The following is a 72,089-nucleotide window of genomic DNA, read 5'->3' on the forward strand; positions in this document are numbered from 1 at the left end:
CAGTGCCTGAGCATTTTGGTGGTGAATACCATGGGAGGCGATTGCTCTACTAACATCATCTAAAAGCCAACCCTGAGTCAATAAATTTGCATATGAGTTTCCTGTGACTAAAGGTCCAGGAAGACTATTGTGAGCCCGAGTATGTCCCACAAAACAAGGAATCAAGCGTTGACGCACCAATTGTTATAATTTTTGTAATAAGGTATTAATTGTTGTTTTGTCTGTGTTGATCACAGCTATCTCAATAACAGGGAAGAGTCTATACACATTTTGAGAGTCAGGATAGAGGTTAAAATGAATCGAGGAATAATGAGAAAAAACTTCAATAACTGCATATAACTCTGTCTTTTGAGCTGAGGTAAAGGAGGTCCTGGTGTCAGTTTCAGAAACAATAACGAATGGCTTTTCCATTTGAAGAACCATTGGTAAAGAATATTTTTCCTTGATCTAAAGGCTCCATAGAGAAGGCAGAAGGAAATATAACTTGTTGTCAATTCAGAAAATGTAACAGAGGATTTTTTGGAAGATGATATAACACTTGCCCCTTAAAGGAGACAAAAGCTAATGCAAAGGAACCAGAAAAATTTAGCAACCACTCAACCTGAGTGTTGGTGCAGGGTATTCTAATCAATTCAAAATCTTTACCCAATATCCCCTAATCCTTCTCTACCCTCCATAATGAGCTGAGCTACTAAATCATAATAAGGAATCAAAACGTGGGGAGGGAGCAGGCAAATGGATCCATTCTAAAGGTCCTTGTTCTTGCCAGATAACCCCGGTGGGTGTTAGGGAAGTATGCAGGATAACACATTCACAGGCCTCATATAAATCAATTCTGACAGTGAGTTGTGCCTGGATGGCCTCCTCAAACACCTGCAGAGCCTTTTGTCCCTCTTGAGTTAACACTCAGAGAGATTTGGGACAATGATCTCTCTTTAAAATATCAAAAAGTGGCTTTAATTGGCCAATGGAAATTTTTACGTAAGGTCTAATCCAGTTGATTTCTCCTAGCAGTTTTTGGAAATCATTTAAGGTTTTCAACTTATCCATCCTAAATCTTAAGACTGCGTGTGAAATAGGATCAGAATAAAGAATTCTCCCCAAATAATTGTATGGGGTGATCCTTTTGAAAATTTTCAGGAGCCACTATTAGCCCATACTTACGCACACTTTGTATAAGGTTATCCAAAGCTTGATTCAGCAAAGTCAGGGAAGAATGAGCAATCAAAATAGCATCCATAGAATGAAAAATCAACAACTGAGGAAACTGTTGACGAGTGGGAGACAAAGCCATATCCACAAATGTTTGACACAAAGTGGGACTATTTTTCATTCCCTGTGGGAGCACTTTCCATTGAAACCTCTGGTAAGGCCTTTGTAAATTTGTTGAGGGTAAACTAAAGGCAAAGGCTTCCTGTCATCTGGATGCAAAGGGATAGTAAAGAAACATCTTGCAATCTATAACACACGCAGAGCATCCTTCGGGAATCTCTGTGGGAGAGGGCAGTCCTGGTTGCAGAGCCCCTTAGCCTCCATGGCTGCATTCCCCTTCCTTATATCTTGTAACAATCTCCATTTGCCAGATTTTTTCTTAATCACAAAGATAGGTGTATTCCAAGGCCTGGTGGAGGGTTAAATGTGACCGTTATCCAGTTGTTCTTGTACAAGCTGAGTAGCTGCCTGGATCTTTTCTTGACAAAGGGACCACAGATCCACCTAGACACTTTGATCAGTGGCCCAGACTGTCTTATCCCCAGTTAAGTCAATTACCCCAGAGATACTTTTCCACCTAAAAGAAGTCTAACCTCATCCTCATAATTAGCTTTAAATAAGAGAAATTGTCCCTCTGTGAGACAGGACCTGGCCAGGATAAATCAGTCTGCAGGAGTGAGCCAAATAAATGCCTACCAGATTTTCCACAAGGGAGAGGACATAAGGTGAAGTAGGGCCATATTTAGAAGTATTTTCTTTTCATTCCTTAACAAGTTTAAAGGAGATGAGTTCCCATTTCTGGATCTCCATGCTTACTGTTAGAAATAGCATCAAATGTTCTCCTTGTTCCCTGGCCTTCTACACTGCTTGCAGAATACGGGACTGAGGGGGGCTTCTTTTCTTACTCCTTTTCTTAGGCGTAAGAGGGCCCAGTCAGGATTACGATATTTAGCTGCCTCATCCTCTCTCAGATTCATCTCCAGGATCTAAAGGCTCTCCCTCCTCGTCCTCCTCAGGGTCTGAGGAAGTCTCTACTAAATCTACAATACACTGTGAAGGCGGTGGTTTTGATGACTTAGCAGTTTGTTTCTTATCGGTTTGTTTGGACAGTAGAGGCACTCCTTCCTTCACAGCACTGTTTGTACTACAAACAGACCCTGCTGATGAGCTGGGCAGGTCTGTTATCTCAGCCTGGGAAAGTGCCTGTATCACCACAAACCAGAACATAAGCGCTTTCTCTGGAACCTGTCCTTCGTCTTCCTCATCCTTATGTTCCAGAATCCAGGTTTTTATATCCTTTCCTATGCTTTCCCATGCTGCCTCATCCAAGGTCCCTTTATCAGGTAACCAAAAGCTCACAGAACAAATGAAGAGGAGACAATCAGAGAGCTACTGTTTTTCAAAGTGAATTCTCTTTTTAAGCAATACCTTATGAAGAATCTTTTCATACATAGATCTCTCACTGGATTCAGTTTGCCCATAATAAAACTATAAAACTATCACACTATCACTTCATACCTATTCTTTCTCAGCACTCCTCTTTGGCCGAGGGGACCGTGGCTCTCACATATGGTCCTTTCCAGATCAAAAACATCAGGAAAGGGGTTTGGGGCTTACACAATTCTTCCAATTTTGAGTCCCACGAGTTGGGTGCAACTTACTGCCGGGGTCTAGCCTTGACACAGGATCCGGGTTCTCAACTGAAGGCAGGGATATCTGGAAGGTGCTTAATAAATATACAGACTACTCTTTGGGTACAAACTGACAGGCAATTTCAAGGCTTGAACTCTCTCTCTCTCTCTCTCTCTCTCTCTCTCTCTCTTTCTCTCTCTCTCTCAGCTTGGGGCTGCACAGACTGCATTCTCTTGTGCACTCTGCTTTTTCTATTGTGGTTTTCTTTTCTCGAACTCCCACACTCATGTACACCTTTGTTTTATTACCCTTTCATTCTCACACACACTCTTCATACACACCTCACACATATTTCACACACACCACATGCACTCTCCTTTCACTCACACACACAATCTTCATACACTCCTCACATTCTCTCTTCTCATCCTCTCCAGCCTTTCTCTTGCTTCAGTCTTTTATTAATAATCCAAAAGTAGGTAGAAAAAAGACATTGTATAATCATTGCCAAATCAAATTCAAAAGAATAACCACATCCCACAAAGAACTAAGAATTACAATTGTTGCCCAAAGTTTCAAGCTTCCCCTATTCCCAGGCCTGTGGCCAAAATAATAATAATTGTAAACTTATTATTATTTAAACTTTAACTTTTAACTTATTATACTTCAGAGCTCAAAGCTCCGAGGTCAGCTACTTGCATTTTCCTGGGAAGCTCTAATGATAAATGACATAAGCAAAGATGCCAGGCGGTGACCAGAAAGTATCAAGTTAACCCTTAACTCAGTGGTTCCGCTAGCTTTCTCTTCCTTGCACACAAAGAGTCTTGTATGAGTCCCCGTATTCTGACTAGTATATAATTTTATATATTCTATACTTTCTTATCCAGGAACCACTCTCAAATGTTATATAAAACTTAATTCCTAATGCAATAACTTGTTCCTTTCTTAGGGTCCTAATGCTGGCTCTAATTCATTTTCTAATAATTACTTTAAAGTTTCTTTGCAAGTCAAGCATTAATCTGGAATCTATTGTGCAGTTATTACATTGTTTCCAAAACAAGAACACATAGCATGCACCTGGGCCATCGGGGCTGTGCTGTGCTGTGCTCCTATGTCTCAATTTCCAATTGTTTAAGAATCATAACATCAAGCAACATCTAGTTTCACAGAATTCACCAGAGCAGAAGGAGAAGGAAGTAGGAAAGTCAGATATAATAGAATAATTGTGCACACCGAGGCCGTCTGAAAGGCAGCCACACAGAAATGAAATCTATACAGCCGTTGTCCAGGGCTAAGGTTAGGAGAAATGGGAACAACCAGTCTTTACAAAGAGCTGCTGTGGGCTGCTGAGATGTCTCCATCCTGGCCTGCTGCTGGGAGTCCCTGTCATCTATGTTGTCCCCAGCAATTATTGACCCTATGCACCACATATTGAGTAATATACAGAAAAATTGCCGCAGAAAATTGACAACATTCACAATGGAATACAGAAGTCATCCTAATGGAGAACCATGTGCTTCAGCTTTTCTTGCAATACAGCATCAATATTAACCCCAGAAATACTGACCTTCAAAGTCTTGTTGGGAAATAGGTTTTGATAGGTGCTCTTGTCCTTGACCAGAAGTATGCTGTGTTTTTATTGATGTAGATTAGACATAGTTTTATCATTTATGTCAATGGGTCTTTTTTTCTACAGTCTGTCTGTGGCCTGTCCTGGGTGAATTTCCCTCATAGTCCAAAGGAAGGAATCCCATTCCCCGTTGTATATTATTGTTAGGGACCACGTGGTTCCTCTGAGAGAACAGCCGATGCTCTAACCTGTGAGTCGTCACCACAGCTGCTGCAGGTGGCTTTTGTTATTCCACATTAGGTGCTGTATTAGGTGGACAGGATCACCTCCAATTAAATAGAGAGATCTCAGGAGATGTGTATTCACAGGTAACATACTGAGCCGGGCGTGCTCAACGTGTTAGGTTGTCAGGCATCCCTACAGGGCTCTGGTGTCCCCACTGCTCATTGTGGGTCAGGGTCATCCTCCAGCATCTTACTTATTTTTATAAGTCTTTCTAGTTTTCTTCTAAGGCTTTCATCTTATCAATACACTTTCCCAATGAGACTTCATAACTAGCCATTATGGTTAACAAGAATAAAGAGGGTCATTGAGTTGTTGCCAGCTGTGTTTGTGGGAGAGCTCCTGACAGAGAGTGCAAGCCTGCCAGGTGGTGTCGCTCATGGCAGGAGGGACTAGCAGAACTGCTGTGGCCTGGGTGCACATGGGCTAGGGGCTGGAGCCAGGCTGCCTGGTGCCCCTCTCTGGCCACTTGACCTGGGTCCCAACATGTGTCCATGGAGGTCTTAGGCCAGTTGTGCTTGCTCTACTTGTCCAGTGGCCTTGTGGCAAGGCTGAGCACAGCCTTCAACCTGGATACCCGTGAGGAAAATGATATCCGGAAATCAGGAGATCCCTGGAGTCTCTTTGGCTTCTTGCTAGCCAAGCACTGGCAGTTGAGGCTGGAGGACAAGGGTCTGTGAGTTCCCCAACTTTTCCCATCCCACCTTGGTTACTTGCCCCACCAGAGAGAACAAGGGCACTCTCTACCACAGCACTTCTTCATGCTCATAGCCTATCAGCCTGCTGGCAGGGGCTTGAATTTGTTCTGCCTGACTCTGCCTGACCCTGACCCTGACCCTGACCCTGACCTGTCCCCAGCCCTGGCCCTGGCCCCTGACCCTGACCCTGACCCTGACATCTCCTACTTCTTCAGCCCAAGACATTTGAGATCTGGAGTAGCCATTCCCTGCACCTGCCCTGCCATTGGAGTCTAAAGGCAGTGAGGACAGGCCCAGCTGACACTTGTGTCTCCCCATCCCCAGATGTGTTTTGCACAGTTCTACACTCACTGCTTAGTTTGAGGGACCCCAGCAGGTGGCAGGCTTTGCTGACCCTCGGGTGTGCACCTGGGGCAGTAGGGGGACTTATGATTGAGGGAGGACATTCAGAGAGACGCAGGCCTTTCTCAAACTCTCTGATCATCCATCCAATACCCTCCCTGGTTCTTGCCCAGTAGAAGTTGGGAAGCCACTTTTCGCTGTTCTGTGTGACTTTCCCTGCATAGTGAGCCCTCCTGCAGGAGATGCTTTCACATCCTTCTTTAAAAGCACCTGTTCCTCAGATCTAGATCAGCTGTGAAAACAGGCTTCTCCATGTCAGTGTGCTAGCTCCTCCTCCCAGCTCAGAGCTGCAACACCAGAGGATCCTCTGGCCCCAGTGCTGTGTGAGTCCCATGGAGAAGTCAGAGCAAAGTGCCCCTTCTGAGAAGTGACTTAGAACAGAAGGTTCAGAAGTGACAGTCAACCCCCAAGTGCTTCTTCCAGGAGAAAGCAACCAGCTCTCCCTTTGAAACAGTGTAGGCTCCCACATGACCCAGTTCTGTGATTGGAGAAGATTTTCTGGAGCTTAATTGTCCAGAGTGGGGCTACATCCTTGATCCATGCTCATTTCCACAACAAAAGGTCTTCCTCCACAACCCAGGCCTTGAGGTGAACCCAGGTCTTTCCAGGACCAATAGACCTGAGAGAACAGAGGGCAGTCCAGGGGAGAGAAGAGACCAGAATGATTTTAAACTGGAGAAAACTCCCATACTAGCCATTTAACAACTTTTGTCCAGACCATGGACTGCAGTATCTTAAGATAACACTTTTCTGATAACAGCTGATAAGTGAAGCTGAAGTCTAACCTGGGTGGGATCATCCCAGGCAGGGAGGGGATCTGACTCTGTAGGTCTGGCGAGCTTCTGTGTTCTCGTGAAAATAATTGTTGGTCAGATGTAAATCTGAAGTGAGAGTTGGTTTTTGTCAACTCAAACGGATGACATTTCAAGTCTCACACACTATGTGAGACACATATTTACACTCCAGGATTTGAACTTACTACTGTAGAAGTGACTGTGCCAACAGCGGGAAAGCATTCTTGCCCTTAGCATTCTGTCTGTATCAGACACTACAGGGACTGGCTGCCTGGACAGACACGTCCAAGGAGATAGACATTGTAATGGAGGAAAACTGAGGTAAGAAATATCCTGGGGAGAGTGATTTGTGGTGGTGCCTTTAGCCAGGAATATCTGTTGTCATTAAGGCAAGCAGCCTTGAGCCTGCTAAAACTTGTCACTACCACAGGGCATCTCTGCTCTTATAACTGCTCCAGGTCCTTCTGAGACGAAGGCCTCTCTTTAAAAAAGAAAAAGAAAAAGTTTATTGAGTAATGTTGCTCAACCTGTGTGTTGTGACCCCTTCTAGGAGAGTGTATGTCAGATACATTGCATATCAGATACTTAGCATGCTATGACATAAAAAAGTGGCAATATTAGTTATGAAGTAGCAATGAAATAATTTTGCGATGTGGGTCACCACAGCATGAAGATCTGTATTAAAGGGTTACATCATTAGGAGGGATTTGAACCACTGCCATAGAAGCTGACAGATGGGAACAGACTCCTCAGCTGAGTAGAGACCCATGCAAGTGATACTGTGTCCCACCCTAGAACCCAGAGGCAGAATCTATCCCAGGAGTCTGTGGGTCACCTTGTCTTAAATTCTCCCAGGGTCAAGAATAGCATTGATCATCTCAGCAGAGTCAGCTTGCACAGCCACATCAGGCCCATGGCTTCCCTTTACAGAGAAGGATGTGGGTCTGAGTGACAGACAGTGAGACTGAGGGGACCCTGATACTCATTTGCTTTGAGCTGTGGTTTCTTCACATGTAAAATGGAGGAGTTTCTGCTGAATTGGGTTGTTGTGGAGATTAACAGAACATACAACCTGCTCAGTGTCTGCCTGGCATGGACCCTGCTGGTTAAATGGAAGCTGTCGATGGTGATGCATTTAAAAGTAGAATTTCTATCCTGATAGTGTTAGATGCGGGGTGCCAGACAGGTATAAGCATTTTGTGATTCTAAGACAGCCTCACATTAAAACAGAAGACTCTTTTTTAATTTTTTTAAAAAAGAATCAAGTATAAATTACAACATGAAATGATCACAGTGAGAATTGAGCTAATTCCTGTGAAGTCATTTAGTTTTTCATTCTCTGCTTCTATTTTCAAGGCATCTAGAGTAGCTCAGTACGAGATCCTAAGGCCTTCTATTATGGTGCTGCCCATTCATTCCTCTCTCCGTGAGGACTTCTCAGGTGACTTAAGAAAACCTGATTTCCTTTCAGATGGTCCCCAGCTGGTGTGATCTCTCTGTCCATGGCCCTTGCCAAAAGCTGCAGAGCCAATGTGTTGTTTTACAACACAAAATTTCCAGACATCAATTTTACCAATGAAGTCTCAGGAATCAGATGCTGAATTCAAGTAAAGCTCCCAACTGTCCTTCCTAATTCACTGTTCCCCCAGAAGAAGGGCATTGTAGCTCCCTCTGCACACTTTCTTAAAAATCCTTTAACTCAAAGACTTTCCATTGCCCTAGTTATCTTCATTTCCTATCAAGTTGTGCCTTGATCTGCTCTAGACCTAAGTGCCCTTTAGCTTTGCAGTAAAGGTGTGAGGTAGGTGAGCTAAACAGTAATAAAGTCCATGCTCACAGTAAACAAAGAGCTCTTGCATTAAATGTCTGTGCCCTGGCGATGCTATACCACAGAATACTTTTTCATTAAATAATACATTCATGGAGTTCACAGTACAATCAAATATTTTGTAACATAACTTAGTAATTTTGTCTCTATTACATAAGTCAAGTACTGTCCTGTTTATTCTGGTCTTTATCTGTCATGTCTGTGTGACTCACCATGGGAATCCCAAAGAACATCAATCCTGGGCTTTTGAAACTGTTGCATACAACCAACCGGGGACCAAAACCACCCAGGAGACTACTGATACTTGACACACATAAAGTCACCTCCCTATTTTCATATAGATTATAGCAAGAAGTCACCATTCCTGACCATGTCTCATTATCCAACATGCTACTAAATGGAAGAGTTGGGGTAAAGGAGGTCACCCACAAAGCACAAAATAAAGCTCATCTCAGATAAACATGTATGGTTTATAGAATCCAAACATCCGTGGATTTCAGGACACAATTAAAAGTCCAAACACAAGGATAAGAGACATACAAGAGAATTGAGATTTCTAGTTCATAGGTCCAGTAAACATCTTCAACATATCATAGCAGAAAACTTCCATAAGGTAAAGAAATTAAAGGCCATAAAGGTACAGGAAGCCTACAGAACGCAAATTAATTTAACCACAAAAATTTCCTCCATTCACATAATAATTAAAATACTAAATGCACAGATAAAAGAAAGAATATTATACAGGGTAAGGTATAAATATCTAGTAAGAAATGAATTCAGACCTATCTGAATTACACCAGACTGCTCAACAGAGACTCAAAGAGCCAAAAAATCCTGGACAGATGTAATGCAGACCCAGGTTCTTATACCCAGCATAATTCGCAATCACCATGAATGGAGAAACCAAGATATTTTATGACAAATACAAATTTAAACTAAGAAAGCATAACCGAGGATAATAGGAGGAAAACTCCAAGACAATGAGCTAAACTATACCCAAGAAAAAACAAGAAATTAGTCACCTCACAATAATTTCAAAAATAAGAAGAGAAGCACCCAAAACAAACATAATTTCACCTACAACCAGAAAAAGCAGAGACAGCAGCAACCATTGGTCTTTAATATCTAACCAGACCCTCTGTCACCAATCCCCCAGTTCCTAGGGACAAAACTGCCAGCAAAAGTGTATACAAGGATGGGTCTATGGTTCTAGGTAACTGTGTAGAAGAGGACTGACTGAAGGGACATCCATGTGGGGAGAGGCCATTGACTACACAGAGGCCTGTTGCCCCACCAAAAGGAGATCCTGGAGTTGTGAGGTGGGAATGGGTATGTGTGGGTGGGGGAGCACTGTGATATGGGCAAAGCTGAGCAGAAATGGGATTTAAGATTTGATGAGGGCAGTCTGGAAAGCAGGAAAACATTTGAAATATAAATAAATAAAATAACCAATTAATAAAAAAATAGCCTAAAATGAAGTAGAAAGTGAAAAGATAAAAGAAAACTTACACCAAAACAAAACTAAAGAAATCCCTGTAGTGTATTAGTCTAATTCTGCTTTTATTTAATGCTAATTTGTAGAACTCAAGACTGGTTAACCCCCAAACGCTGACCCTGCTCCCAGTTAACTGTGATTATAAAGAAGCCAACAGCCAACAGCTGCACAGCAGAGAGATGGGGGAGGTGAGCCTTGAGGTCTTTGCTAGAGAGGATCATGAGGAGGGAAGAAAGAAGAAGAAGCTGCCAGAGAATAAAGGAAGAACGTGTGTGATGGAGAGGAGAGAGGAAGAGGACAGCAGCCATAGTTAAGGGAGAGGAGAGCCTGGTCCTGAGGGCTGTCCAAGGGGAACAAAGAGCAGCCAAGATGCTACACAGTCAGTAAGAGTTGAGCGTTATTGTTTGGAAAGTAGATCTGATACCATGGAGGGCAGGCAGCTGCCCAGCTACTGTGCTGACTAATGCACACTAAAAATAAATTTAACACAATATGTATAACCAGTAAGACAGCTCTGTAGAGGATCCTAAAAGGAATACTTTAGCTTGAAGGGAAGCATAAACTATTAGAGAAAACAGGAAATGATTTAATAAAACTACGACAGTCAATCAAAAGAATCCAATAAAAACCACAAAAATTAACAAAATGACAACATTTAATACATAGGTTTAAATAATATTTGCACGTCACTAAACTCAATTCCCCAGTAAACACACATACATTTAGCCAGAAACATGATCACCATCATGAGAGATATAGAGGATATACTAGGGAAACAGACCTAAGACACAGGTCCCTATGGCGATTCTATGCAGTTTCTCTATCAATAAAAACCACCAAGCTCTAGAGGTAAATGTCTGTGTTAGTGCTGACCTACACCACCAGACGTACATTTTTTTAAGTAAATAACAAATCTTGGGGCTTACAATGTAATCAAATATCCTGAAACATGAGTTTGCAGTGTTCCCTACATTTTTTAAATCAAGCACTTTGACTACCATTTTGGTTGTTTCCAATCCTGACTGAGTGCATCATCACGGGAATCCCAAGGAAAATCAGAAATGGGTTCTTGAAGCTGTTACACAGGGCCAGTATAGACCTAAATACCACAGAGGAAACCTTGATTCTTATCAGAAGGGATCATTTCACCATTCCTCTTGTCACATAACTTATGGCAAGATGTCACCTCTCCTGACCTTAGCTTCTTCTCCTAAATGCTGCTGAAGGGAAGATTTGGTGTCAAGGGGTCTGGATTCAAACCACACCAACACTGAATTCATGTAAATAGGTGGAGTTCATTGAATGCACACACCAATACAGTTCAGCCAGAACAACAGCTCACAACTGTGTCCTGGACATTGAGGGCCAGCTCATTGCAAGATCCACGTGGGCTCACGCCCAAGTGCTGGAAATGCTGCTGTCTATGTCCCTGACTCAGGCCATTTTCCTCATAATTGTTCCTATTTGCCTTGAATCTGATGGGTCCTATGTGAAGCTTATAGTTGGGGAATTTGTTAATAATAACAAACCTCATAACATAGAGAACAAAACAGGGTATGTGACCAGCACCACACAGTTCAGTGTCAGGTTTTTTTTTTTTTTTTTTTTGTTTTTCTTTTGTTAGTTTGTTTCTTGGCATCCATGATGTGGAGGCATATTACAGCACAATAGGAAAGAGCTGGCTGCTGTGTAACAAATTCGCTGCTGTTAAGGTAGCTATGGGGGCAAGACCTCAGCAGTAGCCCGTAAGATGGGAAGGAGATGATGTGTTTGATAACTGAAAGGAGCTGCCTCAACTGTGTTTCTCTGTCTGCTCAGAGCCCATTCAACATCACTCTGTCCCTGAAGAGGAACTCAAGGTCTGCCCCCTGCTGCCTGTGAGCCAGGACTAGGCACAGAAAGGCAAGTCCAAAGCGCTGGTTTCCAATTCCTCAATAATGCTGGATTGCCAATAACGTACTTGGATACACAAATACACAGTGTGGTAAGTTACAATAGATACTAATCATTTCTTACATTCGGCAGCAGTTGATTGACTACAACTAATTCCAATTTAAAAAAAAAAAAAAGAAACCTGGCTCTAGTGGAAATATACCAAGAAATATCTAGGATGGTGGGGAACGAATTCTGCCATGGACTGAACTCAGAAAAGAGGGATTGGGAGAAAGATGCATGGTTAAATAGCCCACCAGGTTCACATTGTGTCAACTTGATTTAATCTAAGGACAAAGAAGTGGAGTATCTCTGATGGCTTTCTTCTAATCCCTCGAAAGGATCCCTGAGGATTGGCCTCAGTTCTTCACACTTCTTGATGGGGCAACAACACTCAAGGAATCTTGAGACTGTCATAGGCACAGTATTATGCTACATATACAGAGTAGATAATACTAAGATGTTCAGATGGTGATATCCATTTGTATGCACTCTTAATGTGCACCTAAGGAAAGAGAGATCAATGTCCTTAGAATAGAAAGATCAGTTCCAGTTTTTTTCTACCATTCAAAACTGAAAAACTGGTAGGGAGAGAATGGTAAATAATCGAGAATTCGTAAATGATGCTTGGAAAGAAGTGTGGGTTTCTGTGCTGGTTTTAGACGGGTCTCAAGTATCACAAGTTGACCTCTACCTAGCTGGCCAGATGCACTTTAAGCTCAGATAAACCTCATTCCACTTTCCAATACATAGGCTTACAAGAGTTGCCTCCAAAGAGTGTGAGTACAGCATTGGCCTTTGACAGTTGAGGTGTGTAACCCACAACTATAGTTTCAGCCACGATTCTCAGTGTCTACCAGCTATTTCAGATTGTTGCTGTTATGTGCTTGACAATCAAGGACGCAGAAAAATACCCTGATAGAGAGCAAGGACATGGTGATCACATCCTTGCCTCTTCTGTATGTTCTGGATGAGGTTTGTTAAAATTCCAATATTGCAAAAATCTTTATATAGGGCCCATCACATTAAGGGTCACTATGCACTGTTCTATCTAAAATGGCCTGATCAAAACTGACTCCCATATAACACTTCCTGCAATCCTCATATGAGAAGCTTGAGCTTTTTGTTTTGACTTTTTCTTTTCTCTTTCTTAATTATTTTTTGCTATATAAGTTGAGAGAAAAATAGTTAGGGCCATGAATTTGCCCCCAAAATTTAAACTAAGGATGAGATCAATCAGTGTTAGTGTGTGCATTCTATAAAGTATTCATTTTTTACTATCATAGATGCTTTTGTGTTTGGTGGGGTGGCCATTTCCCAGTGTACAGGTGCTGGGACCTTGCTCTATCCACTTAATCATGTTTATACCCTCATTTTAGACGTTTATGTGCACCCCCTATATCTCTTGACTATTTTATTTTTCTGACAGAAGCTCATGGTATATCTTACTCAGGCTTGTGAGCAGTGCTCCTTTGGCAACATTGGTGCAGAGAGGAGAACCCCACAAGCAGCATGAGGTTCCCTTCACTGGTGGCTCCAATATTGCACTTTCCTCTGCCAACTGGTCTCCACACTTTTCCTAGCACCATAAAGACTTCAACTCTTTCTCCTAAGGTATATTCTGGAAATTGTCGATTGCTAAGCACACGACTTCATGAGTGTTCCCCTAATACACACGCATGTTGTAACCTACCATGCAGACTACTTCTTGATGTGATTTAAAGCACCTGTACATAATGAGACAGGAGAACTTTTGACTGCATATTCAAGCTGGTGTGAAATCTCAGGAAGTTTTAACGGCTAATATTGGTGGATGAGGACAATTTGAATTATGATGAGACATTTTTGTGCAAGATATGGAAGGAAACATTCATTTAGATGCATAGGGATTACTAAGGTTTTTTATAATCAAGCCTTGAGGAAAATTTGGCTTTGGAAGCAGGAGATGCTCAGTGGCTCTACCCCAGGAAAGTCTCCTGGAAAGGGCCCCTCAGCTTATGCTCAGTACAGGGAGAACATTAGCAGGGAGTCAAAGTCTGCTCCCCATGACATCAGCTGTCCCTTCTTGGACATTCTATTGTCTCCTAGAGAGTTCTTGGCATCCTCTGTGATGTCACCAGTGTTGTAGTGACAACCAGGGCCCTAGTTTCTCTCAGTCTGAGTCTGGCGGTTACAACCTAAGACATGTTTTCCCCTGTTTGCAAGCGTTTTGGGAGGAGGAACGTCGATTGTGGAGAGACTAGAGTGAAGGAGTCTGGCCTCTCGTCTCAAAGTAATGATGGACAAAGACAGCACTTTTGGGGAATGTCGAGTAAGCTCTGAGCAGTATATATTGAGCTTCCTGTCAGGGGGGCTGGAGGCTTACGCTGACCATTCTAGCAACGGGCCACAACAACGGGAGCATCTGAAAAGGAATTGAATTTCCATGAATATTACAATTCCTTAAAGTCAAGATTTCAGACCTTTAGTTTCCCCATCCCCACTGGGAGGATATGGTAAGGCCAATGCTATTATACTGTGAACTTCTGGTCTTTACTTTTACAGTGCATTTGTTATGTTACATTGTATAATAACACCATCAGGAGTCATGGAGGGTCCACCTTTTCTGAGTTTAGACAGGGAAGCAATGTACTTCACTATCATTGCTTCTTTAAATACAGTGGATATCTGACAGTAGGAAAAGGGGGAGAATTGTGCTCCAGGCAATAACCTTATGTTTTTAGACCTTCTCTGATTTCTTCTAACTGGCAGGGTCATTGTTAGCTTTATATATTAGAGGTTGTGTGTTACATTTTTCTAAAATACCAAAACTATTTGGAACGGGTAGACAAAGATTCAGCCTGAAAACTATTGGCACTTCTGGGGCATTTGGTATTTCAAATCGGGGCATTGATAAGTCTGTTGAACATATCCTACCTGGAAATTCGTTTTAAATCCAAAGTTTGGCCTAGAGTACCAGGGTAGGACATCTGAGTGTCTCCAATCACTCAAGTTTTGTGGATGGTGAATTTATCATCTGAGTTCTGAAACCACAGGGGTGAGGGTCCTGAAACCAAGCTGTACCCTGTTCAGTTGATGATAATCCTGGAGAAGCCATCTCCGTGGTACATGTAAGCACATGATGTCCAGCATACGGAACACCTGACTGCTTACATATCTTGGTCTCTATAGAGTAGAGGGAGAACTGAGACCATGGAGGAGGTCTCTTAAGCATACACCAATCGCCTAGCAGTGACACTGGATTCCAGGCTTGTTCTCCTATTTAGGCCTCACTGTGGTCTATGTACACTCTAGGCATTCTCCCCATGCAGGTTCACTTGTGTTCTTCTACCTACAGACGCTGGGAGAGAAACATTTCCCCTGGCACTGACCTAAGCAAGAATCAGGCTGAGAAGGAAAAGGAGAGGCTGAGTAAAGAGCTGCAGCTCATTACCAAGGAGAGAAATGACCTGAGAGATCGCCTGAGGTTCCTGACAGAGAGATCCAAGAACAACAGGTATGAATCGCTCCAAATGCTCTTGTTTCATTCCTGGGTCAGCAAGGTCACCTTCATCTTATCCTATTAAGGTTTTGGGTTCTAGAAAGCTGTGTCTCCCTAACCACCCTGTGCTAAACCTCACCTCCCATATAGAGGAGATTCAGAACCTGACCCTTCCTGAGGAGGGAGATGGAAAATGGACTCATCTGCTTCCTTTTCTTGAAAAGCAGAACTTGTGATCTGACTGGCGAATTCAGGGATAAAGTCAGGGAGAGTGAGTTCCCAGTGTGCATTTGGAAAGCCCTTGACAGCTGGTGGCTTTGCATGATTGTAATTGCAGTGAGTTTACGGTGAGTCTCTGTACTTGCTAGGCAGGGGACTGAGTGCTGGAAGATCCAGGCAGCAGCCTGAGGGGCCTGGTACCAAACTGTTCATCTCAATGCTTGACTAGAAGGTCTCAGGCTCAGGCCTGTTTGTTATTGTCTGTGTGTCTTGCCCTCTGAGACAGCTATGGTGCATGCATTTCTCCTGGTTCTCACAGTGCTCTCTGTTTCCATATTTCTCCTTCTCTTTCTCTGACTCTGTTTACATTTCTCTTTTTTGTGGGTGTGTCTCAGTCTGTGAATCTGTGTGTGCATACATCCAAATGCATATGCACAACTTTTATATGTTTATATTTCCCTCCAAACTTGGAAACTAGGGGTCTATGTCTTGGCCTGAGTATTTACCTCTAACACTTTCATGGTGATGTGAATGCTTTGTTCTGGGAGCCCCACTGTCAACAACACAGTTCTTTGCCTGTGTGGCCACGTTTGTCTGTATATTTGTATTCTTTGTGCAGATTATAATTTTGTGTTGATATAAGGTCTGTTATCAAAACAGGAAAAAAGAAATCACAGGTTTCTGGGTGTGTAGGGGTGGGGGAGCATGGAGAGGTGTGGCCTAGGCTCTTGATAGCTTAACTGGCTTGACTGCAGAATTCCTCTTGATTGAACAAAGGGAGCTAGGGAACCCTCCATCTGGATGCTGAGATTCTGGTGCCCTGGACGCAGAAAAACACATTTCTGAAGCTGAAGAAGATCCCAATATGTACAGTTAGGAAGGTGTCCTTCCAGGACTGGGGTAGTACAGGACCCACCCTGAGTTCATATATTCCTAAATGCTGATGTTCAGTGTATTCTATCATTTGGGGCCAGGCCACACTTCAGGCCAAATCCATATTATGAAGACCTGGAGAGAATGGAGGAGGAGGTCATGTCAATTCTGCACAACTTAGAGATGGAGAACACTGAGATCCATGAGAACAACCATAAGCTGAAGAAGGAGATTACCTTCTCTAGGTAAGTCCTGGTCAGAAAGGCTGTCACCTGTGGAATGGCCATTTCTGATTTCTTTGTTCTGGATTGCATGGTCTTCAGCTCTGGTTCTATCTCTTGTGCTGTTTACACATCAGTGTGCCAGGGTCATTAGGACTCAGTTTTCAGTTCCATAACAGACTGTTACTCATCCAAGGATTGTCTAGGCATTTTCAGAAGGCTCTAGCTAGAACAGAACTGATTGAAGTCAACAGAAGATTATTAGGCTGACCTGAACTTCTGGGGTCACACCAGGTTTTACAACACTCAGTGCGTGGACCACATGGTTAGAATGACCTTCTCTTGGTTCTACTGACCTCCTTTGAGGGTGTTGGCCCACTACTAATTGATGTTGGCCCCATGCATTGGGCTTTCATGGATAGTAGTAGATCCATGTTCTTTTTGAGAGATGTGGACACTAATTGGTGCTCGGGCCAAACAAACAATTTATTCTTCCCGGAATTTACTCTTTGTGGTTTGTGCAGCAGCATTATATGTATCGAAATTAATTCTATTAAGTCTTCATGGGTATCTGGGACCTGGTAGAGTTAGTGGGATTTGGGAGTAGGAATGGGAGAAAGGGGCAGCATGATCTTACTATGCAGACTGTATTTCCAGAAATCTGCTCAGCCAGCTCCTAATGGAGAACACATGTAGGAAGAAGTTGGTCCCACGGAAGCAGGGGAGCAAGGAGGTACATCTTGAGTGTGCACTGAACCAGAAATATTTGGTTGACTTCAACAAGAAAGATAAAGACCAGCAACGTCCAGACCCAGCATCATCTGGTAGGGACGAGCAGCTGTGTTAGCTTAACAATATCTGATAAAATTTGCCAATTTGATACATCTTTGCTTCTCTTACCACCTTTCTAATTTACACTCACAACCAGCCAACCACCTCATGTAATGGCATTGTTCATTGCTCTGCCTATGCACAAGTTTTCTGGGAAGTTAAACACTTTTCAGAAACTGAATTATTTTCCAAGTATATTTGTCTGCTCTTTTTGAAGCTACAGTATAGAAGTGGTGACAGATTAATAACATACCTCATTATTGCATATCCATGTGATAGATTGGATGCTATGTAGAGTTTTGAACAAGTTCTTGGTTCTTTGACAAATGACACTCTGTGGTCATGTGACTTCTTGTGTAGGAAGCATCATTGCGGGATAAGAACAAAGTGCAAATGTCAAATTAGAACTTGTCATTGCTTTTAACCTTGGTGACATATGGACGTCTCCTTTCTTTCTGCAACCCAATGAGGTCTCTTCCCATTGGCCTGTACTTGGTTTGGACTGGTATAAGTCTGGGTCCCATATTGGCAGCCCACATTACTTTGAGGCTCTCTGGAGATTTTGCCCTTCCCAAAGAGTTAGCAACAATGATATCAGTTAAAAGGTCCATGTTGACTGTCCAATAGAACTGAGGTGGTAGAAGGCAGCCTTCCGACAGCTGCCTTGCATTTCACCACCAAATCAGTGTCTGAAAAACTGCCTTCCTCTCCCAGGTCTCAGAAAGTGCAAGAGAGCTGGAATTGCACACACAGCAGTAAGAGAGCTTCCTGAAGAATAAGTTGCTTTCTCAGGAGTCCCTGATGACAAACATCCTGAATGGTAACAAATTTTTTGGATGAGTATTCTTCCTCAGAGTTAATTTGTCATTTCTTAGAGACCCTAAATTTATATAACACTAAGCCAGCCTGACTGATTGAGGTCTTACTTTCTTCTCAGAAAACAGCACTTGAGAGACAGCTTGGGGGACCGCCTTTCATTATGTGTGCAAGAGGAGAAACAGCAATACATCTGTGCTTCTAAATGTTCGTTAAGAATGTGCTGTTTAGAAATATATTTGTTAGGATTTTAATTGAAATTTTCTTTTTGTTGTTTCATATTTATATGTTCTTGTTACTGTTTTTCACTTTTCAAATATTTTAAATATTTTAATTTATTCGTTTTAATTCCGTTTTGTTGTAAAAATGAATTCCTTATGAATAAAAATTGAATTCTATCTCTTGACTTTTAAGACCATCTTTCTTAGTCAAGGGTTCTGTCCCCTCCTGTGGACCTAGAACTGACAGCTAGAGATGGATCTCTGCATGTTCCATGCAGCCTGGGCTAATAAGTGAATTCAAATTCACCAAGGGGTACCCAGTGTGACAGTGTCTTTTGTGTGGAGAATGTGGCTCTTTCTCAGACACACACTTTATGATGTAATCACTGACATGCTTTACCCAATTGTTAGGGTCCATGTGGTTCTTCTGAGAGAGCAGCAGATGCTCTACCCTGTGAGTCATCACCACAGCTCCTGCAGGTGGCTTTTGTTATTCCACATGAGGTGCAGTATTAGGTGGACAGGATCACCTCCAATTAAATAGAGAGATCTCAGGAGATGTGTGTTCACAGGGAACTTACTGAGCCGTGCGTGCTCAACCTGTTAGGTTGTCAGGCATCCCTACAGGGCTCTGGTGTCCCCACTGCTCATTGTGGGTCAGGATCGTCCTCCAGCATCACTTAGTGTCCATATTAGAGCAGATCTTTCACCTATTACCAATGAGGACCATGTATAATATTCACATCTCATAAAATACAGAATAGAAAGTAACTTCCTGTAGCCCAGCTTGGCATAATGAGTTTTTTGATTGTTAGCAAAAAAATTATTTTAATCTAAGCAGTTTAGGGAGGAACCTCAACAGCATCCATAGTGAATGTAGCCTGCAGCTGTGAACACAGGTTTTTTTTTTGGAGAGCAGGCCTGTGCAAGCCCAGAACCGAGGTGGGACAGTTCAAGCTACCCTTTTTCCATGGCCAATCTGGGATCGTATTGAGAATGTATTTTTTCCAGATGACAGATATCCAATTTATGGAATTGAACTAACTTACTGAGAGTGGAGGCGACTCACAGAGTTAAAGTACAGAAGGACCAATCCAGAATGTCCACAAAAGCTTGCTGTCACCCCAGGGCTTTTAAAAGCTCAGCAGCTAGAGAAGCAATGTAGTATTTGGTTATTCTCATGCTTAGGTCTAGTCATTCATTATAAGCTGACCATGACACAAAAAGAGTCATCTGTGTCACAATAGAAACTAGTTGTAACTAGATTCACCCCCACACTATCACATCACTACCGTATTTGAGGTTCTCAGTTACTATCTAAGAACCTGGAAGAGGCCTGGGTCTTGCTACACAAACTCATGATTTATGTCTTCATGACACTGTGTGCTTTGTCATGTTAATGCTGCCATTGGCATACAACACCTGGGATACTTTGTGCTGATATCTGTGACATGAGACAATAGTTCATGTCATCCTAACCTGCATAAACTGTCCTTAGAGTACAGTGTGGTAGGAGGGGCCTTCTTTTCCTGTGAGATAGCAAAACATTTCCAGTCTTCAGTCAAGTCTGTCAGCCATTGTCAGTGCCTGTCTTGAGATGTCCACCTTTTCAGCTGAGAGTCTTCATCCAGGCTGCTCTGGAATTCTGTAGAAGATTAATAGGGTTCCAGCCCTAGGATTTAATTCAGTGTGACTGCACTTGCCGAACATGCTCAAAGCCCTGTGTTCCACCCTAGCCCTCTGTGCTTTAGAGAAAGAAAATAAAGAACCACGTTGCACTTGAAGTTTCTCCTCCAACAGAAGGAGAGCCTGCATAGGGCCTTTAAGTAACTCTAAGCCCCAGCTTCCCCATAGCTCCCTCCATCAATTCCATTATTGGTGTGTTTTCATTACTGCTCACTTTCTTCCTTGTGTGCAAAGAATGTGCACCATGTCAGTAAAGTGTGTGTGTGTGTGTGTGTCTGTGTGTGTGTGTGTGTGTGTGTGTGTGTGTGTAGTCCCTAGTGAAATGTGTCGATGTGCATGCAGACTCATGCTACTACTGTCCCATGGCACCTTGCAGGGAACACTGACATGGTGGGCAACTTTAATACAACCTAAACCGAGTGTGCATGGTTTTCAGTAAGATTTTGACGTCCTCACCACTACAGACAGCAGAAAAAGCTTCAGTAGTCACATGGATATGATCAATCAGTGTTAGTGTGTGCATTCAATAAAATACCCATTTTTAAGTAAGGTAGATGCTTCTGGTTTTTTTTTGTGGGGTGACCCATTGTCAATGTCTAGTGAATTGGGGGCCCTGGGTATGGTCACATACCCCCAGGACACAGGGGGTGCAGAGCAAAGGCAGAAGCAACTGCACACAGTTGCAAGCTTTATTAATCCCTATATAGCTGGGAATATGAATAACTACAATTTTCATTTTGTCAAGATATCATAAGATCATTATTCCCAGGATACCAGGAACAACTGAGGGAAGACTAAACAAAGAAATACGAATAAACAAAGGCTTCTTCTCAAAATATTCATATAACAAGTCACCTCTCTTATTTTAATCAAAATATACTCACCATTACCAAGAGAGCGTTAGAACCACTTCCACAGAAACAGGACACAGCAGAACATAGCTTAAGGCCAAGTGAGAAAAAGATTTTGTTCTCCAGGGTGGAATTCCAGCCCCTACTTGTATCTGTCTCCATTCCTTTCTTGACCCTGCCTGGGAGCTGCATCTCTATGTCTTAACAATTCCTTCTTTTTTCTTTTGTTTTATAAGAAACACTTTCCATAACATAGCAAAAGTCTTTGTAGGGGTTTAATCATGTAAAAATAAAGCAACATAATACATAATGTACATAAGATTATGGCAAAACTAGCTCCTCCCAAGCTATGGAAAATCCTTTGAAGCCAAGCCTTGGGATCTAATCCTGTCAATTGATCAGCCAATAATTTAGCTATTTCCATAGGGGTAGTATCTTCTAGCTGTTTACCAAAAGACATTCGAGCATCGTATTTCAAGGCATTAATTACTTTTGTAGCACTTTCATTACCTTCCAAATAGGCTTGAATTAACTTCCAATCATGTTCTGTATCATTATCCATATATTTATTAACACAAAAGTAGTAGGATTTCAATCATATCTTAAATCCTCATATTTTTTAATAAATAACTTCTTTCGACCCAACCATTCTACTGTTTGTTTTGAAACATCTACTTGATGTTGAAGTCTAGTATCAGTTTTAGTTTCCTCTATCCATTACTCATGTGAATCTTTATGCCAGTCTTCAACAAAACGCTTTGTCTCAATAGATGTTTTTAATGCTATGCTGGAAATGGCTGCCAAAGTAGCAACAGAAATAAGGCTTAAAATAGTAGCTACAAACTCCAATAATTCTTTTACTGTTCCTCAGCAGATTATTAAAAAATTCAATAATCATATAATTAAGAGGATCTTGAGACCAATGATGTCTCAAATTAACAGGCCTCCATACATATATTTTTTGCTGAATATCATAATAGAATATTGATTTATATTAAACTGAATAGATGAATTAATACATGAATACAATGACAGTTAGTACAAGCAAATCCATTAGCAAAATTAAATCTTCCTATTAAAAAGAAATATGGCATAGGAATACAAGTAGTAACCTTTTCTTCCTTAAATGTTGTAAAATTGTACTGAGAGGCAGATTGAGTGTCCCAGAAAAGCTTCCATTAGCAAGCACACCTTCTTTTAATGCAGTGACAGTCTTCCACAAATGAGCTTGAAACGCAGTAGGATCTTCCACAGAGGCCAGTCAGTTATCAGCAAGGCCTCCATCTCCACATTCCATCAGCAAGCATCCATTAAGGCGTTCATTCTCCTCTCAGTTCATCCTGTTAACATTTGACAAATCACAAGTGGTAACATTCCGTTCTGAACATGTATTAATAATTGGCCATAAGGATTCAAATTTATTCATTTATCTTGAATAATTTTTCCAAACATGCCAGGGCAGTATTTCCAATTGCATGGGAGATATTTTAAGCCTACATAAGTAAACCAAGCACAAGTAGGATATACTGGCTCGCTAACAAATGTAATGTTATTCCAATTTTGGTTATAGACCAAGCTGTCAATCCTGGAGCCTGTAACAATTATTCCTGGTAATCGCCAATTTTAATAACCCATTTGTAGGCCTGGTCTTTTTCCTAAACACAAAGGCATCTTTAATCCAGCATAAGGAAAATTATACAAAGCTCCATCACGTCTATTCAAAAGGTCAAATTATTCCAAAGAGATGATAAAATGCTTGGGGTGGTGTATAAAACCACATCTGTTTCCCCGCCAAGTAGCAGGTTCAAATAAAGGTGGATAAGGAATATAAGCCTGATAACTCGCATTGGCCGCAACAGAAGAAACCGTGAGTAAAGCATACACTGCTAACAATACGTGCTCAGCAGTAAAGGGCTTTCCTACAGGAGACAACATAGTTTTCCTTTCAGTGCTTAATCGCTTCACCTGACCCCACATAGGTAATGGGGTTGTCACTGCATCGATCCTTCTCCGTTGTCCTTTGGCGACACAAAGAGAAGCCAGGGCCTCAGTAATGGAGGACACCTCCTTCATCTCAGGAGAACATCCATCAGGAGAAAATGTAGCTGGTTTAACTGGATTCCTCTGAGGGTAGGGAGTGGTTCTTATCATTCTGTGCTTGGATCCGTCTCCCGGGTAACCAGAATTGTCCCCCATCCTGTAAGGAGACAAAACCCTCTCCCCTACATACAGTAATATCCCTTCCTGTCATTCAGCATCTCGGGCAATTTTTATCCATATTGTCTGTTCCATGCCTTCAGGGAGAAGTCCAATAAAGTGTCTATCTGCTCTTCATATACCTTCACCTTGTGGTAAATTAAGAAGATTAATAAAAAATAATGCTTATGCCAATATTACTCTGGGACAGGTGTGCAAACTCCATTCAGGCTGTGTAAGGTCATCTCTTTTCCTCCTTTTTAATTTTATAATTTGTCATTTCAGGGTATGGTGAACTCTTTCAACAAAAGCTTGTCCTTGTGGATGGTATTCTATACCAGTAATATGTACAATATGATATCATTGACAAAATGGTTTTTTTTTTTTGCTCTGATTGGTATTTTATTTCTCCTTTACAAGTTCCACATAATAGACAAAGGCTTTTTGATAACATTGTTATCTTTGCTGGAAATGATCATATAATCATTTTAAACAGCACAAATGTGCACATACAGGACTGAGGTTTCTGCAGCCTGTAAACACCTCTGTGGGTTTAACAAGGAAAAAAAGCAATTAACTGACAATTCAACTGTAACACTTAGAAAAACACCGGTTTCCTTACCAAGCACGAGTGTCCTGTACAGGGCCTATCATCCCAGATGGCAATGAGTTCAAGCCAAGGGCAGCCAGGAGCAGCTCCCCACACCAGCTCAGAAGACCCTCCTCACCCAGCACTTCTTCCAAGTGCTCCTTAACCTCATCACAGGTGACAGCAGTCGCCCCAAGAGAGGACAGAGCAGCAGACACAGTGGTGGTGGTTCCCGAGTGTTGTGTGCGGCATTTCACATCCAGCGTCTCAGGAACCTGTCCATGCAAGCATGCGTACCATTCTTTAGACTGCTCCCCTCATTTCTCGAGTGAGGGGGACCAGGCCTTCCTAATTCACTTTAGGTGCCTGGGATAACAAAGTATTTCACCAGAAGGGGTGTAAGCAGTGCTATCTGATAAGAATACGAAGAAGGAAAAAGCAGATATCTTATAGAAAACGTGTGTTCTACTCACACTAAAATATCAGACCAATGCACAATATACTGCAAAACTGTAACACAATACGGCCAAACACAATGTTCAAATATTGAACTGTTCAAGCATGTGAAGATCATCTTCTGAAAGACAAACTGGGTTCTTATTTTGTAGCTACCTTTCTGTAAGTTAAACTGCTGTCCCTCAACAAGGTCTGACACTGTCTTGGTACTTGTTAGGAAGTTCGATGAGACAATGTAAGCTCAAGAGTCAACTCCCGGGATCTCCCAGCGCTCATTTTCAGCATTCATCTGAGGACTGGCATCATCTTCATCCCTCAATTCTCGGTATCTCCCTGAAGACTCCCCTTCTGGTTTGTAGCTCTGTATTGTAATATTCAGTCCCTCGGCTAGTTTCTGTGCTGCGAGCTTTGCCCGCATCTCCTCATAATTCTGCTTCTGCTCTTTCTGCAGAGCCAGCGACTCTTCTATGGAGAGCAGCTGTGCAGGCAGGGGGTGGAGCAGAAGAAGGCGAGTTGCTGTGACATCATCAAGATGCTGCCTAGCCCTGCATCTCTGCTCTTCTGAGGAAGCAGGAGACTGAGCCCTCTGACAATGACTTGGTGAGTCACTCTGTTGTGTGGGTAACACATTGGTCTTAAACTTATGAGGAGGGGGCACTGGGTTTCTAGCTCGCATTTCTAGCACTGTCATGTAATGAGGCTTCTTAGGAGTCTCACTCTGCAGTCCTGGAAAGTTCTCAGTGCTGGTGTTTTCTTCTGAGGGTTCAGTCTGGTCTGCAGTTGTGATCTTTTGCCATTTAGTGATAAACAGACTGTCGACGCTGCTGGAAACCTCTTCCGCTTGACTTGAATGCTGGGGGAGATGTTCATTAACTTCAGATGGGGGAGCCTGGACTGTGATGCGGACAGACGGGCTGGTACTCACTGTGCAGCCAGTCTCCAAAGTCTCTTCATTGCCTTTGTGAGTGAGCTGTGTAGGTCCCTGAGTTTCTGAGGTTGTTTTAGATGATTCAATGTCTACTGACGAACATTCAGAACTAATGATGAAGTATCAAGCATCAGGTCAGAATTCTGGGCCTTGTCTATGTCGGTATCAACTCTTGTGTTTGCTTTATGCCTTAGCTTACAGTCAACACTAACAGGATGAAGTAGTTCAGTTCTCCCTCTGACCTCTTCACTTTCTGAAATGGCAGCTTTCAGTTTGGCAGTGGTGTCTGAGATCTTTTTACCTTTGTCGGGCAATTTGCAAATGAATTTTTCTTTGCGCAAAAGTCTCTCCTGGCGCCTCAACCTCTCCCGCAGCTCCGCCAAACTCTGCTGCCCCACGTCCTCAGGAACTGGGGGCTCGAAGCCGCAGGGCAGGGAGCACATTGTGCATGGGCTGAGGCTGGCCCCTCAGGCAGGGTTCCCCAGCAGGGCCCATGGAGGTCGCAGGCTCCTTGGACAGCAGCAACTCTGGAGAACGTGCAGGAGTCGCCATTTTCCCAGAAGAGCCGACAAAATTGTTTAAATTGATAAGAAATATATGTTGGTCCATAATCAGTTTTAATTTTAGAAGGCGGTCCCATAACAGCAGAAGTTTCCAATAGATGCTGTATAACATGAGCAGTGCGTACTCCTGGCAATGGTGTAGCCCACACAAATTTTGAAAAATTATCTATGCTTACATGTATATATGAAAGGCGACCAAACTCAGAAATATGGGTTCCATCCTTCTGCCACGATGTATTAGGTTGCATTCTTCTGGGATTAATTTCAGATGGAATACATTTTATAAGTGAAGGCTTACAAATACGACAATTAGCAATAATTTGTTTGGCTTCAGAATAGGGAACCTTATATTTAATATGCAAATATCCTGTATTGGCATGATTATGACTGCTTTCTTCTGGGGTAGCAAATGCCACTAATTGATCTACCATATGATTGCCAAGTGTTAAAGATGCTGGCAATCTTGAATGTGATCTAATATGTGTAATAAATATTCTAGAGTTTCAGAATAACAATAGTCCTTTAATATGTGAGAATAACATTTAATATAGGCTTAGATGTAGAAACAACAGCAGTTGCAATATTCTGTACTACTCCTACAACATAAGCTGACTCGGCTATAATATTTTTACATCATGAGTAAAATCCGGCAATACATTAATTACTGCTAATACTTCATTTTGTTGTACTGACCCAAAAGAAGATTCTTGTCCCCAAAATTTATCTTTGGTCCAATAAGCCATCTGTCTTAGATCTTTGGTCTTGGAGCTATCTGTAAACACAGTAATGGCAGATGGTAATGGATCAACAGAAATTAGTGTATTTATCACATTTTTTTTTGTTTTCTTAAGCAATCCCAGAATTTACTATGGGGAAAATGAAATTCAGTATTTCTAGTGTAAGAACTCATGACTAATTGAAAAACTTCAGACGTCTGCATTAAATATTCCACTTTATTTTTGCTTAATGAGAAAACAAAAGCAGCAGAATCATATCCCCACAGTGTAACAGGTCTTTGTATGCCTTGCTGAATAATTAAAGAAATTTGTTCCTCATATGTTGTTAATGTTTTGTTAAAGTTAAATTTAATATATATCCATTCTAAAGGCAACTCATCTTGAGCTAAAGTGCCTATAGGATATTCAAGAGTATTTCAATGTATAATTTAATAACTCTATCTGGATCAATACGTGCCAAAAATGCATCTTTCCATTTTCAGAGAAGATATACTTACATGCCTTCATATAAGCATTAATATCCCCAGTCTCCTTTATAGGTAATTATGCTCTCCTATACTCTTCATTAGCATTTTCAAAAGCAAGCATTTGCAGCAGTTGTCCTCCAGCTTCCTCTCCTACCACTGTTCTTTCCATTGTTAATTTTAGTCTACATAAAAACTTAATATATGGTTCATAGGAAGTTACTGCCTTTTTCAACCAACCACTATCATCCTTTATAATAAGTTGGTTGGGCCACAACTTGAACCGATGATAGACATTGTCCCAGGATAGACATTCTTTATCAGCAGGTCTCAGGGTAGAACTGGATATGTGACCCTGTGCTATAGCACTGTCCAGAGTGGTAAATGCAGCTTCTGAAGAGGAATGCAGGCCTGGCCTCTAGACCTCCACCTTCCAGGCCTGTCTGGAGAGCCTGATGCCCTGGCAAAAGAGACTCCTTCTCTCCAGAGGAGCACTGCAGTCAAATGACATCTCAGTGATGAAAACTATCAGTCCCCAAAGGCATTCCACTGAGCAGAGATAGCCTCAGTCATGCACCTCTGCCCATCCCCAGTTCCTCATGTCAATAACTCAACCTTTCATGAACTAGATGGTAATGCTTGAGGCAGGATGATCAGTAGTTTACTGGCCAATCTGCGCTCTATGAGACGCTCTCCCTGAAATCAGAGCCAGCAGGAAATTCAGTATGAAAGCTCTTTGTAGCCGAGCTCAACAACCTGATTCAGAGCCTAGGATCCCACCCGGTAGGATAAAGTGACTTCCATGCTTTTTCATCTACCTTCAACACTCATGCTTTGTAATGCACACCCCTACAATGAGATCAATACACATGGAATAAAAATTAAACAGAAAAATTAATGAAGACAATGCAGACAATGTTTTAAAGGATCCTGGGAGTCCTCACTCTGCACTTCCCTTTCCTTTGCCTTGGGAACAGCACCTGCACCAGAGGCTGAGACTTCCTGCAAGAGAGAGAGGAGAGATGCACTGTTCATTCCGCTGGAGCTGTGCAAAGACCAGAGCCACCTGTCTTTTCCTGATAGTGGGAGCTGGGCCCAAGTGTGGGCTGCTCCTACTAGAGGCACCACAAGAAGAGGATAACCTTCCTCAAACCTTCCTGGAAGTCAGAGCACTGGCTATGGACTTCCCTCAATCCTCAGAGGACTCTCTTTCAGCGATGGCTCAGAGCCTCTTAGGACAGAAAGGGACCAGAGCTTCCCCCCAAAGCAAGATCCCGGTCTTATCTGACAGGTATGAGGGCTTAGGGATGGGACAGAGGATGTGACAAGGTTACATGTAGCACAGGGGCTAGGTTAATAAAGAAATCAAAGAGGAAAGAAACCTGGAAGATTCCTCATCTGTTCTTTTTTGCTCTATTTGTAGGGATATTTGCAGTGTGGGGTAGAGGACTATGACACAGCACAGCCTTCTCTGCTCATGGTGAGCTTTCTAGGCTGCCTGGTCACTGTGACCAGCAACTTTTCAACTGTGCCACACTACTCCAAAGGCTGACACAACTGGTGACCATGTAGCAATAGGACTGTACTGACTTAGGGACATTTGGAATCACACAATGATCATGTGTCACAGATGGGTTTCTTTTTTTAGAAAAGGAGTAAAACAAAAACTATTTATTTTGTCCATATGAGTGAGTACACTGTCCCTGTTTTCAGACACAACAGCAGAGGGTAGAAGATGAGATTAGAAATGGTTATAAGACACAGTGTGGTTGCTGGGGATTGAACTCAGATCCTCTGGAAGAGCAGTCAGTGGTCTTAACCACTGAGCCATCCCTCCAGCCCCAGTATATTGTATTTTCAGTATTGTTTGTTTTTATTTCTTTTCTCACCTATGTCTGTATGGCGTTTCTGTGAGTACAGGTACTCATGTGCTTGTGTAAAGGTCAGGGACAACCTGAGCACAGGTCCTCACCTTCTACCTCTCGTTCATGGCTGTGTATGCTAGGCTAGCCCTTCCCCCTAATCCTAGAGACTGTACACTTTAGGCTCCTATCTCCCTGTGGGAAGTGCTGGATGACAGACACTACTGTATCCAGGTTTATGTGGCTTCTAGGGACCTAAACTGTCGTTGGGCTTGTTCAGAAGAAAATAAACACCATTTCACAGCCCTGGCTGGGCCAGGCAGTGCACGGGTCTTTGCTGCTCTTGCAGAAGACTTGAGTTCAGTCTCCAGCACCAGGGTCAGGTGGCTCACAACCACCTGAGACTCCAGGTCCAGGAACTTCCAAGCTCTTCTGGATCAACCTACATGGTAAAAGCAGGGCTGGGAGCTGGAGGCTTCTGGTATTGGCTAATCCCTGCAGTAGGGGGCAAATCGTGGGCATATGAGGTAACATGGAACCCTGTAATTCTACAAAGTGCAGAAGCTCCTGATGTCCCTCATGGTGCCCCAGAGCCTGCTCACCACACATGGAGGCTTCAGGAACATGGCCTTGTTCTGACCTGTGTGCACTCTGCATCCTCACTCTCTACCCCCTGCTTTTCGGGGTTGGAAGTCTCAGGTTTAGGAGGCGCCTACCATAGGCCTCTTCCCTTAGCATTTCAGCATTTTACATTTTATGTAGTTTGTGGTCTTCCTGTGCCATGATATGCACATGGAGAGCAGAGGACACAATGTGGACTCAGTTCTCTACTTTCACCAGATGATCAAACTGAGGCCATGAGGCTGGGTGGCAGAGCCTTTACCTGCTGATCTGTACCCACTTGACCTTCACCAAGCATCCTTTGCTGTACACAGATATATCAGCCTGTGACCCTCATCCTCCAGACTCTTATGAAGCAAACCCCATAGGTGTGGAGCTCTCATGTTAGCCAGGGCTAAAGAGGAAGGCAGCAAGCCCTTCAGGAACTCTAGAAAAATGTCTATACTGGGACTAAACTCCTGCTGCCATGTAGGGCTACATTTTTCCTTTAAAACAGAAGGATGTGTGGTGGTGGTGGCACAGGCCTTTGATCCTAACACTTGGGAGGCAGAGGCAGACAGATCTCTGTGAATTCTAGGCCAGCTCCCTCTACAGAGCTAGTTCCAGGTCAGCTACACAAAAAAACCCTGTTTCCAAGAGTAAAACAAAGAAAGATAAAGAAGGAAAGAAGAAAGAAAGAAAGAGAGAAAGAAATAAAGAAAGAATGAATGAATTTATATTTTGTATACAATGAGATGCCTGCCTGTCTATGCCTGAACCATCATGGTAACTATAACTCTTGTCACATCTTCATTAATTCAAATACTGAAGGCTAAATGGGTAAATCTTAATGACAATACAATGAGGGGGTATGCTGAAGAGATGGTTGGTTTAGTGGCTAAGAGCAGAAGACCAGGGTTCAGTTCCCAGTGCCCACATGGTGGCTCCTATTAGGCTGTAATTGCAGTTCTAGGGAATCAGTCTGGACTTCACGGGCACCACCCATACCACATGGTGCACAAGCATTTATTAGGGAAACACTCAGGCCCATAAAAATAAGTAAATAAAATATATGGTTAACAGACACTGTGATTCAGGAAGTTCTTAGTGACTTTGGTTATCATTTCTCTCTCCTGGAGACCTGTCTTCCTCATGGCTCGGCCTCCCTGGCTTCTAGGACATTCCCTAGCTCTCTGGAGCATGAAGTACTCAATACCATAAGCCAAGCATTGCAAAGCCATCTGCACCTTCACTGCTACACCTTCTCCATGGCTGTGTCTAAAGGGAGAGACTTGGAATCCCACAGATGCAAGGCCAAACCTGTTGGGCTATGTGAGCCCAGCCACCCAATAGTCAGATCTATTCCTGCCCTTGGCTATGGCATGAGGCTCTTAAGACAAATTAATCTGAAGGATCTCAACAGCTATGCTGTTAGACCTCTCATTGCTCTGCCCGACCTCCAAGCTCCATTTTACTGGCTCAAATTCACACCCGAACTCCTCTCCTGCCTCAGCCACCATCAGCTCTTCTATTCCTCTCCACCTGTGCTCTGAATAATCCACACTAAGGTGGACGTTAACCTCTTGTGGACCTCCAGACGTATGCTTGTGATTACTCTTCATTGGCTGTTTTGTATGGGTAGGCGGGTTCTTCTAGTCTCATGCAGAACACTGCTCACACATTTTGGATCTTACAACACCCTCCTGATTGAGAATCCTGTCTAATGACTGACTGAGCCTTCCATGCCTGAAGTCACCCCCTGTCTCCCAGTCCAAGATGAGAATCCCCACCCTAACCCCATGGTGTCCAGTTTCATCTCAGAAGCTAGGCTCTGCACTACCCAATATCATTTGGATCTCGGTCTCTAATTCTCTGTTAAATCGTTCCTCTCTTCTTTAAAACAAATTCATTTTGTTGTTTATTTTTTGAGACAGGGTTTCTCTGTTTGGCCCTGGCTATTCTGACATGCTCTCTGTATATCAGACTTGTCAGGAAGCCAGATATCTGCCTGCCTCGGCCTCTTAAGCACTGGGATTACTGGATTGTGCCAGCATGTTTAATTAAAATTAATTAGTGGCAGTGCATGTTGGCACATGCCTTTAAATCCATCCGTTGGGAGGTAGAGGCATTGTGAGTCCAGGACAGCCAGGGCTATAAATTAACACCTTGTCTCAAAGAAAACAAGCCAAAAATGAAACAAAAATGTTGCAATATGGTCTTAGGTATGTAACTGAGTCTGTTCTTGAACTCTGAATCCTCCCACTTTCACTCAGATGCTAATCAGCAGGCTTCTGTCTTGACTTTCACTGCGCACTCAGGGCTGCCAGAACTGTTACCTCTCCCAGTGTAACTTCTGACTCTCTCATCAGCATCATCACAAAACTCCTGCTAAGAATTAAGGAAACCTGAATTCTAAGGAACAGTCGGAGCTCCAATATTTCCAAAGCTCACTCTAATACAGATGGATCCTATGCTGCAGTAAAATGGTCACAGCTGGAGGTCTTAATTCCAGGACTTGGGACAGAGGGGTTGGAGGATCTTGAATTCAAGGTTATTTTTATGTTACATTGTTGCTCAAAGCGAGTTGGGCTTCTACAGGATACTGTCTCAAAACTATACCAAACACACCTAAAATGAAACAGAGGAGTTTGAGTGGGAACAGATGGGAAAGCTCGGCACTTTATGGCTAAGCCACCTGCTGCCAGCACCAAAGTCCATGCACAACCCCAATTCTGAGCTGTGTCTGGGACCCCACTTAGGAGCACGCACCAAAGTAGCTCAGATCCAGGGCTTTTGGTCTAAGAGGAATTCAGGCAGTCACACTTTGGATGCCAGTTCTCCAGCTCAACTGCCTGTCAGCCATTCCTCCCAGCTGTGCTCTGAACTCACCCTGTGCCCTGTTCTGATGAATCTGCCATTCTCCATGGGAGTAGCCTTAAGAAGTCCCTCACATCTGAAGCACCACTCTGAGTGCAGTAAATACTGCAGGGGAGGGGCGTGGCCAGCAGAGCACCCACCCCTTTCAGCTGTAGAACATTTAGCTCTAGAGTGAGCACTGCTGTGCATTGTGGAACTTAAGCAGTATCCCAGCCTTGGCCTGGGAAGAGCCATTGACATCCACACTTTCTGGGGTGACATTGTCTCTTGAGGATAGAGTCAGGTCAGGAGCAGCAACTGATGTTCACGAGAGACAAACTTTCTTCACCACCTGCCCATGCTGGCCCTAGGATCTGTGCTTTTTGGGTGACATGAGTGCTGAGCCCCCCAGGTAGATGGGTTTTCAGGGGTCAGGTGGTTATTGTCAGTCACCAAAGGTATCCACAAGGATAAGTCATACTGTACTAATTCCCATATTAGATCCCTTCTCATGGGTCACAGAGGCCGTGCTGGGTCCTAAATGTGGACCCAGGTTCCTGCGCACTTTTGAGGAGACTGGTCAGGGCGCAGGCTTCAGGACATTTTGTTTGAATTATTTTGTGGGATTTTATTTTTACTGTTGGGGACAAACCTAGGGCTGCCATGTGCTGGGAAAAGGCTTTGCCACAGCTGTAGATCATCCCTAGTTATAAACTCCTAAATTCTCCCAATCTTGGAACTTTCTAGGTCCCTCACATGATGCAACCTTTGGGGGATTCCTCACATAGAATCATGGGGTGGATTGCATCCCAAAGAGAGACAGTGGGAAATGTTCCCCAGTGTCTGCCTGTGGCTGTGGTGATGAGAGTGCTGACCAGTGGATGGCAGGGCCCATGTGAAACCCTTTTGGTTTCCACTTGAGTGGAATCTTCACCATGCCTTTTTTTTTTTTCTTGAAACACAGGTTGCCCTGGAACTTACAGTCTTCCATCACCCTGACTCAGTTTCCCATGACTGGGATCACTGGCTTAAATTACTATGCCCATCTTTCTTTTTTAGTATTTATAAATCTTTTAAAAGCCAGAAGGATCTAGAATTTAAAATTTTGCGGTCCCAGGCATTTCCAACAGGGGATTCTTGACCTAGGAGTATCCAGACCAGTGTTTATTGTGTGGGTACTTCATTCCCATAACAGCTTATGTTTGACAAAGAGTTCCAAGGTGTGATGTCACTGGGCATCAGGCGGTGTCCCAAATAGCAGCACTGACTCAGGTTGTAATTTAGGCTGGAGAAACTTACTAGGACCCTGGTAATCCTAGCACCCTGGGGCCTCAGATGTCCTTAGTCTGATCTAGCGATGAATCAACTTCTCTTGAGGGTGGATTGGAATTCTAGTCATTGTGAGGCAGGAGCATTAGTATCCTACAGCCACTCTGGGCTCCATAGGAAGACCCTGTTTCAATAGTAAAAGGAGTCTCCTGCAAGTTCTTACTGTCTTCCCTGAGGCCTTCCCGCTGGAGTTAGAATAGCTGTCTCATCAAGTTGAACTAGAGGGCAGAATGTTGGTGCCTTCTATAATGAGGACTAGTGACAGATAGTCTATGTAAATTCTAGAAAGATCTACAGGTATTTATGTCCTGTGCATGGGAATTGCTGGCTTCCCTGTGTCTTTTGCCTTTAATTTGCAGTCCATGGGGCACCTGGGAATGTCCCAAAACCCGGCTGCACACAGGGCTTTCCCATGATTCTCACATGCACCCAGTGATTGCCTGATTGTCATAAGTCTGACAGAGCCACTGTATGCTCTCCTGACACCTGCAGAGAGCACTATATGGGACCCTACTATCCCGACACTGCCCATCAGTGTCTACAATGTCCCTATATGGCACTGAGATGGTCTAAGCTGCTTCCCGCCTATAAGCTGCATCAGAATCTGACCATTCCTAATTTCCTCCTCTCACACCCACACTAGAAGCCCTGTACCCACACTAGCCCCAGCTTGCCTGTTGCCTACTGACATCTCATGGACTCTGCCCCAATCCCCTGCCCTGCCCTGCCCCGCCCTGCCCAGCCCCAATGCCCTGCCCCAATGCCCTGCCCTGCCACAATCCCCTGCCCTGCCCTGTCCTGCCCTGCCCTACCCAAATCCCCTGCCCTGCCCTGCCCCAATCCCCTGCCCAGCCCTGCCCTGCCCTGCCCCAATCCCCTGCCCTGCCCTGCCCTCACTCAGCTGACATTGTGGACATCTCAGGACAGTCACTGGACAATGGCTGACACACTTGTCTGAAGACTGGAAATGTTTCTCGATCTTGGAGAGGAAAGAAGGACCCTCCAACTACACTGTCCTCTAAGGCAGTTTATTCAGGTGAGGGATGACATGGATTGTTTTGTCTCACGTCACACATGTCAGTAGAAAATATCCTAGGTATTGGATGCCGCAGTTAGCATTAACAGAACAAAGCACATAGTGTTGGGAAGAATAATAAATTATGAGTAGGATTAGAAAACCCCAAGCCTCTTCCAGGTCCTAAGAGGGCAAAAAGTACCACCAAACATAGCATTAATGTGATAGGTTGGTTAAATCTAGTTACTAGATTCTAGTGTGATGCCTGTGACCCTTTGTGTGTCATGCTCAGCTTATAATGACTAGAGGACCTCAGCTTGAGAGTCACCAATGCCTCTCCCTTGCTTCTCCAGCTGCTGAGCATTGACAAGCCCAAATGAGACAGCATCTGTGTGCAGACATACTGGATTATTCTTCTTCACTTTATCTCTCCGAGTCACCTCCACTGACAGTAAGTCAGTTTAATTCCATAAATTTGAAATGAGTCACGTGGAACATATACTTTCTCAATACAATCACAGATTTCCATGTAAAAGGTGAAACATGAACTGTCCCACCTAAGCTCTGGGCTTGCACAGACCTGCTGTGCAAAAGAAACATGTGGTCACAGCTGCAGTCTGCATTCACTATGGATGCTCTTGAGGACCTCCCTAAGCTGCATAGATTAAGATAATTATCTTGCTTTCTATCAAAAGAATTCATTATGCCAAGTTGGCCTGTAGAAGGAGGCTAGTCTCTTCAGTATTTTATCAGATGTGCTTAATGTATATAATCATCGATAGTAAGTGAAAGATCTGTTTGGAATTAAAACTGAGTGATGCTGGAGGATGATCCTGAATGCACAATGAGCAGTGGAGGCACCAGAGCCCGGTGTGGATGCCTAGCAGGCTACCACATTGAGCAGGCACCGCTCAACCACCTGTACATACACATCTCCTGAGATCTCTCTCCTTAATGGGAGATGATGGCGTCCATCTAGTAGAGCACATGCCCTGGAAGGACAAAAGCTACCTACAGGAGCTGTGGTGATGACTCCCAGGTTAGAGCATCTGCTGCTCTCTCAGAAGAACCACATGGTCCCTAACAATCATCTATAACGGGGAATGCTATTCCCTCTTTTGGATCATGAGGGAAATGCACTGACGAGTGCATACATACATCCATACATTTGAAAAAAAAAGATCCATTGAGTTAAATGATAAAAATAAATATAATCAGCAACAATAAAAAACACAGCATATGAATGATCAAGTGAAACAGCACCTATAAAAACCTATTTCCCAAAATGACGTTGATGGTCATTATCTTTGTGGTTTAATACTAATGCTGTATTGTAAGAAAAACTGAGGCACATGGTTCTCCATTAGGATTATTCTATATTCCTTTGTGAAAATTGTCATTTTTTCTGCAGCTCTACAGGCATGAGTGTGTGTTACTCAATATCTGGTGCACACAGTCAATAAGGAATGTGTGTTGTAGACTGATATAGACTAGGATGAGCAGAACACATGACAGCATGGATACAGTATGTCAGTGATTACATCATAAAGTGTGTGTTCATAAAAAAAGTCACATTATCCACACAAAAGACACTATCACCCTGTGTACCCCTTTGTGGCTTTGAATTCCCTATTTACCCATGCTGCCTGGACCATGCAAAGATCCATATCCAGCTGTCAGTTCTAAGTCTACAGGAGTGGAAAGGACCCTTGAATAAGATGGTCTTAAGAGTCAAGAGCTACAAATCAATTTTTATTCATAAGGAATACAATTTACAAAAAACAGGCATAAAATGAACAACTAAAATGGTATAAAAAATGAAAAACAGTAACAAGAATATATAACTATGAAATAACAAAAAGAAAACTTCAATGAAAATCATAACCAAAAATATTTCTTAACAGCATTTTCTTAATGAACATTTAGAAACACAGTTGTAGTGCTGTTTCTCCTCTAGGACAAGACGTCAAGGCAGTCCCCTCAGATGTCTCTCAAATGGTGTTGTCGGTATGAGAAAGGAGAAAGACCTCAACCAGACAGGCTGGCATACGGATACATAAATGTAGGGTCTCTAAACATTGAGGAAATTATCTGAGAAGAAGAATATTCACCCACAAAAAGTCTTTGAATGTTGAGGATTGTCATCAGCAGGGATCTCCTGAGAAAGAAACTCACTCTTCAGGGGGCTGTCTTCCTGGGATCCGTCCTATTCCATGTCTCCTGCAGTTTCTGAGGCCTGGGAGGAGAAGGCAGCTATTAAGACACGGATTTGGTGGGGACTCGCATACCAGCTGTCAAGTTGCTGCCTTCAATCATGTGATATGTTATTCCTCTGTCACCATTTCTGGACTGCAGTTTCAAAAAGGGCAGAGAAGTATAATTGCCCATAATTCAGTTTCTGAAGAGTGGTTAACATCCCAGCATACTTGTGCATACACAGAGCAATGAATAACTCTATCACATGAGGTGGGTGACTGACTGGGTGTGGGGAGATTAGAAAGGTGATAGGGGAAGCAAAGATGTATCCAATAGGCAAATGGTATCAGACATTGTTAATCTGACTCAGCTGCTTGTTCCTACCACATTTTGCTGGGTCTGGAGGTTGCTGGTCTTCTCCTGTTCGTCTTCAGCATTCGGGTTCAACTCAAACAAATATCGCTGTACCTCCTTGCTCTCCTGCTTCAATGTGACCAACTTCTTCTTCATACATGCCTGGTCCATCAGGAGCCGGCTGTGCAGGTTGCTGGAAACACACTCTGCATAGTAAGATCCTGAAGCCTCTTCCTCCCATTCCAACTGCCAAATCCCACAAACTCCACCAGGACCCAGATACCCATAAAGACTTCATAGAATACATCTCCATACATGTAAGGCTGCTGCACAAACAGCAAACGGCCAATCCAGGGAAGAATAAATTGTTTCTGTGACCCAAGCACCAATAAGAGTCCATGTCTCTCCAAAAGAACAAGGGATCTACAACTACCCATGAGAGCCCAATGCATCGGGCATCATCAATTAGTAGGCAGTAAACAACCACAAGAGGACAGTAGAACAAAGGGAGGTCATGCAAACCATGTGGTCCACACATTGAGCTTTGTTAAACCTGGTATGACCCCAGAGCCGCAGGTTGGCCTAATAACACTCTGATGCCTGAATCAGTGTAGTTCTATCCAGAGCCTTCTAAAGATGCATAGACACTGTGGTGATGAGTAACAGTCTCTTATGGAACTGAAACTGAGTCCAAAAGACCCACGGCACAGTGATATTTAAACAGCAGAAGACATGGACCCAGAGCTGCAGACCCTCCAGTCCAGAACAAAGAGAGGCAGACATGGCCATTCCACAAGTGATGGGCCCTTCTGACCAGTACTTACCGATAGAAGTTAATCTCCTTCTTGAGCTCCTGAAATTTCTCACGATGTTCAATGTTCTTTGTGTCTAAGTTGTGCAGTAATGACATGACCTCTTTCTCCTTTTTCTTCAAGTTTTCATAAAATGGATTTGGCCTGAAGTAGGGGCTGGCCCCAGGAAGATAGAACCCAATGAACATCGAGGTTTAGGATTATATGAACTCAGGCTGTGTCCTGTACTACCCCAGCCCTGGAAGGACACTTTCTGAATTCTACATATTTGGATCTTCTTCAGCTTCAGAAACTTGGAATTGTGTGCCCAGGACAACAGAAGCTAAGCACCCAGATAAAGGGTTCCCTGGCTCACTTTTTTCAATCAGGAGGGCTGGATCTGCATTTAAACCTGTTAATGCTGTCAAGAGCCTAGGCCACAGAGCTTACCCAAACACACACACACACACACACACACACACACACACACACACACACACACACACATATCCAGAAACCTCTGATTTCATTTTTCCTGTTTTGACAAGTGGAATGCTACAAGCCGAATAACTAATATTCTAGAGGCAGACAGTACACATAATTCTGGAGATGAGACCAGATATTGCCACAAACTTATAATCTGCCCAAGGCATACAAATGTATAGACAAATGTGACCACACAGGCAAAGAACTGTGCTGTTGAAAGTGGGGCTTCCAAAATAAAGCACTTACACCTCCATGAAACTATTACACAGGTAAATCCTGAGGTCAAAAACAGACCCCTAAATTCCAAGGGTGGAGGGACACAGAAACATATAAAAGTTGTGCATATGCATGCAGACCTGTGCACACACAGACACACAAACGGGACACACCCACAAGAAAAGAAAAGTAAACCGACTCAGAGCATGAGAAAGAGAGACAAATATGGAAAGAGCACAGAGAATCAGTAGAAATGTATGCACCATTACTGTCTCAGAGTGTAGGGTACACAGACAAGAAGGAACAGGCCTGAGCCTCAGCCCATCTAGTTAAGCATTGATATGAACAATGTGGGACCTGTCACCTAAGGGTGCTGCCAGGAGATGATAGCGTTCAGTCACCTTCCTAGCAAGTACAAACACTCTCCACAAACTCACAGCACCTAGAACCTTGCAAAGCTACCACCTGTCAAGGGCTTTCCAATTGTACACTGGGAACTCATGCTCCAGTGACTTTATCCCTGAATTCTTCACTCAGATCACAAGTTCAGATTTTCAACAGGCTGAATCAGAGAGTCCATTTCCAAACTCACTCCTCAGTAAGGGTCAGGTTCTGAATCTCCTCTCTATGGGAGATGAGGTTTAGAACAAGGTCGTTTGTTTGGAGCAATGCATACCTCTTGTTCATGGATCCACCTGTCACATAAAGGAGGCGATCTGTCAGCTCATTTCTCTCCTTGGTAGTTAGCTCCAGTTCTCTATTCAGTCTCTCCTCTTCCTCGTTGGCCTGCACCTTGTTTAGAACATTTTCAGGGGATGACGTCTGTCTGCAGGCCTCTGTAGGTAGAAGAACACAAGTGAACCCTCATGGGGCGAATGCATAGAGCATACACAGACCACAGTGAGGTCCAAACAATAGAACATGCTTGGAAGACAGTGTCACTGCAAGGAGTTTGGTCTATGTGTAAGAGGCATCCTAAGTGGATCACAGTTCCCCCACTACTATATAGAGACCAAGAGATGTAAGCAGCCAGGTGTTCCCTATGCCTGCCCACACAGGCTTACAAGTACCAGAGAGATGCCTTGTCCAGGATTATTATCAGGTACGCAGGCTACAACCTGGTTTCAGGACCCTCACCCCTCTGGTTTCAGAAGTCAGATCATCAATTCAGCATCCACAATGACTTGATTGATCAGGGATACTCAGATATCCTACACTGTTACTCTAGTCCAATAACTTTGCATTAAAATGTCATGTAGGGGGAGGACATGGTCAACAGACTTATTAATTACCCCTACTGAAATGACAAATGCCCCAGAAGTGTCAGTAGGTTACAGGCTCTTTCTCTACCTGCCCCATATAGTTTGGCTACTGTAGAAAAATATCTTCCACACAGAACCTCTAATATATGAAGGTAAGATTGGCCCCGTCAGCCAGAGGTAGTCAGAGGAGTTCTAAGAATATAAGGTCATGGCCAGGAGCACAGTTCTCTCCCTCTTACTACTGTCAGATAGTCACTGAATTTAAAGAAGCAATGAAAGTGAAGTACATTGATGCCATGTTTAATTCAGAAAAGTTATACCCTCCATGACTCCTGATGGTGTTATTATATCAATTTAACATACCGAATGCACTGTAAAAGTAAAGACTAGAAGTTCACCCAATAATAGCATAGGCATTGCCATATCCTCCATGTGGTTATGGAGAAACTAATGATGTGAAAACCTTGACTTTCAGGAATTGTGATAATCATGGAATTCAATATCTGTGGAGATGTTCCAGTGGTTGTGGCCCATTACTAAAAAGGCCAGCGGAAGACCCCCCACACACACCCCTGACAGGAAGCTCAACATACACTGCCCAGAACTTACTCCACATTCCCCATGTCCTGTGTCCATCATTACCTTTAGGTTTCGTTTGCGTCACTCTAGACTCTTCTCTATCAACATCTACTCTCCCAAAGCACCTACAAAGACGGGCAAACATGTCTGTGGATATATCCTTTGGACACTAAGAGAAAAAGTAGGGAATTGGTTGTCACAACGATACTGGTGACATCACAGGGATTCCAAGAAGTCTCTAGGAGACAATAGAATGTCCACGAAGGGTCAGCTGATGTCACGGAGAACAGACTTTGCCTCCCTGCTAATGTTCTCCCTGTACTGAGCAAAAGCTGATGGACCTTTTTCAGGGGACTTCCCTGTGGCATAGCCACTGAGCACCACATGCTTCCAAAGCCAAATTTGGCTCTAGGCTTGATTGGAAAAACCTAAGTCATTGCTATGTATCTAAATGAGTGCTTCCTCCCCAATCCCTGCACAGAAATGTTTCATCCTACCTCAAATTCTCCTCAGTCAGCAATATTACCCATTAAAGATTACTGAGAAATCACACCAGTTCCTATAAGTAGCCAAAGAGGTCTCCTGTCTCATTATGTGCAGGTGCATGAAATCACACCCAGAAATAGCCTGTAGGGTAGGTTGCAATGTGGGTGTGTGTTATAGGTACAACCTGAAGCTTTGTGCTTAACATTTGACAGTTGCCACTGGATTCCTTAGGAGAAAGAATTGCATTCATTATGGTCCTGGCAACAATGTGGTGATCTGTTAGGAGAGGAAACTGAAATATTGGATCCACCAGTGAATACACCCTCAGGCTGAGTGTGGGGCTCTCCTCTTTGCACTTAAGTTACCAAAGTAGGATTGCTTACAGGCCTGTCTAAGCTATAACGTGTGATTTCATCTGAAAAATAAAATAGTCAGCAGATGTGTGTGTGTGTGTGGGGGGGTGCAGCCAAAGGAGTAGGACAAGCCTAGAGACATAACTCAGTGGACAGAGTAAGAAACAAGCATCTTCACTCCTGTTTCATGGATCACCCCACAAAACACAAAAGCATCTATCCTACATAAAAAAAAAAAAAACAAGTTATTTTATTGAATGCATACACTAATACTGTTTATAGTATTAGTGGCAAAGCTCAGATTTTGGGGGCAGATCCATGACTTGAACTATCTTCCTGACAACATATAAAGCAATGAATAAATAAATAAATAAATAAATAAGAAAAAAACACAAAAATAAAAAACACAAAAAGCACAAGCCTCTCATGTGAAGTTACAGAAGAGTGATCCAGTGGTCACTTCTGACCAGGCCATTTTAGCTATGACAGTGCATAGTGACCCTTAATTTGATGGGTCCTATATAAAGCTTTGTGCAATATTGTCATTTTAACAAACCTCATCCAGAACATACATAACGACAAAGGATATGATTGCCATGTCCTTGCTGTGTATCAAGTTATTTTTCTGTGTCCTTGATTGTCAGGCATATTACACCAACAATCTGAGATGGCTGGTAGACTTGGAAGAAAGTGGATATGAAAGATCCCTGTTTGATATCAGTACAGCCATTTCTTAAGCATGAGAATCTTTTAAGCTGGCCCTCGCTTAGCCCCTAGACGTTAGACAATAGACCAGAAAGTACAGAAAGCACATTCCCACCCACTCTTTAGGAAGCTGCCCGACCATAAGAACAGAGGGTATAGAACATATTTACTGCAGGGCACTTACAAGACAGGAAACATCTCTGGGAAGCTCTCTGACCACTATAGAAGTGAGATGTCCTTGGTACTGAATGCAGCTGTGCTATAGGCTGACATCGCTATAGCCTTGTCCTGGGAACTCCAGAACAGAAACACCTGCCAAGACAGATATCCTTGGTCCTTGTCCTGGGAACCCCAGGATAAGAAAACATATATCAAGTCAGACGTCCTTGGTACTGAAATAGCTGCATTGATGTGGTTACGGCCTTATCCCAGGAATTCCAGGACGAGAAACATCTACCTAGTTATCCTTTGCACCGAAATAGCTGAGCTAATGAAACTGTGTGATCATAAATGACTGTTTAAGCTGTACATTTCTGTTGTTTGAGGCTCCTCACATCCCTCCTGCGTGAGGACCGTGTCGAGCCCCAGTGCATTGGTATCCCAAAGTAAACCTCTTGTTTTTACATCAAGACTGAGTCCTCTGTGTTCATGGGGTGGTGATTGTCCTCAGGACTGGAGCGAGTCTCCTCTGTCTGAAGGTCTTTCAGATAAAGCTATAGTTGTGGGTTACACACCTCAATTCTCATTGGCTAATGCTGTCCTCACAGTCCTTGGAGGCTCCTTTGTAAGACTACCTGTTGGAAAGTAGAAGCAGCTTTATTTGAGCTCAAAGTGAACCTGACGAGCAACGTAGAGAACAAGATGGGGTAATTGAGAACCTGTCTAAAACCAGCACAGAAACCCACCCTTCATTCAAAGCATCATCTACCAATTCTTGAATTTTTAACATTCTCTACCAACCAGTCTTCCATTCAGGAAAGGTAGAAAAAAATTGGAAATGATCTTTTTATTCTAAGGATCTTGATCTGTCTTTCCTTTGGTCCACGTTAAGAACAAATGAAATGGGTATCACCATCTGAACAACTTAGTATCACCTACTCAGCATTTCTAGCCTAATACTGTGCCTATGGCAATCTCAAGCTTCCCTGAGTGTTGCTGCCCCAGCAAGAAGAATGAAGAACTGAGGTCAAACCCCACTGAACCTTTCAAGGGGTTAGAAGAAAGCCATCAGAGATACTGCACTTCTTTGTCCTTAGATTAAATCAAGATGATACAACGTGAATCTATTGGGCTAATCAACCATACATCTTCCTCACAACCCCACCTATCTGAGTTCATTGCTTGGCAGAATTCATGCTCCACCATCCTAGATATTTCTTGATTCATTGCTGCCAAGGGCCAGGTTTCCTGAGTATTGTTTTTTATAGAATTGGGTGTAGTCAATCATAGTTGCCCTCTGTAAGAAATGACAAATATCTATAATAACTGACCACACTGGACTTGTGTATACAAGTACAGTAGTGGAAAATTCAGCATAACCGAGGAGTGGGAAATCACCACTGTGTCCTGGCCTTTCTCTGCCCATATCACAGCTCACTGGCGGCTGGGGCAAACCTTGAGTTCCTCTGTAGAAACAGAGTGAGGATGAATGGACACTGAGCAGGCAGAGCAACACAGCTGAGGCAACTCAATTCCAGCAACACATGCATTATTTTTTCCCATCTTAACAGCTCCTTTTGAGGACGTGTCCCCACACCTAGCTTAAACACAGCAATTTTCATACATGCTAGCCTGCTATTTCATATTGTTGCTGTAATACGCCTCCACATCATAGATTTCAAAAAAGAAAGAAAATAAACCTGACACTGAGAAGGGTGATGCTTGTCAACATCTAGTGTGTTGGGGGCCCAGGTACGGTCACAAATAACCAGGACACAGGGGATGCAGAGCAAAGGCAGATGCAACTGCATGCAGCTGCAAGCTTATTAACCCTTATACAGGCATGAATATGCATTACCTCACTTTCCCTTTTGGCGAGATATAATAAGATCGTTATTCCCATGATACCAGGAACAACCGAGGCAAGACTAGGCAAAGAAGTAAGACTAAGCAAAGACTTCTTCTTAAAATATCTGTATAGCAAATCACCCCTCTTCCTAGTATCACAATATCCTTGTCATAACCCAGAGACCATGAGAGCCGCTTCCACAAAAAACGGACACAGTACAGCATAGTGTAAGGTAAAGTGAGAAAAACATTTTCTTCTCAAGGGCAGCATTGCAGCCCCTGCTTGCATCTCTCAGCCGTCTTTCCTTCATCCTGTCTGAGAAGTGTCTCTCAGTGACTCCACAATTTCTCTCTTTGTCCTTTTGTTTTCAAAGTAACACTTTCTATAACACAGCTAAATGTCCTTGAAGGGGTTTAATCATGCAAAAAGAAAGCAATATAATAAATAATGTATGCAACCTTTAATGAGTGTATCTATTTTCTTAGGGGTATTATTCAGATACCTTCCCAGATCTGGATTTAACTTTGGTAATTGTTATCTGTCTACAAAATCAACAATATCGAATAAATATTCCAGTTTTCTGGTGTAAAGTCCTCGGGAGTAAGAACTAATGATTTTGGAATTTGCTCGGTGTCTATTGTTATGTCCCTCATTTCATTTCTGATTTTTAAGTCATGTATTGTCTCTCTTGTGCATTGTTAGTTTGAGGAAGGGGTTGTCTCTCTTGTGGATCTTCTCAAAAAATAAAGAGGAAGAAAAGAAAAAGACAGCTCTTGCTTTCCTTGACTTTGTATTTTTCTCTTTGTTTCTAAAGGCTTGATTTCAACCCTGAGTTTATTGCCCTTCATCAGATCCTACCAGACTCTCTATGGGATGAGGCTTTGTCTCACTTGGTAACAGCAGCATGGAATAAATGAAGCTTCTGCTGATCTCTGTTGTGGTGTTGCACATCACAATCTCACTGAAAAACATGCATAGCCTGGTTTTAGGCTCTATTAAAGCAGCCCAGTATTTCAGTGTTATCTGCAAGGTGCCATGGAACGGTAGTAACATAATTCTGCATGCACATCAACAGGTTTCTCCACGGTCTTCTGGGTTATTTGATAATAATTTATAGTGAGTTCATGGATGAACACACACACACTCACACACACACACACACACACACACACACTTTACTGACATGGTGCATATTCTTTGCACACCAAAAATAAAGTGAGCGTTACTGAAAATGCACCAATAATGGAATCGAAGGAGGGAGCTGTGGGGAAGCTGGGGCTTAGAGTTACTTAAAAGACCGATGCAGATTCTCCTTCTATTGGAGGAGAAACTTGATAGACAATGTGGTTCTTTATTTTCTTTCTCTAGAGCACACAGGACTAGGGTGGCAGCTAGGGCTTTGAGCATGTTTGGCAAGTACTGTAGCACTGAATTAAATCCTAGGGCTGGAACCCTATTAATCATCTACAACAATTACAGGGCAGGCTGGATGACGACACTCAGCTGACAATGTGGACATCTCAAGACAGTCACTGGACAATGGCTGACACACTTGTCTGAAGACTGGAAATGTTTCTCGATCTTGGAGAGGAAAGAAGGACCCTCCAACTACACTGTCCTCTAAGGAAGTTTATTCAGGTGAGGGATGACAGGGACTGTTTTGTCTCACGTCACACATGTCAGTAGAAAATATCCTAGGTATTGGATGCCGCTGTTAGCATTAACAGAACAAAGCCCATAGTGTTGGGAAGGATAATAAATTATGAGTCGGACTAGAAAACCCCAAGCCTCTTCCAGGTTCTAGGAGAGCAAAAAAAAAAAATACCACGAAATATGGCATTAATGTGATAGTTTGGTTAAATCTAGTTACTAGTTTCTATTGTGATACCTATTGTCAGTGCCTGCGCCGACAGTGTGTGAATATCGGGTGTAGGTTTGTGGGGTTGAAAGAAAACACGTACACGGGTCACCCCTTTTTAGCGAGTGCCACCAAGGCTTTACTGAGATCTCCTTATATACCAGAGGCAAAAGCCGTGGAAAAACAACAAGGCAGGTGAAATCCCCAACCAGGAAAATAGGACAAGTCTGTGTGGTGAAAGTTCCAGCCAAATCAGGGGCATAAACAGCTTCTTAAAAACAAGAAGCAGGAAAGCTCAGTGGGGAGGAAGGGTGCCATGGAAAATCCCAGCCCCAAATCAGGGGCTAAGAGCAGCTGTCAAAGGTGTAAACAATTTCTTGCTATAGCAGGCTGAAAGGCTCAGCAAGGGGGCAGGGAAACACCAAGGTAGGGCCCAACAGGAGCCTTCACTGGTGGCTCTAATGTTTCACTTTCCTCTGCCAACTGGCCTCCACACTGTTTCTAGCACCATAATGATTTCAAGTCTTCCTCCTAAGGAATTTTGTGGCAACCATTGAATGCTAAGCACAAGGCTTCATGAGTGTTCCCCTAACACACACCCATGTTGCAACCTTCCATGCAGGCTATTTCTTGATGTGATTTCAAGCACCTGTACATAATAAGACAGGAGAACATTTTGATTGCATATTCAAACTGGTATTATTTCTCAGGAATTTTTAATGGCTAATATTGGTGAAGGAGGATAATTTAAGTTAGGATGAGACATTTTTGGGCAGGATTTGGAAGGAAACATTCATTTAGATGCATAGGAATTACTAAGGTTTTTATAATCAAGCCTTGAGGAAAAGTTGGCTTTGGAAGCAGGAGATGCTCAGTGACTCTGCCCCAGGAAAGTCTCCTGGAAAGGGCACCTCAGCTTATGCTCAGTACAGGGAGAACATTAGCAGGGAGGCAAAGTCTGCTCCCCATGACATCAGCTGTCCCTTCTTGGACATTCTATTGTCTCCTAGAGAGTTCTTGGAGTCCTCTGCTATGTCACCAATGTTGTAGTGACAACCAGTGCCCTAGTTTGTCTCAGTCCGAGTCTGGCAGATACATCCTAAGACATGTTTTCCAGTCTTAGAAGTGTTTTGGGAGGGGGGATGTCGATTGTGGAGAGACTAGGGTGAAGGAGTCTGACCTTTCGTCTCAAAGAAATGATGGACAAGGAAGTGGTTCTGGGGAATGTGGAGTAAGTTCTGGGCAGTGTCTTTTGAGCTTTCTGTGGAGGCGTGGGGGAGGGATGGTGGGGGTCCTGCAAGCTTAAGCTGACCTTTCTAGCAATTGGCCACAACAACTGGAGCATCTGCAAAGGAATTGAATTTCCATGAATATCACAATTCCTGAAAGTCATGGATTTCAGAACATTAATTTTCCCATCCCCAAAGAAAGGATATGGTAAGGCCAATGCTACTATTCTGTGAACTTCTGGCCTTTACTTTTAAAGTTGATTTGTGGCTTGTTTTTTGTTTGTTTATTTATTTATTTAGTGGGTAATATTATTTATTGCCAAAGTCAAACATCTGGGTTACATCCTGGGACCCACATGACAGAAGGAGAGAAATGGCTCCTAAAAGTTGTTTGGTCATGTGCTGCAACACACACACACACACACACACACACACACACACACACACACACACTCATACTCATACTCACAGTCATACACACACAAACTTTAAAGCAAAAGTAATTTTTCTTAGAGTCTGATATAATTGGTTCTAATAAAAAGACAGCCTTGGGTGTAGTTACTATATAATTAAATAGTACTCATGCTCTCAGGCAAAGAGTTTAAAGTTTATAGGTACCTAATAAACTAGCATTGGGACATATGAAGTTCATTTAAATGTTCAGTAGAAATACAAAGAATAGCTCATTTAATTTGTTAAAAGTGAAAGCATACATAATTCTGAAGGTTTTTATACTAGTTTTATTATACATGTAACTATGAACGGAAAACATACATACTTGATCAATGAAATGAGGAAGAGTGATTTAATGAACAGAAAAATGGATGGTACTTCAAAACTTCCGTGATTACATATTATCTATTTAATTCCCTCCACAATAGCAAGAAACAGACATTGTTATTTATGCAACATTACAGATACTGAAACCGAGAAAATGATTGTTTGGCCTGATTTTCTGAGCTTCCTTAAAGATATAGTTAATTGACAGAGCTGTGGTTTAAAATTAGGGTCCATATTCTTCTGTTTTAAATGTGTGCCTTTTCTTTCTATTTTTTTCTCCATTTATTAAATGGGTATTTCTTATTTACATTTCAATTGTTATTACCTTTCTGGGTTTCCAGGCAAACAACCCCCTAACCCCTCCCCCTCCCCTTCTCTATGGGTGTTCCCCTCCCCATCCTCCTCCCAATACCGCCCTCCCCCCCAACAATCCCCTTCACTGGGGGTTCACTCTTGGCAGGACCAAGGGCTTCCCTTTTATTTCTAGTGGGTGCTGCTCTCCCTGCTCCGTGGGAAGTGGATGGGGGGAAGGCCCGGACCTGAGGTGAGTTGGAACTGGGGTAGAAAGGCATAGGGCCTCCTAGGTGAGAATGCCAAACCACCACTGCTGCTGCAGCCACCATGGAGAAGCCCTTGTTCCTGCTGCAGGGAGGAGAGTCTGGTGGCCACAAGATGGCTGAAGGGGAGCTGAGAGTGGACAGCTTCATCACCCGCCTGCTGGAGGCATGAGGATATCGTCCGGGAAAAATTGTGCAGATGACTGAAGCAGAAGTCCGAGGGCTGTGTATCACGTCTCGTGAAATCTTTCTTAGCCAGCCAACAGCTGTGAACACAGGTTTCTTTTGGAGAGCAGGCCTGTGCAGGCCCAGAACCTAGGTGGGACAGTTCAAGCTACGCTTTTTCCATGGCCAATCTCAGATCATATTCAGAAAGTATTTCTTGGGCTAAAGAGATGGCTTAGTGGTTAAGAGCACTGACAGCTCTTCCAGAGGTCCTGAGTTCAAATCCCAGCAACCACATGGTGGCTCACAACCATCTGTAATGAGATATGATGCCCTCTTCTGGTGTGTCTGAAGACAGTCACGGTGTACTTGTATATAATAAATAAATAAATAAATCTTTAAAAAAAAGAGTATTTCTTCCAGGTGATGGATTTCCAATTTATGGAATTGAACTAACTTACTGATGGTGGAAGTGACACAGAGAGTTAAAGTACAGAAGGAATAATCCAGAATGTCCACCAACAGTTGCTGTCACACCAGGACTTTTAAAAGCTCAGCTGCTAGAGAAGCAATGTAGTCTTTGGTTATTCTCAAGCTTAGGTCTTCTAGTCATTATAAGCTGACCATGACATAAAAAGAGTCATCTATATCAAAATAAAGAATAGTAACTAGATTCACACCACACTATCACATTACTACTGTATTTGAGGTTCTCAGTTAATATCTAAGAACCTGGAAGAGGTCTGGGTCTTGCTACACAAACTTATAATTTATGTCCCTATTGTCAGCTGAGATTCTTCATGCAGCCTGGGGTCAAGGAGGTCATCCCACGAAGCACAAAACACCCATCTCAGATAAACATGTATGGTTTATTGAATCCAAAACATCCATGAATTTCAGGACACAATTAAATGTTGAAACCTAAGGATAATAGATAGAGAAGAGAATTAAGATTTCTAGTTCATAGATCCAGTAAACATCTTCAACAAATCATAGCAGCAAACTTCCATAAGGTAAAGAAAGAAAAGGCCATAAAGGTACAACAAGCCTACAGAACATCAAACTAATTGTACCAGAAAAATTCCTCCATTCACATAATAATTAAAACGCTAAATGCACAGATCAAGAAAGAACATTAAAAGGGGTAAGGTATAAATATCTAGTAACAAATAAATTCAGTCGTATCTGAATTACACCAGACTTCTCAACAGAGATTCTAAGAGTCAGAAAATCTTGGGCAGATGTAATGCAGACACAGGCTCCTATATCCAGCATAATCCTCAATCACCATAAAAGGAGGAACCAGGATATTTCATGACAAAACCAAATTTAAACAATTCTTTTCTGTAAGAAAGCACAACTGAGGCTAATAGGAGGAAAACTCCAAGACAATGAACTAAACTATACCCAAGAAAAACCAAGAAATTAATCTTCTCTCAATAAGTTAAAAAAAGAGAAGCACACAAACATAATTTCACCTATAACCAGAAAAAGAAGAGAATGCAGCAATCATTGGCTTTAATATCTGACCAGATCTTCTTTCCCTAATCCCCAAGCTCCCAGGGACCAAACTGCCAGCCAAAGTGTATGCAAGGATGGCTCTATGGTTCAAGGTGAGGCCTGTAGCCCCACCAAAGGGAGATCCTAGAGGTGTGAGGTGGGGATGGATATGTGTGGGTGGGGGAGCACTGTCACATAGGCAAAGCAGAGCAGAAATGGAATGTAAGGTTTGATGAGGGGAGTGTGGAAAGCAGGACAACAGTTGAAATGTAAATAAATAAAATAACCGATTAATAAAAAATAGCCAAAAATAAAATAACAAGTAAAAAGGTAAATGAAAATTAAACCAAACCAACCAAACAAACAAACAAAAATCCCTGTAGTGGATTGGCCTAATGCTGCTTGTATTTTAATGCTAATTTGTAGAACTCAAGACTGGTTAACCCCAAATAACTGACCCTGCTCCCAGTTAACTGTGATTATAAAGAAGCCAACAGCCAACAGCTGCACAGCAGAGAGATGGGGGAGGGGAGCTTTGAGGGCTTTGCTAGAGAGGATCATGAGGAGGGAAGAAGGAGGAAGAAGCTGCCAGAGAATAAAGGAAGAACGTGTGTGATGGAGAGGAGAGAGGAAGAGGACAGCAGCCATGGTTGAGGGAGAGGAGAGCCTGGTCCTGAGGGCTGTCCAAGTGGAACAAAGAGCAGCCAAGATGCTACACACTCAGTAGGAGTTGAGCGTTATTGTTTGGAAAGTAGATCTGATACCATGGAGGGCAGGCAGCTGCACAGCTACTGTGCTGACGAATGCATACTAAAAATAAATTTAACACAATATGTATAACCAGTAAGAGAGCTCTGTAGAGGATCCTAAAAGGAATATTTTAGTTTGAAGGGAAGGATAAAATAGGAGAGAACACAGGGGATAAATTAATAAAACTAGGAAAGTTAATCAAAGAAGACTGTGAAAACCACAATAATTAACAAAATGACAAAATTTAATGCATAGGTTTGAATAATTATTACATATCACTAAATCAGTATCTAGGATGGTGGGACATGAATTCTGCAATGGACTGAACTCCGAAAGGTGGGGTTGGGAGAAACATGTCTGGTTAAATAGTCCACCCACATTGTGTCAATGTGATTTAATCTAAGGACAAAGAAGTGGAGCATCTCTGACAGCTTTCTTCTAACCCCTTGAAAGGATCACTGGGGTGTGGCCTCAGTACTTCATACTTCTTGCTAGGTCAGCGAAACTCAGGGAAGCTTGAGATTGTCATAGCACAGTATTAGGCTAGATATACTGAGTAGATGATACTAAGTTGTTCAGATGGTGATACCCATTTGCATGTGTTCTTAATGTGGACCTAAGGAAAGAGAGATCAAGGTCCTTAGAATAGAAGGAACATTCCCAGTCCTTTTCTACCATTCCAGACTGAAAGGCTGGTAGGGAGAAAGTGGTAAATAATAAAGAATTAATAGATGATGCTTTGAATGAAGGGCTGGTTTTTGTGCTGGTTTTAGACAGGGTCTCACGTATCCATGTTGCCCTCTCCCTGGCTGGCCCGGTTCACTTTGAAGTCAGTGCTTCCATTTCCAATAGATAGTCTTACAAGAGGGGCCTCCGAGGTCTCTGAGGACAGCATTAGCCATTGACAGTTGAGGTGTGCAACCCACAACTATAGTTTTAGCCACTTTGTTCCATGTCTACCAGCTATTTCAGATTGTTGCTGTTCTATGCCTGACAATCAAGGACACAGAAAAATAACCTGATAGAGAGCAAGGACATGGTGATCACATCCTTGCCTCTTCTGTATGTTCTGGATGAGGTTTGTTAAAATTCCAATATTGCAAAAAGCTTTATATAGGGCCCATCACATTAAGGGTAACTATGCAGTGTTTCATCTAAAATGGCCTAATCAGAACTGACCGCCAGACAACACTTCCTGCAATCCTCTTATGAGAAGCTTGAGCTTTTAGTTTTAACTTTTTCTTTTCTCGTTCTTTCTAATTTTAGCTATATAAGTTGAGACAAAGATAGTTAAGGCCATGAATTTGCCCCCAAAATTTGAACTAAGGATGTGATCAATCAGTGTTAGTGGGTGCATTCTATAAAGTATTCATTTTTCACTATGATAGATGCTTTTGTGTTTGGTGTGGTGTCCATTTCCCAGTGTACAGGTACAGGGACCTTGCTCTATCCACTTAATGATGTTTATAGCCTCATTTTAGACGTTTCTGTGCCACCCTCTATATCTCTTGAGTATTTTATTTTTCTGATAAAAGCTCATGGTATATCTTACTCAGGCCTGTGAGCAGTGCTCCTTTGGCGACATTGGTGCAGAGAGGAGAACCCCACAAGCAGCATGAGGTTCCCTTCACTGGTGGCTCCAATATTGCACTTTCCTCTGCCAACTGGTCTCCACACTTTTCCTAGCACCATAAAGACTTCAACTCCTTCTCCTAAGGAATTTTCTGGCAATTGTCGATTGCTAAGCACATGACTTCATGAGTGTTCCCCTAATACACACCCATGTTGTAACCTACCATGCAGACTATTTCTTGATGTGATATAAAGCACCTGTACAGAATGAGACAGGAGAACTTTTGACTGCATATTCAAGCTGGTGTGAAATCGCAGGAAGTTTTAATGGCTAACATTGGTGAATGAGGACAATTTGAGTTAGTGAGACATTTTTTTGGGCAAGATTTGACAGGAAACATTCATTTGGATGCATAGGAATTACTAAGGTTTTTTATAATCAAGCCTTGAGGAAAATTTGGCTTTGGAAGCAGGAGATGCTCAGTGGCTCTGCCCCAGGAAAGGCTCCTGGAAAGGGCACCTCTGCTTATGCTCAGTACAGGGAGAACATTAGCAGGGAGGCAAAGTCTGCTCCCCATGACATCTGCTGTCCCTTCTTGGACATTCTATTGTCTCCTAGAGAGTTCTGGCATCGTCTGTGATGTCACCAGTGTTGTAGTGACAACCAGTGCCCTAGTTTCTCTCAGTCTGAGTCTGGCGGTTACAAGCTAAGACATGTTTTCCCGTCTTCGCAAGCGTTTTCAGAGGGGGAATGTCGATTCTGGAGAGACTAGAGTGAAGGAGTCTGGCCTTTCGTCTCTAAGTAATGATGGACAAAGACAGCACTTCTGGGGAATGTGGAGTAAGTTCTGGGCAGTGTATTGTGAGCTCCCTACCAGGGGGGCTGCAGGCTTAAGCTGACCTTTCTAGCAATGGGCCACAACAACTGGAGCATCTGAAAAGGAATTGAATTTCCATGAATATTACAATTCCTTACAGTCAAGGATTTCAGAACTTTAGTTTCCCCATCCCCAATGGGAGGATATGGTAAGGCCAATGCTATTATCCTGTGAACTTCTGGTCTTTACTTTTCAGTTCATTTGTTCTGTTACATTGATATAATAACACTATCCGTAGTCATGGAGGGTCCACCTTTTCTGAGTTTAGACAGGGCAGCAATGTATTTCACTATCATTGCTTCTTTAAATACAGTGGGTATCTGACAGTAGTAACAGGGAGAGATTGTGCTCCAGGCAATAACCTTATGTTCTTAGACCTTCTCTGATTTCTTCTAAATGTCAGGGTCATCGTTTGCTTTATATATTAGAGGTTGTATGTTACAAAATTTTTTCTACAATACCAAAACTATTTGGAACGTGTAGACCAAGATTCAGCCTGTAACCTATTCGCACTTCTGGGGCATTTGGTATTTCACATAGGGACACTGATAAGTCTGGTGAACATATCCTCCCTGGAAATGCGTTTTAAATCCAAAGTTGTTGGCTTAGAGTATCAGGGTAGGACATCTGAGTGTCTCCAATCACTCAAGTTTTGTGGATGGTGAATTTATCATCTGAGTTCTGAAGCCACAGGAGTGAGGGTCCTGAAACCAACCTTACCCTGTTCAGCTGATAATAATCCTGGAGAAGCCATCTCCGGGGTACATGTAAGCACGTGATGTCCAGCATAGGGAACACCTGGCTGCTTACGTCTCTTGGTCTCTATAGAGTAGTGGGAGAACTGAGATACCCTGAGGAGGTCTCTTAAGCATAGACCAATCGCCTAGCAGTGACACTGGGTTCCTGGCTTGTTCTCCTGTTTAGGCCTCACTGAGGTCTATGAACACTCTATGCATTCTCCCCATGCAGGTTCACTTGTGTTCTTCTACCTACAGACGCTGGGAGAGAAACATCATCCCCTGGCACTGAACTAAGCAAGAATCAGGCCATGAAGGAAAAGGAGAGGCTGATTAAAGAGCTGCAGCTCATTACCGAGGAGAGAAATGACCTGAGAGATCGCCTGAGGTTTCTGACAGAGAGATCCATGAAGAACAGGTATGAATCGCTCCAAATGCTCTTGTTTCATTCCTGGGTCTGCAAGGTCACCTTCTTATCCTATTAAGGTTTTGGGTTCTAGAAAGCTGTGCCTCCCTAACCACCCTGTGCTAAACCTCACCTCCCGTATAGTGGAGATTCAGAACCTGACCCTTCCTGAGGAGTGAGATTGAAAATGGACTCATCTGCTTCCATTTATTTAAAAGCAGAACTTGTGGTCTGAATGAAGAATTCAGGGATAAATTCAGGGAGAGTGAGTGCCCAGTGTGCATTTGCAAAGCCCTTGACAGCTGGTGGCTTTGCAAGATTGTAATTGCAGTGAGTTTATGGTGAGTCTCTGTACTTGCTAGGCAGGGGACTGAGTGGTGGAAGATCCAGGCAGCAGCCTGGGGTAATATAGGACCCACCCTGAGTTCATATATTCCTAAATGCCGATGTTCATTGTATTCTATCATTTGGGGCCAGGCCACACTTCAGGCCAAATCCATATTATGAAGACCTGGAGAGAATGGAGGAGGCGGTCATGTCAATTCTGCACAACTTAGAGATGGAGAACACTGAGGTCCATGAGAACAACCATAAGCTGAAGAAGGAGATTACCTTCTCTAGGTAAGTCCTGGTCAGAAAGGCTATCACTTGTGGAATGGCCATTTCTGACTTTCTTTGTTCTGGATTGGACGGTCTTCAGCTCTGGTTCTATCTCTTGTGCTATTTACCCATCAGTGTTCCAGGGTCATTAGGACTCAGTTTTCAGTTCCATAAAAGACTGTTACTCATCCCAGGATTGTCTAGGCATCTTCAAAAGGCTCTAGAGAGAACAGTACTGATTGAAGTCAGCAGAAGGTTATTAGGCTGACCTGGACCTATGGTGTCACACCAGGTTTTACAAAATTCAGTGCGTGGACCACATGGTTAGCATGACCTTCTCTTGGTTCTACTGACCTCTTTTGAGGGTTTTGGCCCAGTACTAATTGATGTTGCCCCCATGCATTGGGCTTTCATGGATAGTTGTAGATCCATGTTCTTTCTTAGAGGTGTGGACACTAATTGGTGTCAGGCCAAGCAAACAATTTATTCTTCCCCGAATTAACTCTTTATGGTTTGTGCAGCAGCCTTATATGTATCAAGATGCATTTTATTAAGTCTTCATGGGTATGTGGGACCTGGTAGAGTTAGTGGGCCTTGGGAGTAGGAATGGGAGAAAGGGGCAGCATGATCTTACTATGCAGACTGTATTTCCAGAAACCTGCTCAGCCAGCTCCTGATGGAGAACACATGTAGGAAGAAGTTGGTCCCACCGAAGCAGGGGAGCAAGGGGGTACATCTTGATTGTGCACTGAACCAGAAATATTTGGTTGACTTCAACAAAAAAGATAAAGACCATCAACGGCAAGAACCAGCATTATCAGGTAGGGACTGTTAGCTTAACAATATCTGATAAAATTTGCCAATTTGATACATCTTTGCTTCTCTTACCACCTTTCTAATTTACACTCACAACCAGCCAACCACCTCATGTAATGGAATTGTTCATTGCTCTGCCTATGCACAAGTATTCTGGGAATGTAACCACTTTTCAGAAACTGAATTATTGTGCAAGCATATTTTGCTGCTCTTTTTGAAGCTGCAGTCTAGAAATGGTGACAGATGAATAACATATCATATTATTGCATATCCATGTGATACATTGGATCCTATGTAGAGTTTTGAACAATTTCTTGGTTCTTTGACAAATGACACTCTGTGGTCATGTGACCTCTTGTGTAGGAAGCACCTTTGGGATAAGAACCAAGTGCAAATGTCAAATTAGTACTTGTCATTGGTTTATCCTTGGTGACATATGGACATCCTTTCTTCCTGCAACCTGATGAGGTCTCTTGCCATTGCCCTGTTCTTGGTTTGCACTGGTATAAGTCTGGGTCCCATATTGTCAGCCCACATTACTGTGAGGCTCTTGGAGATTTTGCCCTGCCCACAGAGTTAGCAACAATGATATCACTTAAAATGTCCATGTCGACTGTCCAATAGAACTGAGGTGGTAGAAGGCAGCATTCTGACAGCTGGCTTGCATTTCCCCACCATATCAGTGTCTGAAAAACTGCCTTCCTCTCCCAGGTCTCAGAAAGTGCAAGAGAACTGGAATTGGACACACAGCAGTAAGAGAGCTTCCTGAAGAATAAGTTGCTTTCTCAGGAGTCCCTGATGACCAACATCCTGAATGGTAACAACATTTTTTGGATGAGTTAATTTGTCATTTCTTAGAGATCCTAAATTAATATACCACTAAGCCAGCCTGACTGATTGAAGTCTTACTTTCTTCTCAGAAAACAGCACTTGAGAGACAACTTGGGGGACCGCCTTTCATTATGTGTGCTAGAGGAGAAACAGCAATACGTCTGTGCTTCTAAATGTTCGTTAAGAATATGCTTTTAGAAATATTTTTGTTATGATTTTAATTGAAGTTTTCTTTTCGTTGTTTCATATTTATATGTTCTTGTTACTATTTTTACTTTCAAATATTTTTAAATATTTTTATTCATTTTAATCCTGTTTTGTTGTAAAAATGTATTTGTTATGAATAAAAATTGAATTCTATCTCTTGACTCTTAAGACCATCATTCTTACTCAAGGGTTCTGTCCCCTCCTGTGGACTTAGAACTGACAGGTGGAGATGGATCTCTGCATGTTCCATGGAGCCTGGGCTAATAAGTGAATTCAAAGTCACCAAGGGGTACTCAGTGTGACAGTGTCTTTTGTGTGGAGAATGTGGCTGTTCCTCGGACACACACTTTATGATGTAATCACTGACACACTTTACCCTATTGTTAGGGTCCATGTGGTTCTTCTGAGAGAGCAGCAGATGCTCTACCCTGTGAGTCATCACCACAGCTCCTGAAGGTGGCTTTTGTTATTCCACATGAGGTGCTGTATTAGGTGGACAGGATCATCTCCAATTAAATAGAGAGATCTCAGGATATGTGTGTTCACAGGGAACTTACTGAGCCGTGCGTGCTCAACGTGTTAGGTTGCCAGGCATCCCTACAGGGCTCTGGTGTCCCCACTGCTCATGGTGGGTCAGGATCATCCTCCAGCATCACTTAGTGTCCATTTTAGAGCAGATCTTTCACCTAATATCAATAATGACCATATGTATTATACACGTCTGATAAAATACAGAATAGAAACTAGCTTCTTGTAGGCCAGCTTGGCATAATGAATTCTTTTGATTGTTAGCAAGAAACTTATCTTTATCTAAGCAGTTTAGGGAGGAACCTCAAGGGCTTCCATAGTGAATGTAGCCTGCAGCTGTGAACACAGGTTTCTTTTGGAGAGCAGGCCTGTGCAAGCCCAACCTAGGTGGGACAGTTCAAGCTACCCTATTTCCATGGCCAAACTGGGATCGTATTGAGAATGTATTTTTTCCAGGTGACTGATTTCCAATTTGTGGAATTGATCTAACTTGCTGAGAGTGGAGGTGAGTCAGAGAGTTAAAGTACAGAAGGAATAATCCAGAATGTCCACAAAAGCTTGCTGTCACCCCAGGGCTTTTAAAAGCTCAGCAGGTAGAGAAGCAATGTAGTATTTGGTTACTCTCATGCTTACGTCTAGTCATTCATGATAAGCTGACCATGACACAAAAAGTGTCATCTGTGTCACAATAGAAACTAGTTGTAACTAGATTCACCCAACACTATCACATCACTACCGTATTTGAGGTTCTCAGTTACTATCTAAGACCCTGGAAGAGGCCTGGGCCTTGCTACACAAACTCATGATTTATGTCTTCATGACACTGTGTGCTTTGTTCTGTTAATGCTACCATTGGCATACAACACCTTGGATACTTTGTGCTGCCATCTGTGACATGAGACAATAGTTCATGTCATCCTAACCTGAATAAACTGTCCTTAGAATACAGTGTAGTGGGAGGGGCCTTCTTTTCCTGTGAGATAGCAAAACATTTCCAGTCTTCAGTCAAGTCTGACAGCCATTGTCCAGTGCCTGTCTTGAGATGTCCACATTTTCAGCTGAGAGTCTTCATCCAGGCTGCTCTGTAATTCTGTAGAAGATTAATAGGTTCCAGCCCTAGGATTTAATTCTGCATGACTGTACTTGCCGAACATGCTCAAAGCCCTGTGATCCACAGTAGCCCTCTGTGCTTTAGAGAAAGAAAATAAAGAACCACATTGCACTTGAAGTTTCTCCTCCAACAAAAGGAGAGCCTGCATAGGGCCTTTAAGTAACTCTAAACCCCAGCTTCCACCCACAGCTCCCTCCATCAATTGCATGATTGGTGTGTTTTCACTACTACTCACTTTCTTCTGTGTGCAAAGAATGTGCACCATGTCAGTAAAGTGTGTGTGTGTATGTGTGTGTGTGTGTGTGTGTGTGTGTGTGTGTGTGTGTGTAGTCCCTAGTGAAAATGTCAAGATACATGCAGACTCATGCTACTACTGTCCCATGGCACCTTGCAGGGAACCCTGAAATGGTGGCTACTTTAATACAGCCTAAACCGGGTGTGCATGGTTTCTGTAAGGTCACCACTACAGAGAGCAGGAAAAGCTTCAGTAGTCACATGGATGTGATCAATCAGTGTTAGTCATGCCCTTCCAGCATGGTAGACTGCAGGTTGTCTGTCCCCATCACTTTGCTCTCTTGTGCCCAAACAATGCCAAGGTCAGGGCCGTTGAGCCGTGAGGCAGAGGCTCACCACCCTCAGTGCTGCCTAAGACCCCTAAGACTGTCTCTTTCGGGTGTGTGCGTGCTGGACACTCATGGATCCTGAGATCTCCGCAGCTGAGGTGAAACAGTACCGGAACCATTGCAACGTGGGCACACATTTGGTTGTGGAGCTGGGCCACTCTTTGACTTTTGTTGAGTGGAGAGACAACTGTTGGCTGAGCCTTTGGTGAACCGGATGGCCCCTGGCCACGTCAGCAGTCAGCAGTATCAAAGCTGAGCAACCAGTGTTTTATGTTCCATTTTGTCATCGCTGGTCAGTGTTCTGATGCCACAGCACATGGCTGGTCTCAATCTCCCCATGTGGCCACAATCCCTAATTGATATTGCCTCTACTTCCCAAGTACCACTGGGATTTCTGTAGAACCCCTAAGGCAGCAGCAAGCAGGAGCTCCTGACTATTCCCTCCCTGCTCTCTGGATCTGCAAGTCGTTCTGTGTACATATGGCTATTCCCTCATATACTCTTGATGCCATGATACCTTAATAAACACTTGAATCATGCCCTGATGGCCAGTTTTCAACTGCTACCTGACACCATCTATAATCGCCTGGGAAATGCGGGACAGTCTGGATCAGACTGGCCTTTTAGCATGACTATGCGTGACTGTCTTCGTTGCTGTGGGAGATGCCAGACAGCCTCTTTTCTGATCCTAGAGTCCCTATACCCAGCCACTTATCCCCTCTACAGCCAGACCCTACTTCTGCTCCTAGGCACTGTCTTGGACTTCCTTCCCTCAGGTGGCTTCTCTCCTTTGGCTGCTACAGAAACCTGTTATGAGGAAAGGAACAGGGAGTTAAGAGTTCAAAGCCATCTTCCCATTGATGTTCTTTCTCAGAGGTCAGTGGGACACTTAAAGAGTTTTGTGTATACATTTTATTAAGCAAGGGACAATCATGCATCAGACACAGGAAACTAACAGCACATCTACCGGACCTCCTTCAACACCTGGGCATCTCTTCTGGCCTGTGCTTCTGTGTGCTGAAACCTGGGGACCAACTTCCTGTGGTGTTTCCCAGGATGACTGTGCACATTACTACACTGACGTAAATCCTCAAAACTCACAAACAGCAATGGGACCGACCGCCACAGGAACGGTTCTCCATCAACAGATACCACAGAGCAGCAAGCAGAAGCATGGGCGGGTGGTGCTGTGGTTCACACACTTCTCTTTCCTCACTAGGGCAGGTGACCCGCTGGAGAAAACAAGGACGCAGCAGGATGGAAGAGGAAAACTACAACCCAGTCCTTGCATTAAACACCCAAGCACATTTAGACTAGAAGAGAGAAGTTTGCCAAGAATGAGGGCCACTTTGGGCATCCATCATCAATAGCCCTGGCTGTCTAGGCCAGCATCAGATCCAGCCGTCTCCAGGCAGGTGTCCACCAGGCCCTCAAGGGCACTAAGAGCATTAAACATGAAGAATAGAACAAGATCTCTGCCTCTTGCCTGCCTGACAGCCAAGCATGTGTATGCCCTGGCTATGCTCACGCTGGGACCCCTGCTACATATTAAGATATAGAGACCTGATAGTTGATTAGGACCCTGTTCGAAAAGGAAGACACCGGATATTTCCCTCTGGCATCCATATGTGCATGCATGATTGTACAAGCTGGTAGAATATCTCTCTCTCTCTCTCTCTCTCTCTCTCTCTCTCTCTCTCTCTCTCACACACACACACACACACACACACACACACACACACACACACACACACATACACACGCACACATTCAAAGTTTTGAAGCACAGCAGAAGAATCTCTGGGACTCTAAGCCTGACCAGCCTCATCTGTGAGCCACAGCTTCTGTGTGAGAGCTCCTTTGTGTGAGAGGGGTAGGGTGACTGAGGAAGGTTGCTGGTGTCCATCCCTGGCCTGCATGTGCATGCATACAGAGACATGGACACATGCACATGCTGAGTACCCCTCATCCTATCCTGAAATCTGAAAACACTGAATTTCAAATCCAGGCATTCTCCTAACCTACACCTTCCCTCAGGAATTGGAGATGAGGCCTTGCAAGAATCCTCAACCAGTGAGACTGGCCCAGACCTTCTGAGATCCATTCTGCCCCAGGAGAACACAGCAGGTGGTATCAGGACAACACAGAAACTCAAGACTCCAGCCTGATGCAGGGACCGCCTGCTGGGTTAGGAGAAGACTCAGCATCAGGTTCCTGAACGAAAACATCACCTCTGAACACACGGGGGCGCTGTGGCTATGCCTTCAAGGCATCTTCAGCAGCAGTTTAAATGGACTAGGGATGACTATGGGAATCGGCCAGCAGGGTGATGTGAGAATCCTTTTGCTAAGGCTTGATCGCTAGATGTTGCCACAGAAACCCTTGAACTCTTCTTGGAGTACAGTCCAGGCAGAGGCTGAACACAAAACATTCTGATTATGAACTGAGTTTAACAGATAATCCGGAACCTGAAGGCCACAGGCCCAAAGGTCTGCACTGCAGGGGTGAGGCATCACTGCAGGGATGACCACACACTGCAGGGGTGAGGTGTCACTGCAGGAATGACCACACACTGCAGGGGTGAGGTGTCACTGCAGGGATGACCACACACTGCAGGGGTGAGGTGTCACTGCAGGGATGACCACACACTGCAGGGATGACCACACACTGCAGGGGTGAGGTGTCACTGCAGGGATGACAACACACTGCAGGGGTGAGGCATCACTGCAGGGATGACCACACACTGCAGGGCTGAGGTGTCACTCAGGGGATGACCACACACTGCAGGGATGACCACACACTGCAGGAATGACCACACACTGCAGGGGTGAGGTGTCAATGCAGGGATGACCACACACTGCAGGGATGACCACACACTGCAGGGGTGAGGTGTCACTGCAGGGATGACCACACACTGCAGGGGTGAGGTGTCACTGCAGGGATGACCACACACTGCAGGGGTGAGGTGTCCCTGCAGGGATGACCAGGAAGCTGATTGAGCTCCTCAGGGCTCTCCCTGTCCTGAATGTGCTTCCTTCTAGGTGAGCACTGCAGCTTTCAGGGAGCTGGAGGCCTGTGTGGGCAGCAGTAGAAACTGCTAGCCTTGTTATTCACAGCTGAAACTATCACACAGGACATTCCAGAAGTGAACACCACCAAAGTGGGGCCTTTCACAGCATTCTGGGTAGGATGGCACAAAGCCCCATGACAATTTCCCCTGTGATCCATACCAAATGTCTGCTGTCAGTGCCTGTCTCTTAGGAGCCACCTGGATGATTCAGGGGATGGTGTTGAAGAAAAGGCTTGGCAAAATTGAGGTCTCCAAAGCCAGAGGAGCAGTGAGGAGGTGCAGGGGCCGTAGACCATGGAGACTGATATACGCTGATGTTAGACTACCCAGACTCATCCCTGTGTCCAAGTCTGGATGTCACAGAGGCACCTGGCAAAGGTCCCAACAGTTTCCTTCAGGATTCAGCTGTCTCCCTACTTGCCCTCCACCTAACCCATTTCCTGTGGTTCTGGGAGTCAAGGACTTCATCACCTTTTTCGTTTTCTTGTCATATTGCAGGTACTGTGACTCGACCACTCTTCCTCCTGCAGGAGACACATCATTTGTCACAGAACAGGACTGCTGCACCAGGAAGACCCAGAGCATAACCAGGACGCTACAATGAAAACATGACTGGCCCTTCATGCTGAATGACAGGAAAAGCACCCGGCCTTCTCTTTGTTGCAGACTGGATTCCTCAACCTTCCTGTTATGAACAGGGCACTAGTACCCTTCACAGGATACTTAGTGTTTATAAGACATTTATAGAATTCATCTGGTATGTAGGCCATTGGGCTAGGAGCCAGCATCAAGGCATCAAGTAGGAGGAAATACAGAAACATTCTAGGAAGGGACAGCCAGGGGCCAGTGGGATGGCTCAGTTATTGAGGACCAGAGTTCAGATCCCAGCACATGGATGTTCACAGTCATCTGCAGAATCAGATCTAGGGGGTCCCATGACCTCCCCAGCTCCCAAGCAGCTACATGTGTCCATCTTAGACACATCTCACTCACCGTGAAACAACCTAAGCCACAAAACATCCCACACCTTCTTGGATGGGCCCATCCCTGGGGGAGTCTTGTGTGTTCTGGGCTTCAACTCTAGGAAAACTTGGCCTTGTTTTATAGGATGTCTTATTCCTTATATCAGCAGAGAAAGAAAAAAAAAGATCCAGTCCTGGAACCCTAGAGGACACTGCCATGATGTCACTGCTGTGCTGGCATAGGTTTAGAGATATCTCCATGATCCATCCGAGTCACCTAGAGCTCAGGGAATGATGGAAAAGTCCATGTGAGTTCGCCCAGAGCTTGCAACCATGAGAAAGCTTGGAAAACACAGGGCACATGTGGTGTTTGATCCTGGGTCAGTTCAACCCTCTTGAGCCTGCAGCTAAGACAAACAGTTACACTGGCCTGAGTGCACAGGCCAGATCTCAGAACCTGTTTGCCAGCCATGGAACACTCTGGATCCCTCCTCTCAGCTGGACCTTGATCTGCTACACCTCATCCATCCAAGCTTCTCAAGAAATGAAGCTACCAGGTTAATACAACCACAAACTGAAGGCAGCAAGAGCCTCAGCCGCCCTGTGGCAGTAAGGTCAGTCCATAGGTCTCCTGTCCCTGCACCGTCAGTACCTGTGAGAGCCATGGCCACCTATTCCCTTCTGAGGTGAGGACAATTATACCCACAACCTTGCTTTCAACAAATCCTGCCTTGGCCACTGGTGGGACCCTCATGAGACTCAATCTGATGCAGGCCTCCTCAGACACTTTGGCTTCCTTTCTGGCTGCTGGAGCTTGGGCCCTCTGGCCTGGCCCAATGTAGGATCAGCAACATCCAACTCTGTCGGGCCTCAGCCATCCCACATTGGGGGCCCTGCTTCACTCCTAGGTGCATTCTTTTCCCACATCTCTCCAGTCTCTCCCTCATCCCTAATTCCCCTCGCCTCTCAGGCTCAGCCCTTCAGTCTCTGATGGAGACTGTCCTGGAGGGACAGGAGCCCCTCCCCTGAGATACTCTCCCACCCCATGCTGCTGGGCTCTGACAACTCCACCCTTGGGTTGACTCATCTCTACAGGCACAGCCTGCTGCTCCCCTGCCCCTGCAACCCACTTCCTAGCTCTGCTTCACACAAACACTCTGAGATCTCTACACTGGCTTCCCATTCTATTTTGCTCCCTCTCTGTCCTCCAGAAGTTCTGCTGCTCTCTCTCACCACAGCAGGACCCACTAAGACACTGCTCCTGACCCCAGCAGCCACCTGCAGCCCAGGTCATGGGGCTACTAACAGCTTTGGCCCAGGACTCAGGGCTCCTTCCTTCTTCAGTATCGAGTCCAGGCTGAGACCATCTGGCCTGCTGCTGGGTCCTGGGAACCCTCAGTCTCACAGCCTCTGGGCACTCTGAGCCCTAGTCCTTATGGCTAACACGTAGCTGCCCAGTTAAGCAACATGGGCCTCACTGGCTTCCTGGTGTGCCATGATGCTTTCCCTGCATGGCCGGGGATGACTGCATGCTAGGATTATGTCTGGAACTAGACCTGCAGGTAACACATGAGGGGTTGGCCAGGCTGTCCTCCTACTCCTGTTCTCAGGAGATTCTCCTGACTAAGCCTCCCAAGTGCTGGGATGACAAGTATGTGCCACCATGCCAGCTAGGGGTCTTCAGGTGTGATGAAAGACTGGGATCTGTGGTCCTGGTTACTTCCAACAGTGGGGACACCAGTGTTCTGAGCATTCTGTCATCTAGGACTTATATTCCATGTACTTCACACGAACACTGGGAGACTTCTGCACTGGTTACCTGTTCTCTTTGAAACCTGTCTTCAGGTATCTGACAGTGGGAGTCTCCATGAAGTTTTTGTCACCCTGAGGATGTGGCTATATTAATAAGCTCAGGCAGCATGCAAACACAGCAGAGGTTACAAACAAGACTACCAGGCTGGGGCCACTAAGTCATAGAGTGCTCCTTTGGCATGGTGAGGGCCCAAGTTCTCTTGCAACCAACATCTGCTGGGGATGTAGCTCAGTGATAAGGCACTTGCCTAGCGTATGTGAGGTCCTGGGCTCCATCCCTTGGACTAAACACTCATCCCCTACCCTGAACGCACCAGGTCCAGGCATCACTGTCGATCCTGAGGGCTTGAGTTTGATCCTTAGGCCCTCTCTGATACAAAAAGAGAAAAAACTCCCTTGATTTGTGTTTGACCCCTGCATATGTGATGCCCACCCCACTCGAGTGTACAATTAAGGAAAGCATGAGTAAGTGGTTGAGAGGCACTCACTGCCCTTGCAGGAGACCCCAGTTTGCTTCTCAGCACAAACTGCATGTGACTCAGCAGGTCTCAGGGTAGAACTGGATATGTGACCCTGTGCTAAAGCACTGTCCTGAGTGGGGACTGCAGCTTCTGAAGAGGAATGCAGGCCTGGCCTCCAGACCTCCACCTTCAAGTCCTGTCTTGATGCCCTGGCAAAAGAAACTCCTTCTCTCCAGAGGAGCACTGCACTCAAAGGACACCTCAGTGATGAAAACTATCTGTCCCCAAAAGCATGCCACTGAGCCGAGATAGCTTCCGTCATGCACCTCTGCCCATCGCCAGTTCCTCATGTCAATAACTCAACCTTTCATGAAGTAGATGGCAATGCATGAGGTAGGATGATCAGTAGTTTACTGGCCAGTCTGGGCTCTATGAGATGCTCTCCCTGAAATCAGAGCCAGCAAGAAATTCAGCATGAAAGCTCTTTGTAAAGAAGCTCAATGACACAGAGCAGAGCCTGGGACCCCGCATGGTAGGATAAAGTGACTCCCATGGATTTTCCTCTACCTTCAACACTCATGCTTTGGCATGCACACCCCTACAAGGAGATCAATACACATGGAATAAAAAATTAAACAGAAACATTAATGAAGACAATGCAGACAATGTATTAAAGGATCCCGGGAACACTCACTTAGCACTTTCCTTTCCTTTGCCTTGGGAACAGCACCTGCACCAGAGACTGGAGACTTCCTGCAAGAGAGAGAGGAGAGATGCACTGTTCATTCAGCTGGAGAGCTGTGCAAAGACCTGAGCCACCCGGCTTTTTCTGACAGTGGGAGCTGGGCCCAAGTGTGGGCTGTTCCTACTAGAGGAACCACAGGAAGAGGACCCCCTTCCTCAAACCTTCCTGGAAGTCAGAGCACGGGCTATGGACGTCCCTCAATCCTCAGAGGACTCTCTTTCAGCGATGGTTCAGAGCCTCTTAGGACAGAGAGGGACTAGAGCTTCCCCCCAAAGCAAGATCCCTATCTTATCTGACAGGTATGAGGGCTTAGGGATGGGACAGAGGATGTGACAAGGTTACATGTAGCACAGGGCTAGGTTAGTAAGGCAATCAAAGAGGAAAGAAACCTGGAAGATTCCTCATCTGTTCTTTTTGCTCTGTTCGTAGAGATGAGGGGCACTGTGGGGTAGAGGACTAGGACACAGCACAGCCTTCTCTGCACATGGTTAGCTTTCTAGGCTGCCTGGTCACTGTGACCAGCAACTTTTCAACTGTGCCACTCTACTACCAAGGCTGACACAACTGGTGCACCATGTAGCAATAGGACTGTACTGACTTAGCAACATTTGGAATCACACAATGATCATGTGTCACAGAAGAGTTTTTTTTTTTTTTTTAAGAAAAGGATTTTTAAAAACTATTTATTTTGTCCATCTGAGTATGCTGTCCCTGTCTTCTGTCTTGACTTTCACTGTGCACTCAGGGCTGCCATGACTGTTACCTCTCCCAGTGTTAACTCCTGACTCTCTCATCAGCATCATCACAAAACTCCTGTCAAGAATTAAGGAAACCTGAATTCTAAGGAACTCCAGTATTTCCAAAGCTCACTCTAACACAGATGTATCCTATGCTGAAGTAAAATGGTGACAGCTGGAGGTCTTAATTCCAGGACTTGGGACAGAGGGGTTGGAGGATCTTGAATTCAGGGTTGCTTTTACCTTACAGTGTTGGTTAAAGCAGGTTTGTGCTGCTACAAGATACCCTGTCTAAAACTATACCAAACACACCTAAAATGAGACAGAGGAGTTTGAGTGGGCACAGATGGGAAAGCTGGGCACTTTGTGGCTAAGCCACCTGCTGCCAGCACCAAAGTCCATGCACAACCCCGATTCTGAGCTGGGTCTGGGATCCTGCTCAGGAGAATGCAGCAAAGTAGCTCAGATCCAGGGCTTTTGGTCTAAGAGGAATTCAGGTAGTCACACTTTGGATGCCAGTTCTCCAGCTCAACTGCCTGTCAGCACAGAATCTGGTCTTGGTCATGGCTTGACACCCCTAAATTCCTCCCAGCTGTGCTCTGAACTCACCCTGTGCCCCGTTCTGATGAATCTGCCATTCTCCATGGGAGTAGCCTCAAGAAGTCCCTCACATCTGAAGCACCACTGTGAGTGCACTAAATACTGCAGGGGAGGGGCGTGGCCAGCAGAGCACCCACCCCTTTCAGCTGTAGAACATTTAGCTCTAGAGTGAGCACTGCTGTGCATTGTGGAACTTAAGCAGTATCCCAGCCTTGGCCTGGGAAGAGCCATTGACACCCACACTTTCTGGGGCGACATTGTCTCCTGAGGATAGAGTCAGGCCAGGAGCAGCAACTGATGTTCACGAGAGACAAACTTTCTTCACCTCCTGCCCATGCTGGCCCTAGGATCTGGGCTTTTTTGGTGACATGATGCTGAGCCTCCCAGGTAGATGGGTTTTCAGGGGTCAGGTGGTGATTGTCACCAAAGATATCCATAAGGATAAGTCATACTGTACTAATTCCCATATTAGATCCCTTCTCACAGGTCACAGAGGCCATAGTGGGTCCTAAATGTGGAGTCAGGTTCCTGTGCACTTTTGAGGAGACTGGTCAGACGTTTAGGCTTCGTGATATTTTGTTGGCATTATTTTGGGGGGATTTTATTTTTACTGTTGGGGCCAAACCTGGGGCTGCCATGTGGAGGGAAAAGGCTTTGCCATAGCTGTAGATCATCCCTAATTATAAACTCCTGAATTCTCCCAATCCTGGAACTATCTAGGTCCCTCACATGATGCAACCTTTGGGGAATTCCTCACATAGAATCATGGGGTGGACTGCATCCCAAAGAGAGACAGTGGGAAATGTTCCCCAGTGTCTCCCTGTGGCTGTGACGATGGGAGTGCTGACCAGTGGATGGCAGGCCCCATGTGAAAGCCTTTTGGTTTCTACTTGAGTGGAATCTTCACCATGCCTTTTTTTTTTTTTTTCTTGAAACACAGGTTGCCCTGGAACTTACAGTCTTCCATCACCCTGACTCAGTTTCCCATGACTGGGATCATAGGCTTAAATTACTATGCTCATTTTTCTTTTTTCTATTTATAAATCTGCTAAAAAGCCAAAAGGATCCAGAATGTAAAATGGTGCGGTCCAAGGCATTTCCAACAGGGCATTCTTGACCTAGAAGTATCCAGACCAGTGTTTATTGTGTGGCTACTTCATTCCCATAACAGCTTATATTTGACAAAGAATTCCAAGTTGTGATATCACTGGGCAGCAGGCGATATCCCACACAGCAGGACTGACTCAGGTTGTAATTAAGGCTGGAGAAACTTACTAGGACCCTGGTAATCCTACCACCCTGGGGCCTTTAGATAGCCTTAATCTGATCTTCCCCCCTGTGCTATGAATCAATTGCTCTTGAAGGTAGATTTGAATTTACAGTCACTGTGAGGCAGGAGAATTAGGACTCTACGGTCACTCTGGGCTCCACAGGAAGAGCCTGTTTCAATAGTAAAAGAGGTCACCTGTGAGTTCTTACTGTCTTCCCTGAGGCCTTACTGCTGGAGTTAGACTAGCTATCTCACCAATTGAAGTAGAGGGCAGAATGCTGGTGCCTTCTATAGTGAGGACTAGTGACAGATGTTCTATGGAAATTCTAGAAAGGTCTACAAGTATTTATGTCCTGTGCATGGGAACTGCTGGCTTCCCTGTGTCCTTTGCCTTTATTTTGCAGTCCATGGGCACCCGGAAATGTCCCCAAACCAGGCTGTACACAGGGCCTGTCCCGTGACTCTCACTTGCACTCAGAGCCTGCCTGATAGTCATAGGTCTGACAGAGCCCTGACACCTGCAGAGACCACTATAAGGGACCCTGCAATCCCCACACTGCCCATCAGTGTCTATAATGTCCCTATACGACACTGAGACGGTCTAAGCTCCTTCCAATCTTTATGCTGCATCAGAATCTGACCATTGCTACTTTTGCTCCTCTCATACCCACACTAGAAGCCCTGTACCCACACTAGTCCCAGCTGGCCTGTTGCCTACTGACATCTCATGGACTCTGCCCCAATATTCCCTCTTTGCCTGGGTCCCTGCAACTGTGTCCAGTTCTGGCTGCTTCCCTGCCTCCCCACTTCCATTTTCCAAATGGCCACATTGACACATGGGTTTCTGGGTCTCCCACTCCTCGGATGCTGGGAACAGGTTCATTCTTTGCTGTTTGAATGGTTGTCCTAACACTGGAGGACCTTGCTTCAAGTAGTGGCAGTCAAACCTGGTGCTGATCGCGTCAGATCTGTCCAGGCTGTCTGTGTGACTGTGGCAATGCGCCTCTGTTTTGGCTGAGTGTTATTTACCTCCCTCATGGCCATGTGATAACCAGACCATGAGCATGTTCATTGTTTGGAAAGAAGGGTGTGGAGGACATATGCTCCTCATCCTAGCATTAGGAAAAAAGACATAGGTAGATGATGCATTCTAGACCATCCTGGACTATAGAAACTCTGCCTCGAAGAATGCAGGTGGAGCAGGGCTGGGGTTCAGTTAGTGAAAGGCTCCCCTGGGGTACATAAAACCCTGAGCTCTATCTCAGCACCACATAAACGCACTCTAACATCCAGGCAGGAAGGAAATATGGGACTTGAATTTTAGTTTTAGCTGTATGGTGAGTTGGGGGCCAGCCTGAGCTACATGAGACCATTTTGAGAGTTACAGAGATAGACAGAGAGACAGATACTGGCTTTCTGAGACACAGGCAGGTAGATTCCACGCAGAGAGAACTGCTTTGAAAGTTGGGTGACAGAATGCTTATCAGATGGCTGTTAGTGCTCATTATGGCAATCAAAAATTATAAACTATGCATACTATATGTGACTGCTAAATGCATAGCAATATAGCATTCTAAAAAGAGACCCAATTCAAGTTAGCAACCAACCTTCACTGTCTTCCAGAGTCTAGAAAAGGTATAACTATTGTAGCCCATGAAACAAAGCTTGCCTAGTACCTGGATTAAAAAATAAAGTTTCAATGAAACACTTCAATGAATTCACTTTCTCATATAGGACACTTTCACCTCAGAGCCGATTGGCTCATTGCCATGGGAATGCTATGGCAACAGTGGTGTTCTTTACAGTCTACCATTTACCCAAGCGCTCTATCTGGATCCCGGAGAGCACACAGAACACCACCATGCATCTCACTCTCACAGACAGGTCTCCCTTAGCAGTTGTGGGGTGGCTCCTAGTGTGTTTGGCATGAATGCCATTAGGTGCTATCCCTCAGGATGTCACTTGTGTTTACAGCAGAGTTTACTCTTCTCTGGAACTCAACTAGAGATTCTCTGACACTGGATCAGCATTCAAACCTCATTAATCCCAGGAAGATGGAGCCCCTAGTCACCATACAGCATCAAACCCTAGAATGTGTAAATGTGTCCTTGCTTCACAGGATCTGAATGTCAGCGCACAGAGAGTTCTCCGGAGCTCAAGGAGATAAGAGCAGCCATCAGTCTATGCCCTGTCACCTACCTGGTATTCATAATGGTAGGCAAACCTCCCTGGAGTCACCAAATCAAACCAGTGCTCACCTCAGCACTGGTTTATTTTCATATACATTTATGAACCAGATGTGTGATGTAATAAGACTTCAGTTTTATTTCTGCCTTTATTTTAGTTTCAGACCAATACCAGATTACTTTAAATTTATTTTATTTTAAGCCACTTCTCCCACTTGTCCACATCCTATGAAAGCCATCTTCTGAATAAATATATTAAAATGAAAAAGTTTACTGCACTTTAAAAAGCTACTTTTACAGCTCCTATTTACAAATACCTTTTATTAGATTTATCTACAAGAGCATAGGTGATAGATTATTCAGATACCAATGAAAAAATATCTTGTGGCCATCCTCCAGAAACCAGTTGCCCCACACAAAGAGAGGGCTGCTTTACAGAAGCAAAAGCTGCATTAAATCCAGAAGCACCAGAGTTTACTATTCATGATTTGCCAAGGGCAACTCCAGGAAGTGCAGAGTTAGATTTGGCAGCTAGTCAAGGTGTAATACTGTCCAATACAGATGGTGTCACACTGGTCCCTACTTCAGTAGGGTGTTCGGGTCTTCTTATTGGAAGGAGCTCTAATTACAAAGTAGGGCTTGAGGTCTTGCCTACAGCTTTAGATGCTGACTTCACAGGGGAAATTAAGGTCATGGTTAAAGCTGGAAAGGAGACCTGTATAATAAGAAAAGGACAATGCATAGCCTAACTATTATTGCTACCTTACATAAGATTACCTAACCCTGAAATAAAGACAGAGAGAGGTCAGGGACAATTTGGTTCCTCGGACTTTGTGGCCTGGGTAGCTAAGATAGGAAAACAAAGGCCTTTTAAGAAAATAAGAATTAATGTAAAACTTTTAATGGTCTCCTAGATACGGGAGCAGACAGATCCTGCTTAGCAGGAAAAGACTGGCCACAGTCGTGGCCTGAAGAACAAACCTCTTCCTCCCTACAGAGACTATCAGCACAGCAAGTGGAAAT

General features: G+C 44.0%; 2 protein-coding genes, 1 long non-coding RNA gene and 1 pseudogene across 4 annotated transcripts; 2 read left to right on the plus strand and 2 right to left on the minus strand.

Moving 5' to 3' along the window:
• Positions 1-13,960: 13,960 nt before the first annotated feature.
• LOC134483565 (uncharacterized) lies at positions 13,961-18,578 on the plus strand. 2 transcript variants are annotated; one of them, XR_010060377.1, is made up of 5 exons: positions 13,961-14,340; positions 15,183-15,341; positions 16,520-17,463; positions 18,185-18,290; positions 18,408-18,572. It is a non-coding gene; the product is annotated as an uncharacterized LOC134483565 (long non-coding RNA). The 2 variants fall into 2 exon arrangements; XR_010060378.1 differs by having other exon boundaries at positions 13,961-14,156; positions 15,183-17,463; positions 18,408-18,578.
• A 5,985-nt stretch (positions 18,579-24,563) lies between these two features.
• LOC134483610 (DNA-directed RNA polymerase II subunit GRINL1A-like) lies at positions 24,564-25,344 on the minus strand (annotated as a pseudogene).
• A 12,529-nt stretch (positions 25,345-37,873) lies between these two features.
• On the minus strand, positions 37,874-40,716 carry LOC134483502 (disks large homolog 5-like). Its single transcript, XM_063278745.1, has 3 exons — positions 40,587-40,716; positions 39,359-39,518; positions 37,874-38,157 (listed from the first exon to the last, which is right to left on the minus strand). Exons 1-3 carry the CDS (start codon positions 40,666-40,668, stop codon positions 38,010-38,012), a joined length of 390 nt encoding a protein of 129 aa, XP_063134815.1. The 5' UTR covers positions 40,669-40,716; the 3' UTR covers positions 37,874-38,009.
• A 12,457-nt stretch (positions 40,717-53,173) lies between these two features.
• LOC134483611 (uncharacterized) lies at positions 53,174-56,820 on the plus strand. Its single transcript, XM_063278848.1, has 5 exons — positions 53,174-53,327; positions 54,360-54,519; positions 54,985-55,128; positions 55,762-55,928; positions 56,635-56,820. Exons 1-5 carry the CDS (start codon positions 53,201-53,203, stop codon positions 56,697-56,699), a joined length of 663 nt encoding a protein of 220 aa, XP_063134918.1. The 5' UTR covers positions 53,174-53,200; the 3' UTR covers positions 56,700-56,820.
• Positions 56,821-72,089: the final 15,269 nt, after the last annotated feature.

This window comes from Rattus norvegicus, chromosome 19, assembly GCF_036323735.1.
Source record: "Rattus norvegicus strain BN/NHsdMcwi chromosome 19, GRCr8, whole genome shotgun sequence".
Classification (NCBI taxonomy): Eukaryota; Metazoa; Chordata; class Mammalia; order Rodentia; family Muridae; genus Rattus; species Rattus norvegicus.

What these genes read in the sequence shown, in the direction of transcription:
- LOC134483502 (XM_063278745.1), bottom strand. Translation starts at nt 40,668, where the DNA reads ATGTTTGCCCGTCTTTGTAGGTGCTTTGGGAGAGTAGATGTTGATAGA. An exon ending in GACGCAAACGAAACCTAAAG is followed by an intron (nt 39,519 to 40,586) that starts GTAATGATGGAC and finishes TTCTACCTACAG; the next exon opens with AGGCCTGCAGACAGACGTCA. An exon ending in GGTGGATCCATGAACAAGAG is followed by an intron (nt 38,158 to 39,358) that starts GTATGCATTGCT and finishes TCCTGGGGCCAG; the next exon opens with CCCCTACTTCAGGCCAAATC.
- LOC134483611 (XM_063278848.1), top strand. Translation starts at nt 53,201, where the DNA reads ATGTTTTCCCGTCTTCGCAAGCGTTTTCAGAGGGGGAATGTCGATTCT. An exon ending in GAGAGATCCATGAAGAACAG is followed by an intron (nt 54,520 to 54,984) that starts GTATGAATCGCT and finishes ATTTGGGGCCAG; the next exon opens with GCCACACTTCAGGCCAAATC. An exon ending in AAGGAGATTACCTTCTCTAG is followed by an intron (nt 55,129 to 55,761) that starts GTAAGTCCTGGT and finishes CTGTATTTCCAG; the next exon opens with AAACCTGCTCAGCCAGCTCC.